The sequence below is a fragment of the Henckelia pumila genome, chromosome 1, assembly GCF_033568475.1.
Source record: "Henckelia pumila isolate YLH828 chromosome 1, ASM3356847v2, whole genome shotgun sequence".
Classification (NCBI taxonomy): Eukaryota; Viridiplantae; Streptophyta; class Magnoliopsida; order Lamiales; family Gesneriaceae; genus Henckelia; species Henckelia pumila.
The window spans coordinates 836,865-900,430 of NC_133120.1; the positions used below are offsets into that span (position 1 = coordinate 836,865).

The window sequence follows — 63,566 nt, forward strand, 5'->3', positions numbered from 1 at the left end:
GACAGCGATCGGATGATTGCAGGTATCTGTAGTTTATGTGGTTTTCCTGCATATGTTTTAATTGATACCGGTGCATCGCATTCTTTTGTCTCAGCACATTTCGCTAAGAAGTATAGATTGCCATTTATTCCTTTAGACGTGTTGCTAGTGGTTTCTAATCCTATGGGGAGCGAGGTTTTAGCCAAGCGTCTAGTTGGGGGTTGTGTTTTGGATTTTGAGGGACATCAGCTTAGTGCTAACCTAATGATTCTAGCGATGGAGGATTTCGATTGCATCATTGGGATAGATCTATTGACTACCTACCGAGCGATAGTGGATTGCTATCAGAGGTTCGTCTAGTTTCGTCCAGAGGATGATGTGTCATGGTATTTCTATGGTGAGGGAGCACGACCCCCGATGCCAGTGGTTTCAGCTCTGAAGGCCCGACGCGCCATGACGCATCCTCAGGAGAGCCAGATATCCAAGAGATACCAGTGGTTCGTGACTTTCCAGATGTATTTCCAGAGGAGATTCCAGGCTTGCCACCAGTAAGGGAGATTGAGTTTGGCATTGAGTTAGTGCCAGGGACTCACCGATTTCCAGAACTCCTTACCGATTGGCACCGTCAGAAATGAAAGAGCTGCAGAAGCAATTGCAAGATCTTCTTGATAAGGGTTATATTAGACCTAGTGTTTCGTCATGGGGAGCCCCAGTACTGTTTGTCAAGAAGAAGGATGGTTCGATGCGATTGTGTATTGACTACCGTCAGTTGAATCAAGTGACAGTGAAGAATAAGTATCCTCTTCCGCGGATAGATGATCTCTTTGATCAGTTGCAGGGTACTTCTGTCTATTCGAAGATTGATCTTCGGTCTGGGTATCATCAATTGCGAGTTCGACAGGAGGATGTTCCTAAGATAGCATTTCGTACGCGGTATGGACACTATGAGTTTCTAGTGATGCCGTTTGGATTGACGAATGCTCCAGCTGTTTTTATGGATCTGATGAAAAGAGTTTTCCGCGACTTTCTGGATAAGTTCGTGGTGGTGTTCATCGATGACATTTTGGTGTATTCTCGCAGCATGGATGAGCATGCCTACCATCTCTATATTGTACTTCAGGTCTTGAGGGAGAGACAGTTGTACGCAAAGCTGAGTAAGTGTGACTTCTGGATTGACCGAGTTGTGTTCCTTGGTCATGTCATTTCTCAAGATGGCATATCTGTTGATCCTAGCAAGACAGAAGCTATTTTGAATTGGTCGCGTCCGACTACAGCTTCTGAGATTCGTAGTTTCCTTGGTTTAGCAGGATACTATCGTCGTTTTGTAGAGAATGTATCTCAGATAGCTAAGCCTTTGACTCAGTTGACAAAGAAAGACGTTTCTTTCGTTTGGTCTGATGCTTGTGAGGACAGTTTTCGTGAGTTGAGACGTCGTTTGACGACAGCTCCAGTTCTTGCTTTACCGTCTGGATCAGGTGGTTTTGTAGTCTTCACTGATGCTTCTCTCCAGGGTTTGGGGTGTGTGTTGACTCAGAATGGCCACGTGATTGCCTATGCTTCCAGACAGCTGAAGACTCACGAGGAGAACTATCCCGTACATGATTTAGAGCTTGCAGCCATTGTCTTTGCTCTTAAGATATGGCGTCACTATTTGTACGGAGAAAGATTTGAGATCTTCACCGATCATAAGAGTTTGAAGTATCTGTTCACTCAGGCTGAGTTGAACATGCGGCAGCGTCGTTGGATGGATTTGTTGAAAGATTACGACTGTGAAATCAAGTACCATCCAGGTTCTTCAAATCCTGTTGCTGATGCGCTTAGTCGCAAAGTTTATATGAGTTCCATTCGTACCAGTTCGGTTTCGAAGGCAGTAGAGGAGTGTTGTTCTTTGGGATTCACGTTCCGTCATAAGAAAGAACAACAAGGGATTCGTGTCTCTTCTGTGCTTGCAGAGCCAGCGCTATACAGACGAATCCGGGAAGCTCAGAATTCTGATCTGAAGACTCAGAAGTTGGCCCGGCTGGCTGAAGGTGATAAAACTTCTGGTTTTCATCTGCAAGGAGACAGTCTGTTGTGTCTTTCTGGTCGAGTTGTGGTACCCGAGGATTCTACTTTGAGGGATGAGATCTTATCGCAAGCTCACCGCAGTCGATTCTCTGTACATCCCGGCAGCATGAAGATGTACAAGGATCTTCGCACTCGATTTTGGTGGAAAGGGATGAAGCGCAGCGTTTATAAGTTCGTATCCCGATGCCTTGTGTGTCAAAAAGTCAAGGCAGAGTTAAGACGACCCGAAGGTTTACTTCACAGCTTAGAGATTCCTGAATGGAAGTGGGAGCATGTGACGATGGACTTTGTCACCCACTTGCCTATGTCTTCCAGGAATTGTGATGCTATTTGGGTTGTCGTGGATCGGTTGTCGAAGTCAGCGCATTTTCTTCCCTATAACCGCGATTACACCTTTGATAGGATGGCACAATTGTATGTGCGGGAGATTGTTCGATTGCATGGGATTCCGTTGAGCATTGTCAGCGATAGAGATCCGAGATTCACCTCGAGATTTTGGGGTAGTTTCCAGCGAGCCCTTGGTACTACTTTGAGCTTTAGTACGGCTTATCATCCAGAGATGGACGGACAGTCGGAGCGTACTATTCGCACTCTAGAGGATATGCTTCGCGCGGTGATGATGGATTTTGGTCCAGCGTGGCATGATCATTTACCATTGGTGAAGTTCGCCTATAACAATAGTTTCCATCGCAGCATTGGCATGGCACCATTTGAGGCTCTTTATGGACGCTGTTGTCGTACACCTTTGTTTTGGGACGAGGTTGGCGAGCGTCAGGTTGAGGGTCCTCAGATGATTCAGCAGATGATTGATGCAGTAGAGTTGATCCGACGCAGGGTTAAGGCAGCCCAGGATCGACAGGCTAGCTACGCGAACACTCACCGCAGGCCACTTCATTTTGAGGTAGGAGAGTATGTTTTCTTGCGTGTGTCACCTTTTCGGAAGGTGATGAGGTTTGGTCGCAAGGGTAAGCTGACACCTAGATTCATTGGTCCTTTTGAGATTCTCGAGAAGGTTGGGGATGTTGCTTATCGTCTGGCCTTGCCACCCGATCTTTCGGATATCCACGATGTGTTCCACGTGTCCTTGTTGAGGCAGTATGTGGCAGACGAGTCGCATATTTTTCACCCGACCGAGGTAAAGGTAGATCGGGATCTATCTTATGTGGAGAAACCCCTACGGATTCTTGATAGGAAGGACAAAGTACTTCGTAACAAGCGAATACCATTGGTTATGGTGCAATGGCAGCGCAAAGGTACAGAGGAAGCTACTTGGGAGTTGGAGAATCGGATGTTAGCCGAGCACCCCGAGTTATTTTGAGATTTTGTACTTCTTTATATCGAGTTATACTTGTTCAGTTGTAATAAAGAACGTTTGGTTGGCTATTTATGTTTTCCTCTAAGACTTAAATTTCGAGGACAAAATTTCTTAAGTGGGGGAGAATGTAGTAACCCGCATTTCTAATTAGTGATTAATGAGTAATTAATCACGTGATCATGGTTAGATTAAGTAAAACATGATTATGTAAGTTCCTGATGGGATAACGGACTTCAGAAACAGATCCAGGATACTCGAACATGGTGGGCATGGCTCGGGAGGTTCGGACACTCCGAACTGGAGTTCGGAGGATCCGAAGAGGATCGGAGGCTCCATCGGTGGGATCGGAGGATCCAAATAGGGTTAGGGCTTACGTCATCAACTACGTCAGCAAGGTGACATCATGGATGACATCACTGATGTGACTTCGGAAGACCCGAAGTAAGGATCGGACGGTCCGATCGTGTTCGGACGATCCGAAGTCATGATCGGAGGATCCGAACCAGTTCGGAGGGCCCGAAGCCGAGTTCGGACGGCCCGAACGTTGTCTATAAATTAAGGAGCCGAGGTTCATTTGTGACTCGCTCATCTCCTCTCTTCTCTCTCAATTCCTAAGCCTTCTAACTCAGATCTAGGGAGATCTAGGCGTCCTACGGGGAATCCGGAAGTGGCTTAGTGATCTAGACGTCGTCACGGAGCTACGGCCTAGTTTTGAGGCTATCGTCAGCAAAGGGCTAACGACGGACGCAGGTATAGCTTTGGCATCCTAAAAATATTTAGAAGTATGCAATAGCTTAGTTAAGACTTTTAGAGCTTAATTGTTGATGCATGGATATTTGCATTGTAGTAGCTAGTAGACTGGACTAGTAGGCTTGGAGTCTAGACCAGCAGAGCTAGGTTTGACCAGCAGTGTTAGAGGTACGTAAGTACTGACCGAGATAGCCGGCATGATATATTTGCTTATATGTTGCATGAGTATGTGCTATATGTTTTATCATGTTTTAGCATGTTTTACCGCCTTAGCACATACATGATTTTACGTATGACTGCATCCGGAGAGATGTGAGTCATTGACAGTCTCCATAGGGAACGATGATCTCCTTTTGGACTCGAGTCAGGTATGACAGTTTCCATATGGGACTCGTATCCTGTTTTGGATTCGGGTCAGGATGGGGTTGGCTCAGCCCTGATATGGAATATACGAGTACCCCGCGGAGTAGCTCTCTAGTCGGTACTGTATATTTCCGGCGCCATGAGCAAGTGTTTTCACTTGAGTTTTAAATCATCTGTGTGCGCATATTTGTATTTATATCATTGCTTCGTATTGAGCGTTCTAGCTCACGCCCCTTTGTTTGGGTATTGTGTACCTTGTGACGGGGCAGGTTTGAGGCTGGACGGTCCAGGCGGCTCTCAGCAGGATTGAGCTTGGGGAGTGCGAGGTTGTAGAGGGTAGGGATTTATTTACCCTGAACCTTCGATTTGGTTGTATAACAGTATTTATACAATTGTGATAACTTCGGTTGTATTCTGTCGATTGGATTTGTTGTATTTTAATTATCCGCTCTTTACGCTTTAGGATTTTATTGCGTGCGCTTTTTCTATAACTCTGATTAGTTAGTGGATCCGGGTTGGGTCACTACAATATAGATTCAATATGCTTATATGGTGTATATGCATGTCTTTCATACTGGGATTTATTCTCACCGGAGTTATCCGGCTGTTGCTTTGTTTGTATGTGTGCATTGCATCAGGTTTGAGGCATGAGCGAGTCAGAAGTGGCTTGGATAGCTAGAGATTGAGAAAGAGTAGTATGTGGTGACTTCGGGCTAAGAATAGATTGCCGTCAAATGCATGTTAAAAGGTGTTGGTTTAGTTCGAGCTTTGAAAACTTAGAATTGAGTTTATTGTATTGTACCTTAGAAACATTTATGCGATCATTGTTATGTCTAGATATGCATGTGTTTATGCTTGGGACATGCTGAGATTATGTATGCAATTTTTCAGGTTTGAGATAGCCCTAGCAACTTTGATCTTTGTTGTAGCCTTTGGTAATTTTTGTAAATTTCTGCACCGACCCTTCTTGGTAGAATGATCATAACGTTTTAATGAAAACTCCGATTAGGGTGCGATTGGCGGAATTGGAAAGATAAGAGAAAGGTCTACAACTGTTATGTTTAGCATTTTTCCAGATTCTTCCCGAAATCAATGCGCGGGCGCACCTGAAGAGGGGCGTGGGCGCGCACGGGGTTCTGAAAAAAAAATATTTGTTTCTTTTTGCGACGTGATTTTGCGTCGCCAAATATATAGTTTTGCGTCGCCAAATGTTCTAGTTAATTTTATTCAGATTGAATTATTATTGTCTAATTAATGATGCTTATTCATTAATTTTCCCTTAGGTTTAGATTAGCACCCGAGGTCCCCACAGAGATGCTACCGGGATCGTAGCAAATTTGTGCCTAGCTTTTGAGGCCATCGCCATCAAAGGGATAAAAACGGATGCAGGTATATCGCTAGCTTTTGATTAGCTTCTGTGTGTAGCTATTAGTCTAGTTAAGGCTTTTAATAAACGATAAGTAATATAGTGATTATCTGCTTGTAGGACCGGACTTGCGTACCAGAGTGGCTAGGTTTCTTGAGTCGCTTGAGTCGCTTGAAAGATACGGATGTACTATCTGATTTTGATGCACAAGATTTTCATCACTTGAGAATGCAATTGGATCACTATAAACTTGATGTTGTTGGTCATGAAAGATTTCAGAATTTATTAACTATTTCTGAATTATATCAAAGATTAGTTGAGACAAATAATTCAGGAACCTACAATTTGATTGACAGATTATTTTTTCATTTGTTATACTTTATACATTTATATCTACATCTTTATTTATTTATTTATTGAATCTAATATATTTATTTAATTAAAAGATTGATTCGTTTTGTTTTAACTCTCCTCATTTCTACAGCAAAAACGAATCGAGCATTTTCAGCAGTAGTGTTTGATAGTTCCCTAAACTAATATATTACAGGTTGTAACTTGATAAGCTTTGGCACAGTGTGATCATAATATTGATCAAATATAACTTTGCGTGTATGCTTGATCAGTTTGCTTCAAATGGAGCTTATGATTGTATATATTGATGCATGGATTTGTTGCGTGCAAGTTTATCTGTCTCTATGTATATGCGCGATTCTCTCTTGTTACTTATCTTCATCTTCTTTATATAGACACGGATTGTAACGACTACTTCAATTCAAGTTGTGTCCGTACTGCAACATCATATTATTCTGTTTTGAAGGTACGTCATGGCTCTGCAACTTTCCGGCGTCAGCTATGTACGAGAAACTCTATCCGCAAGAGGTAGACTGATGTTGTGGGTTTAGTCTTGGTCGTGGTATATTGTTTCAGTTTCGTTCCCTAAACTGAATGCAGTTTAGTTAATAAACTCAATTTGGTTGTTTCGACCAATTGATGACTTCGGTTTGGCTCTGGTCAAAGTCAACTCAGTTTAGGTAGCATTTCAGTTTTGGTGTGAGCGTGTCCAGTTTACGTCTTCAGTCTAGCTCGTGAACAAAAATAGTTTACCTCGAGATTTTAATTTGCTTATTTGTTTTGTCAACACCAAAACCTTGAAATATTCCAACAATCATATTGTGCATCGGATAATTATCAATAAAATATTTTGGATACAAATTACTATAAATTTTGTTAAATAGTGCACACATTTCCTATTTTATTCTACATATGTGTCTAATTAAATAATATAAATATGAATTTAATTTAATTTAATTTAATTATTAATTAATTTTAAAAAAATACACAAAAATAAAATGTCATTTCGTGATTCATCACCACCTTGGCTTTCCTCATTAGATGTAATAAAAGTTCAGTACCAAAAGATTGTGGTAGTCTTCCTCTCGAAATCCTCTGACTATAACTGGGTTATTATTTTTGGCTTTGGATTCTTGTTTGAATAATTTTCAAAGTTTAAAGAATTTCTTCTTTGTTTTTAAGGATATATTTAATTTGTTGTGATACATAGCTAGTTGCCATAATTCTATACTTTATTTTGCATTTCTATATGATCTTTCGAGATCTTTTAGATAAATTGGGAAAAATTTCTAAAGATTTATGATTTAGAATTATATTTTATCTTATAGTATCTTGCTTTGCTTCAGTTTCTTACGATATCTAATCTTGAAAATAAAAAATATCGAATATATGTTCGGATCTATATTTATGTCAAAGTATAGGGACATTTTAGGATTTTTCCCAAACCTAGATTGGAATGATAATATGGATGGATAATAACGGTAAATTAGATATTCTATATGTACATGCACTGCCCGAAGAAATATCAAAAGGTGGAGATTTATCAACACATGTGGGTTCAACCATTTTTTCAGTGGACCCCACATATATTGATAAATTTTCATACTTAGATACACTATTAAGGCAGTGCCTGTATATTTAGGATGAAATTTTCCGTTACAGTGTGTTTGGAAGCAAGAAATTAGACAGGATTTGGAATTGAAAATACATTTTTTGTTTTGAAAAAAAAGTGCAATTTACAAACTTATATTTCTAAAGAAAAAGAAATTTTCAAATTAATATATATAATATTAAAATATTTCGAATAATAATTCAATGTTTTGTCAAGAGAACAACGTACAACATACTGTGCAACGGATAATTATTAATAAAATATCGAGATACAAATTACTATAAATTTTGTTAAATAGTGCACAAATTGCCTATCTTATTCTACATGTGTGTCTAATTAAATAATTATAAACATGTTATTTAATTAAATTATTAATTAATTTTTATAAAAAATACACAAGAACAAAATGTCACTTTGTGATTTTGCACCACCTTGGCTTTCTTCATTTGATGTAATAAAGGTTCACTACCAAAAGACGGTGGTAGCCTTCCTCCCGAAATCCTCTGACTATATATAACTGGGTTATTGTTATGGGCTTGGGATTTTTGTTGGAAGAATTTCAAAGTTTCAAGAATTTCTTCTTGGTTTTTAAAAATATATTTAATTTATTGTGATACGTAATATAACTGGTCGTCATAATTTTATACTTTATTTGCATTTCCCTAAGGTTGTGCTTGGATAGATGCATTTGAATTTGAGAGTGTATTTCAAATAAATGGATTTGAAAATCCATTGATTTGAATCATTGTTTTATTAAATCTCTTGCTTGGAATAACATAGACTTTCAAAGTGAAATTTTAAATCCATTGATTAGTTGCTTGGCTAAAAATTTTAATAATTTCAAATAATAAAAAAGTTTAATATATTATTATTTATATATTTTGAAATTAAATTTAGTATTATGATTACAAAATAATTATGCTCAATTTAAAATAATATAAATTTTAATTTTAATTATTTTAATTGGATTAAATACTAAATTTACATAAATAAACTTTAAACAAAATATTTATGCTTTTCTAAAAAAAACAAATATATAACTTATTATAATTTTTAAACTTCATTTCTTTTTCAAGTAACATAAAAAAATATTTTCGTGCAATAAATCTACAATAAAATCAAAATTTAGTAACATATATTAATCAAAAAAATAATGATAAAATATGTTGGAACAATTAAAAAATAATAATACAAAAGACCTTCATAAGACAAATTTCAAACAATGGCTTTTAGAAAAGAAAACACGAGAAAATTTCAACTACTAAATCTTTCGACGAGCTCGATATTTTTCATACATGTAGTTTCTATGACATTTTTTACAAACCGCATTTCTATACATGTTTCCCAGTACCTTTCATGACATTCTTTACTAGGGACGGATCCAGAAATTGAAGTTGAGGGGGACTTGAAATTAATTAATAAATATTATTCATATGAGATGTTCTAACTTTTAACAAATCAATTTTTTAAGAGGGTCAAAGACTCGACCCAATATGACTCGTGAAAAAGTATTATATTTTATGTTAAAAGTGTTATTTTTCTCCGTAGATATAGATCGAGTTGACTCGTCTCTTGGATATAGATCTGTGAGATCATTTTATAAAATACCTACTCTTATACGATATTTTTTCTAGTAAATAGTGCTTATGGGATTTTGAAACATATAATTATATATAATGCAATCTAATTTTCATACTGTTTAGTAATGATATTAATGAATAATACTTAAAAAGACTGAATTTCATAACACACTTCAACTTTGATGCAACTTTCATATACAATTGGTTTATGAGTCTCGTGATGTTTGAAATAACAAATAAAAAAATCTCAACTTTCATATATATATATATATATATATATATAATTATTTTAAACAAAATTAATTGATTTTTTTTTTTGAAATAACACATTAATTAGGTCATCATATATATATAAATTTTGGGTGAAATTGAATTGATTTATGCTTATGATAGAATTCATGATATTGTATATGTTTCCACATCACACGAAAGCGTAAAATAGAAAAGGGCAATAGGAAAAGGGTATGTGATGAGGTAGATAGTGGGCTGGAAAGAGGGCTTTGGATGTTCTATTTAAACATTAAATAGGTAGTAAAAAAAAAAAACTTTGGGATGGGTTAGAGCCCAGTATAGGCCTAATGTACATCCGTATCTGTTCTTTACAAAGCCGACGCAGTGTATTTAGCACTCTTGATACTCTATTTTTGGTATGATTTGAACATGGATTGCTACAGAAATTCTTCTCATTGCCAGCTGGGGATATTAATGCACTTCTGAGTTTTATGACCCAAAATCGCAACTATTGGAATCTCATTTTTTCCTACTCCAAGATTAATGGAGAAATCACATATGCAAGACATATGACATAATAAATTTGGAAGCAACAAAGATTCTGAAAAAGTTTCGAGACATTCCATGAAAAAGACCTTGTTAGCAAACCACCAACTTGCTAATTTTTGTTGCTAAACATTATCAGTTATTGAAACAAAAAAACATCTGATGATTAGGTGGAATCTCCCACGTTCCAAATTAGCAAGCCTCATCATGCTCAAACTACATACTAAGCTTAATTTTTTGTCCATTTATTTTGAATATTTAAAATCAAAACATCGCTAATAAATTAAATAAGACCCTTCACGAAAGTTTCTGATCTCCAAATTGCTTATTTATCACTTTATTTTTAATTTAAGTTTAAGCTTCTTTGCGTCATGATCATCATGGACAAAGAACTAAGCTTAGGTCCCTTCAAAACAACATTTTTTTTTACTAAAGAATATTATGTTTTTAGCATTATTCCAATTAACAACACGTAGTAGATAATCAGCAGATGAATCATGAGTTGAATTTTTCAGCAATATTGAGCTCCGAGAATTCAGCCAAACATTTACAATGTAAAGGAAGAGCACTTACAGTTTGTCGAAGAGATAAGCCTTTCCATGTTTGCAAAGGAAAGCCTGAAAATATGGGTAATAAAAACAACGGGTAAGTGTTCATGCCAAACTGGCACATTCTCATATCAAAGTCCTAACAGCTTAAAGCAATACTTTTTAATTTATTTCACAGCTATTTAGCCATACTCAGATTAGTGTTCCCATCTACAACATTATAATATTGTTTAATTCTAAGCATATGAATTGAATTAAATAAGAAACAACTATATATGTTTTCAAAGTATCTTTGAATTGAACTACAAAACAAAACTCATACCAAATCAAAAGGCAAAAGCTGTCCTGGAAAAAGAGTATGCAGAATAGATGAGCCATCCAAATCTTCTAGACTTCAACTAAGATCAACACGCATTATAAATAGATAATATAGATAGATGTGATAAATATTTGGCATATATACAAGTGATTAATTATTTTAATAAGGTGCATGATCACATAACGTTAGCTGAAGCAACTAAAAGTATGCATCCTATCCATCAAACCCAAGAATTGCGAGGAAACAAACAAAATCTTACTAAATTAACACAAAAACACACCAGATGTCTTCTACAATATATAAAACGCAATCATCAGCTTTCTACCACATCATTTATTTTTGGATACAAAGGACAAAAGCCTTTCAAAGATGATGATTTGTAAACCCAATCTTGCCTCTTTGGTCATGAAATAAAACTCATTCATTAGTTCTACCAACATACATAATAACCAGAGCTTTCGCCTTCACAATTTTTTTTATCATATGGCCTCAATCCATAGGCCTTCGAAGCAAACTAAAACAAGAAATAACAAAATCAAACTAAAACCAGAAATATCAAAGTGAAGGAAATGGTTATCCGTCAATAAAACATTCACTCATCAACAATAACAAGAATAAAGAATCTGTCAGAAATAATCGAAGGTAAAATTTTTAAAGCAAGCTGCAACAATATGCAAATAATGCTTACCTTCTGCTGTACTGATATTCGGTCATCAAATATTTGCGCAGCCTCTTCGGCAAGTATATCATTACGTCTCTGCTTCTCAGCTTTGGGAAGATGCTTCTCAGTTTTCGATCTTTCCAACCCCGAAGGAGCCTCAATCTTCTCAGAATTCAGAATTTTCGGAGGCACCGTATTCACTCGAACAAAACTCGCCCCTCTACTCCTTGTCGGCATTAATAAAAAAAACCAGCTCCCATCACACAACCTCACCGAAATTTTTACTCCATCCATCTATCTCACCATTCATTCACTCGATTCTTAAAAAAGTAAAGACAAAAAATTATAAAACCCTAATTCACCTGAAGAGTTGCTGTTGCCATTAGAAAGCAGAGGATCTGAGGCGGCTGTATCAACTGAAGCAGAAATACTCTCCAGAGCATCTTCCTGGGAGTGGATGGCAACATCAAGTGCACTGGAAGCAGTTTTAGCTCCCTACGCATTCTACATCAGCCTCGCCACCGCTGAACTTGGATCTACAGAGAGCTACGTATAGTTCACAGAAAAACACGGATGGAGAAACGAAAGAAGAGAGCAAGGAGAAGATTTCAAATGATCCGATCTAAGAATGAATTCAAATCCCTAATTTTTTAAGGCATGAATCAATCGGCCAAACAAACAGATTTGAGATATCAAATTCATGGGCTAGGCAAGTGGATGTAATGGATTTGGGCTTTGGATTTGAAATCCAAATCAGCCCAAATCCACTAATCCAAGCAGGGCCTAAGATCTCAAGGATGAATCGGGAAAAATTTCTCAAATCTTTTTTTATATCTAATCTAATCTTGAAAATAAAAACATCGAAGATATCTTGGGATCTATGTCAAACTATACGTACGTTTAAGGAATTTTCCCAAATCTAGATTGGACTGATCTATACGGTTTAACACAAAGAAGGTCGGGCCCATTAAAGTGATATAATAATATCATGTCATGTATCCAAAAAATGATGATACTAATAAAATTTCAAAATCCAAATCGAAATTTCATTTTCTTGAGACACAGACAAAGGATGAGATCTGTATTATTTGGTGGAAGCCTCTTCACAAATTTCCTGATCTGAAACCCTAAAGCATATGCCGTGGTGGTGAGACGCTGCTGCTCAAACCAGATGGAGACGGAGAAGGAAGATAGCATCCGTAGCGTCTCTTCTGAAATCAAGTCCGCCTTTGACCGTATATGCTCTGACCTTCTCCCCGTTCATGAATCTGGCCCCACACCTGGTGCGATTGATTGATTTATTGATTCTATATATATTTGATTCTTTGATTGAAATTTTTTTGCTGATTTTAATTTTGGATACTAGATATCCTACACAAGGCTGGAAGCCATGTTAATGTTCTAAGACAACTCTAAGGAAAACTTGCTCAACTTGTCGGGTCAGACTGGATGGCATATAACAAGTAAGAGATCAATTATTGATATTATAGAGCTAGCTAATTTTCAAATACATATTTATTCATAGTAATTGCTTCTTCAATTCAATTCTTAGGGGGCCCATACCCATTCTTTGGAGTAAGGAGGCACAGATGGTGGTGTCACAACTTGCTTTCATCCATTGGTTGGAAACCGATAAACTTATGACCCATATGGATTTTGACCAAAAACTAATTGCGTGTATGTTCAACTATATATATATTTCTTTTACTTTTGCAACTTTAATATTATTCATTCCATTTGTTGATCATATGTAGGTAGCAGCAGTACGTCCAAGTTTGTATTGAACGATGACGATTATTTTGGTGGTATGTTCAAGTATCATGGTTTTGATTAATTTTTTGATAATTTCAAATCTGGTTTTCATCTGGTAGATAATCTCGTTATGCAGGTCTCTTTATGATGCACGATGAATTGGTAAGCATTACAACTCTTGATTACACTAGGACTCTTTAGTATTTTAATGCCGAATTTGGATGAAATGGAAATCTTTAAAACAAGGATTGTTAATACTAGCTAATCACAAAAATATTGAATGGTTGATTGAGTTTATAACTATAACTGTACCAAACAAATGATAAACCTAGCTAAAATGCAACCCACATTAATTATCATGCATAACAAACACATACTAATAAAAAAAAAATTTTAAAAAAATACTAGTTGTAATGCAATTAGGAGTTGTCATCTTAGCTGTGTTTGGTAGCCATGATAGGGTGGGATCGTGGGTTTTTATACATGATAATCCTTTGTTTGGTACAATTATTATTAAACCATGCTAATGTATTCTAAAACTGACAAACCTATACTAAACTAGGTTAACTAAACCTACACCTCTTCCCACTATTAACAATATCTTTCTCTATCCTACTCATTATTCCATTAATGCCCTATGCCCTAAATCCTTCTCCTCGAACATTTGCTTCTCCAAAATCATGTCCATCATCGAGTTCTTGAAATCCTGGTATGGGTCCTCCGATTTCTTCACCACTGCGAAGCTCTTCTTCACTTTCCCATCCACCGTGCATGGTATCAGCTTCTTCAGCATCGACAATCTCGCTGGGATCTCTCCGTCCACCTCAAGAGGTGGTTTGGAGACTCCGCTGCGCCGCCGCCTGGAGAAGTCTGATCTTCTTTTGTTAATGACTGAAGAGGAGACCAAGGTTTGTGTTTCCTCCTCATGTCTTCCTATCCCAGCGCTGTCACCTGAAGAGGTGCCGGGGACGTTCTTCTTCTTCTTGGTCTTCTTCACGTGTCGTTTGTTTTTTATATCCACCTCGGAGGGCGGCGGAGGAGTCTTTAGTTCCGTCCTGCGAGGGGTGCTGATCTTTTGGCAGATGTTGTCCTCCTTGTTCGTTCGGCGCTCAAGGGCGAGGCATAGGTTATCTGCAGGCATAGAATTAAGATTTATTTCTTGCTACTTCCCTGAAGGCATGGAATCAAGATCTTGCAAATAATAATTTTCGCAGCAAGCATTGTAAACAGAAAAATTACATACTAACCAGTTCCTTTCTTCTCCGGCCGTGTCGCTAGTTTCAGATGTGTTTGAAGGCGTAATTGTTTAGGTCATGAATACAGATCTCACGCCCTCTCTGTGGCCTTTTGCCGAGAAAAAAATAGGGGTCTCTGTGTTGCATGTGTTAATCGGTGGTGAAAAAAAAAAAATTTAAGCAAGGGTATTTTTGTCCATAATTTATTAACAACAAATTTATCCGAATTATAAAAATTACACCAAACTTGATATTCTTTATCACACACTTTAAAAAACCTTCTCTATTCAACAACTAATCATTCCAGTTATTAATAATTTAATTATCTCATCACATCACACGTACCAAACACAATAAATATATAGAACTCATAATAATACATTTAGTTTTGTCGTGCATCAGTATCCGAAATTACATCCTTGAAGTTGTTGAAACAAAATTTTTGGTATTTCATAGAAACTGTTTTGGGAAATTATATATAAAATGGCTTTGTTTTGCAAGATAGATCGACCTGTTGACATTATAAAAATTTATTTTCAAGTTTCAAAATAATATAATATAATAATGGACCTACGATGAAGTTTTAAATTATAAGTAATTATTAGCATACCTAAAAATGTTTATTGTGATGAGATTTTGCAGTTTGCATACGCTGAGAAGCGAGTGTCTTGTGGGGATTATGATTCTCCGAGAAAAGCAGCCGAGCTCCTGGTAGCTATCCATGGAAAACTGCCCATGTTCTTTAAGGTCACCCGGGAACATGACTTTTGGGATGGTAAGAAAATTATATATTGTATGAAATATTGAAATATGAATATCAAATTTGTGTCTTGTGAGTTGTCAGGATTATATATGATTCTCCGAAGAAAAAAAAAAAACAGACGAGCTCCTGATGCATATCGATGGAGTACTGCGCACATTCACCCGGGAAGAAGACATTTGGGATGCCAAAGTTGACGGTACGTAAGAAAATTATATATATGTTGTATGAAATATGAATTATATGTCTATATCAATTTTGTGTGCATGCATGTTTTTGAATTTGCTAGTTGGTATGAATTTAAATTCAATACTATATATATTAATATATTATCATTGTGAAACAGAAGTGATTGATACGATAAAAAAAATTGAAAATATCCTCCCTCCGACGCGAGGAACGAAAGCTTGGTCGACGATTTATAGTCATGTGTTCTTGAGGGAAATGTGGAGAGCGGAGAAGGCCATGTACAAGGAAGAACTTAGGAAAAAACTTAGGCGACAAATTGAACTCTGTATCCTTGATAATTGTTGATGTGGGACAAATTTTAATATTTTGGTACTATTTAAGTTGTTTAATTTATGACATTAGGATTGTTACTATTTCTAGGATGTGTTAGCGTTTTTCACCGTCGGAGTTCCACCGAACGGTCGAGCCACAAAAATATTATACTATAAATCATAATATTACATGTACGACCTTATTATAAGAGGAGTTTTTTGGCCTTGTGACCGGTTTTTGCACACTCAAAAAGACCTCCATATGATTGAAATAACACACGTATCATAGAAAAACAATACGCACTATAGAGAGAATAAAATAAAGAAAAGTTATGCATTCATATTAATTAATAGCAAGTCAATAAATATCTGAAATGATTACATAAATAACACTTGTCAAGTTTTATAGTTTAGTTGTCGGACTATTTCTTTATCAATCTACAATATAGCTAGCTCATAATTAATTTATCATGTGGCATTTTTAATCGAAGATAAATTTTTTATTAACTTCACTTTCGAGAGGTTTATTTCTCTTGACGAGTTGTTAGTGGTATAGCTAATAAAATCTTACATACAATATAATTAAGTATTTGTGAACAAGTCATTTCGTGTCGTCAAATATTGTAGCATATGAGTTGTTCTTTCATCATGCATTAATAGCATATCACAATCATCAACCCCGAACAACGAACACTACCATCGTGACTCAAAAATCTTTGAAACTCCCTAAAATACTTCAATCAAACTTTAACAAGTTTCACTTTCTAATTTTTCAAATTCAACAAAAACCCAAAAGTTTCTATATATTTTTTAAATTGTCCAACCTCAAATCTAAGAGAAAAACGAGCTCGATCAATTATTAACGGAAATTATTCAAATTGGTCCTTTTTTAATTTAATTAAAATTAAGCTATATTTTTATTGGGCCCTAAATTTTTGGGCCCCTCCATGACCGAGTCCTGAGGCGGTTGGACTTACATAAGGGTACGACTCTCCATGCAGCTAACTTAGAAAAGGTTTCAGTCATTAGATGCGTCGGTCATATTTGGGCCCAATCCTAGTCCACTTATGTTCATAAACAAAAATGTTTGGCCCTGTTTGATTAGACTGTCCACGAATGCAATACTCAAATTCATTAACAAACACAATTTTTAATTTCTCGATCAAAATATTATTTACATTCAAAAAATATATATTATTTCATGAATTTTAATTAAACCTTCGTTCAAAAATCAACTTCACGAGTCACGACCCTCAGATAGTCTTCCTCAACATCGATATGGTGCGTGCAAAATTCTTAGAGGTATATCCAATTGGGTATATAAGAGCATGTACAAGGATGTGAGGAAGTTGGTGTAATGAAGTTGATAACTTGATCGCATGATGATGTCAGCCTTGATAACTTCATTATATGTTCCTACAGTGGTGTGATGATGTTGAAATAATATTTTTAAATCCATTAAATAATGTTTTTAAAACATAATAATAATACAAATAAATATAATAAATTAAAAATAAACATAATTAAATTTAAAAACTAAATTAAAAATGCACATAAATATAATAAATTAAAAATAATATTTTAACATAAAAAACATAATTTTAAAAGCCTTACATAATATTCCAAAATAAAAAACACAATAAAAAAAGATACATGAATTAAACTTCACACAAGCAAATAAAAGTGGACAAGTTCCACTATTTATAGAAAATTTCATTGATTTTGAAAATTATATCCGTTGGCTATTTTTAATTTTTTATTAATTATTCTGAATTTTTTTGATTTTTTTACACTTTTATTTAATTTATTTTTAATTAAAATCATTGGTTAAAATTTTAAAAAAAATTATTAAAAAAAAACAAGATTGGTGGGCTTCACCGAGCAGAGAGTCTCCGCGCGGGGCCTATCATCTTCACTGCACGCAGAATTTACTCGTTCCTTGGAAGGGACGAGAATGAAGGAGCGACCATTGGACGTGCTCTAATATAAGATGTCATGATAATAAAGCTCATGCGTTTCATTATTTCATGAATTTTAATTAAAACGCATACGAATTTACTCTGATAATCATGTAAGGGAACATCGAAAAATTTAGGTTCCATTATTTATTTTAAAAACATTTTTAGTGTTTTATAAGAGAAAAAAAACTTAAAATATGTGTTTGGATAAGATTTTTGTAAAATGTTTTTGAACATATTTTTTAAAAAATGTTCTCTAACTAGGGGTTTTTAAAAAAATTGATATGCGTGTTTTAGATGTTTTTATAATGGAATTATGGAAGACAAACATAGACAACAATACTTTTGAAATGTTAAAATATTTTTTTAGAATAATTATTCAAACACATATTTATTCTTAAAACAATTTTTAAAATTTTTTTATAAAAATGTTTTATATGTACGTGTCCAAATGGAACCTTTAATGACTAAGAGACAAATAATCACAATTATTGATTCGGTAATCCCATGTTCAAAGTAAAGAATATTAGCCGTTTTCTTGGAAAGAAATCTTCTGTTACAAATTGATGTAACATTATATGTTACACCAATCACTTCTTGTCATGTGTTTGGTAGAGAGAGAAATTGAACTTTGATGTAGTGGAATAACACACACTTGTCAAAAAATAATTGGTGTAACAGACAATGTTACACCAATTTGTAACAGAAGATTTTCTCTGCGTTTTCTTACCTATAAATTCTTTTCTAGTGCATTAATTATCATTTTGATTGTTGAGGGTGATCTCTTCCTCCTTTCCTTTTGTCTTCTTACTTTATACCCAAGTGTCTATATATTTTTTTAAATTTCACTTTTAGCCCTTTTCCCCCTCATTTAGCCATTATTATTTATTACCATTTTGAATTCAAAACCTAGTCTCATCCTCTCTTATTCTTTCCATTGTCAGCAAGAAAAGTATATTAATGTTCTTTGTAGTAATGGATGTAGCTCGATTCCTAGCTAGCACTTGTAGGCACTTTGGTAGCGGGTCCATATCGAATTAAATGTTACAAAATTAGTACTAAAACAACTAAATATAAAAACCCGAAAAATATTGTAGTAACCCGGAACCCATTTTAAGATAATAATATGTTAAACATGATTAAGGGTTGGTAATTGATCTATTTCGGAGTGTTATTGGACTTCGGAAGAGGAATTTGGGCTTTTGACTTTGGGCCAGATCGGAAGCTCCGATCCCAGTTCGGAAGCTCCGATCCTGACCACTTCGAAAGCAGATCGGATGCACGGGGATCGGACGTTCCGATCTCAGCCAGCCAGCAATGCTCGATGACTCAGCCGTGAGTTTTGACAAGTGTTGGTCGGGGGTTCGATCGGAAGTTCCGATCCCGGAACGGTGGTTCCGATCCCGACGTGTCGGACATGCACAGAATGAGCTGGAATCGGAAGCTCCGATCCCGAGATCGGTGGTTCCGATCGTTGCCGAGATTTTGGCTATAAATAGGGCTCATTTGCTTCAGTTTTGAAATACGAATTCCCGCGTTTCCTTCTTCAGTTATATAGTGTGAGATATACACTTGAGGGCCCTATCGGTTATAATAGAGGTTCTGGAATAACCAAGGTGTGGTTATAGTTATCCGGGACTAGCGACTCCAAAGGGCTAACTACGGACGAAGGTATGGTCCGGGAATCTATTTAAGTTTTGGGAGTACTTATTAGCTTAGTTAAGGCTTATAGAATTTATGTAGTGATACGGTGAACTTTTGAATATAGGCTTGGAACCTAGGATCTATTATACTTGAACTAGCCTAGAGGTACGTACACATTGACTGAGATTTCCAGCGAGTATACATGTTTATATGTTGCATTTATTTGGCATTATTATATGGCATGATGTATGATTTACCGTTTTCTATACTCATATGTCATGTGCATATACACGTTGAGCCCATACCTTGTTATACCTGACTATAGAGCCGCTCAGCTCTATACTCGATAGTCTGTCACTGAGAGTACCGCGACGGCGGGGGCATTTATGTCTGTCTACTCTGGTGTACTAGACGAGTGTGGTTGCACCCAGAGGTTGATCCGTGCGGTGGCAGCACTCATATGGCGCCGGTTCTGAGCATGACTTTTCAGATGACCCTGTACCAGTCATCATGTTGCATGCATTATATACATATGTTTACTCATGTCTATGTATTGGGCGTAGCGCTCACGTCCTAGTTGTTATCTTGGACACCCTATTCCATGGGGCAGGTCGCAGGATGGACGGAGCTGGTAGTTCAAGGTAGGACTAGGGAGCAGGAGCTTTGAAAGTTTTTATACAGCACGATTTATTAGCTGTATAATGTTTACTTTTAAGAATTTCGATATGGTTGTATCACTACAGATTTAAGCCTGGATTATATTACTAAGCTGATATGTACATTATGGATTATGTTTCCGCACGTTTTTACTCTGTTAAGTATTTTGCTTTATTAAGTTTAATGCATGCTATTAGTTGCCAGTTAGTAGGTGATTCCATGCAGGGTCACTACAAATATAAATCAAATTTATTTGCATTTGTGGTAGATGATGTAGTGCTACAACGTACCTAATTAAGGAGAGAAAAATAAAAAAATAATGTGTAATACTATTCTTTGTTTTTACATTTTTTTTTTCAGAAGCAGAATCATTATACCATCTGTGGAAAACTAATATTGACTTGGCATTAAGTTGCTATCAATGGTTGAGATCAGTCAAATAGAGTCAACCATGATCCAAAGGCCAGGATTGCTCAGTTAGTTAGGACGGTTAATTGAGCTTGATTAAAAGAAGCTGGATCTGGGATAAGCTAAAGGACTTCCCGAAGAACTCTGAGCCATCGAGATCTCTCTTCTAATCCTGTTCATATTCTCAAAAGAACACTGAAAGGAATTCTTCCTAATTGAAGATTTAAGATCGGAGGGCATCTTAATAGAGCTGAAAACTTCGAAGATCTTATTGTCTGTGTGTTCTTGTTAATCTTTAACACAAGTTTCTGATTAGCTTGTGATTATTGTTTTCTTGAGGATTGTATTGAACGTGAATTTGGTTGGTGATTAGTGAATTCATATGGGTGAATCCCAGAACCTTGGATGTAGGATTTGGTAATCCGAACCAAGTAAAATCCCTGTCTTTATTGTTTGTGCTTTCTATTTTCTTAATTGGTGATTTCTTGTTCATTGGTGCTTCGTGGATTCTGGTCGAGTGTTCATTGAGATTGGATTCTGGGTGTACCTCTTAACAAGTGGTATCAGAGCCTCAAGGTTAAGATCTTGGGGCAAAAGAATCTGATTTGTGAATTATACTTCTTCTCGGCTTTAAAGTCTTTCAGCCATCTCTCTGATTTCTTGTGTGTACTATCCTTGAAGAATTTCTTCAAGCAAGGGTCATTCATTAGCAATGTCTACATCAAGGTCTGAAGTGGAGAAATTCGATGGCAAGAATGACTTTAATCTATGGAGGGAAAAGATGATTGCTCTCCTGGGAAATCTTGGATTAGATGATGCACTACTAGGAGAATCCAAGATTCCGGATACAAAAGAGAACAAGTCTGAAATCTTGAAAAAGGCTAGAAACACGATTGTTCTTAGCCTAAGTGATCAGATTCTTCGGAAGGTGGTGAGGGAGAAATCAGCTACTGATATGTGGCTCAAATTGGAGCAATTATACATGACAAAAGCACTGCCTAACAGGATATATTTGAAGCATAAATTTTACAACTATAAAATGGATGAAAACAAGTCCATTGATGATAATATTGATGAGTTCACTAAGCTGTTATCTGACCTTGAAAATATGGAGGTGAAAATAGATGAGGAAGATCAGGCCATATTTCTCCTGAATTCCCTGCCAAAAGCTTTTGATCAGCTAAGTGATACTTTGAAGTATGGCAGGGAAACTCTTACACTTGATGAAGTCACAGGGGCTGCATATTCCAAAGAGTTGGATTTAAAAGCTAATGGGAAGTCTCAGAAGCCTGCTGGAGAACGCTTAAATGTGAGAGGAAGACCATTGGAAAGGAAGGGATCGGCTAACAGATGGAGATCAAAGTCTAGATCTAAGTCAAGACCAAGAAGGACATGTTGGTCCTGCAAGAAGGAAGGTCATATAAGGAGATTTTGCCCTTTGAGGAAGATAGGCCAAGGACTGGAAAATACAACTAATTCTGATACAGCTAATGTGCATGAGGGATATGAAGAAGCTGAAGTCTTGACCATCTCCTCTGATAATCCCAAGGAAGAATGGATTCTAGATTCTGGATGCACATACCACATGTCACCTAGAAAAGATTGGTTCAATAAATTTCAAGAGTTAGATTCAGGTTATGTACTACTTGGGAAAAACCAAACGTGCAAAATTAATGGGATTGGATCAGTAAAACTTAGAATGTGGGATGGCTCTATCAAAATCTTGACTGATGTAAGATACATCCCTGATTTGAAAAGGAACCTAATATCTTTAGGCACCTTAGATCAGAAGGGCCTCAGCTACAAAGCTCAAAGTGGCACATTGAAAGTGATAAAAGGTTTCCTGGTCATTATGAAAGCTTGTTTGAAACAAGGTCTGTATGTACTTCATGGTGCTACCTTATCATCTGAGATCAATGTAACCACCACTGATAAGGATCATACACTGCTGTGGCATCAGAGACTCGGCCATATGTGTAACACCCGGTATTTTAATACGTAAATTTGCATGCATAATTAGGAAATTTATTTATTTAAAATTTTAGATTTATGGGTTAAATTATGATGTGAATTATTTGTGCATGTTTTAAGATTTATTTTCAAGCATTTAACCCATAATTTGAGATTTTTATGATTTTTAGTATTTAAATTATTTTATCGCGTAGACGGGACCGTGGACGGACGAGATGACAACTTTTAATCCAATTTATTTCATGAGCCTTTTTAGAGCCCAAAAATAGTATTTTGAGTTTATTTCCTCAAAATTATAAGTATTTAATTTTATATAATTTTAGGAGTCCATTTTTATCCAAAATTAGCCAAAATATTGACTTTTTATTATCTTTAAAATTCCCTTAATTTTATATTTCGGGATTTATGTTTTATATTAGATTATTTTGTATTTTTAAGAGTTTAAAATTTTATATATTATGTATATTACCTATCTAATTAAATTATATTATCTATCTAACTAATTTTAATTATTTATTTTAAAAAACCTAGATTAATCTAACCTACCCAACCCCACACCCCACTACCATCACTCAGCCGCCACCCCACCATCTTCATCATCTTCTTCATCGGCCATCACCCCCTAGGACTCCATAGCCACGTTTTTGAAGCTCCAAGTCGTCCCGGAATTGTTCTACGCGCCTACTTCTCTTCAACCTACGGTGCAAGGCATGTTTTATTTCTCTTATTTTCGTGCCATATCAGTAAAATATGTGTGTGTTGTGTATGCATCAAGATCTTCAAGAATTTTTCAGAAAAAGGATCGGGTGGTTGAACATCTCACGTTTTTCTCACCTTGATTGACATACACTCATGTTTTTCTTAGCCATGGATCGTACAACTGCTGGTCAAGGTGCTTTAGGGTCCCTAGGCCAGGTAGGGCTCGGGGGTTAAGGCTGGGGAGGGCTAGGAAAGGGAGGAGACGAGCTGCACCAGGGCTGGTGCAGCAGATCGCGCAGGTTTAGGGTTGATGGAAGGGGGTTCTGTGCTCTGTGCGTGGGCTGCATGGGGTCGGGGCTTTGGTCAAGTTAGGACCGCCCAGACGTGGGCTACGTCTGGGCGGTGGAGCTCCGGCCAGGGGCGGCAGCAGCCCTAGAAGGGCTGCTGCTCGCGGCCGAGCAGAACAGGGAAAGGGGGAGATGGGTTGTAGGGTTTTGGGGTGGTCCGGGTCGGGTTGTTGTGTCCGGGTCGGGTCTGGAAAGTCATGGGTTATGTCAGTTGGGTCCGGGTCCGGGTTAAGTTAGTCGGGCTCGGGTATTTTATTTTTAAGTTAATAATTAAGTTAAAGTGTTTTAATTGTGTTAATTAGATTAATTAAATTAATGGGCTACATTTAAGTTTATTAATGGGCTTGAATAATTATTTTAAGTTAGCCTAATAATTTTTATGGGCTTGGGAGCCCATGAGAATTATTGGGCCAGTCTTTGGGCTTTTGGGCCCATTGGGCCAGAATAGGTTGTTATTGGGCCAGGAATGTTTTAATGGGTTTGAATTTATTAATTGGGCCTAGAAATGTATTTTTGGGTTTAAGTGTGTTAATGGGCCAGTCTTAATGGGCCAGATTTAAGAAAATGGGCTTGAGTGTTAGGGCCAGCAGTTCAGCACAAACCATGAGAAATTGCATGTGTCCTGAATATATATTTAATTATTTTTATGCATGGAAGTTATTTTTAATATTTATATGTTAGTATGAAATTAAATTAAATATATATGAAGGACACACATTTTATTTAAGTACATGCATTCATGAAATAATTTTTATGCATGATTTAATGTTTAAGGTTGAGCAAAAGAAAATAATTTTATGTTGGAAGTTGAAGTAGTGTGACAATTTAAGGGGAATTCGTCCCCATATGTGAACTATTGAAGGGCAGTTTACTGCCAATTTAAGAGGTGATTCGTCACCGCCACGTACGTTGGTTTACCACGCTGATCAGTATTTAATGTATGTATGGTTACACTATGGAGACGACCTTTCGATGTTAGAAAATACTTTGCTCAAAAATGTTTATGTATTATTATGATATTCAAGTTTAATTTAAGTTTATGTTATGTTCATGATATTTTTAAGCATGCTCATTCATGTATATGTTATGTATTAGTATTAAAGTGATTTAAATTATTTTAAACCCTTGTTATGTCAGCATGTTGGGCCTCTAGGCTCACTACACTGATATGGTGCAGGTGAGTACGTAGAGGAGGACGTAGTACCCACTGGCGGCGAGGACCTATGAGCGGACATGCAGTAACCCCGTGACCGTTGTCTGAGTCTACGTCATGTTTTGAATATTTTTATCATGTCATACATTTTATTTATTTTCAGTGGTGGATATTATTACTCATTTTATTTAAATATTTTCAGTGCATGCAAATTTTATTTATTTTGCTTATGTCAGTATTTTATAAAATGTTTGACTCAGATATTTAATTTATTAAAAGTTGCATTTTTATTTAAGTTATTTATTTTTAAATCTATTTATTCTGGGCATATATGTATGGGCATGTATGCACATATTTTTACTTAGTAAGTGTAAAAAAAAAAAAAATTCTGCATATTTATTTACATTTAGAGAGTTAGGGTCGTTTCAGTTGGTATCAAGGCACGGTCCTTGGAGGGGTCATTACTGCTATGCGAGCTCAGAAATCCACGCTACCGGTCTGTAAGTTTTAAGTGTTTATAGCATGATTTAATTTTAAGAATTTAAGTTAGCATTAATGTTAAAACACTTAGTTATGCATGACGATTTACGTAAAGAAATATGTGGTGGTGCAGAATGCCTCCGAGACCTATGAACAGACGTGGGGAATCTCCACCTCCACCTCCGCAGAACCCTCTTGCAGCATTGGAGCAGGCCAATGCTAATATGATGGCAGAGATTACTGCTCTATTGGAGCAGCAGGCTGCACGTCCTAGACTGTCCCACGAGGAGGAAGTAGCTAAGCGGTTCCAGAAGAAGGGACCGAAGGAGTTCACTGGTACCACCGATCCATTGGTGGCTGAGGGGTGGATTCGCTCTTTGGAGTCCATCTTTGAATACATGGGGATTACTGATGCCGATAGGGTAAACTGTGCGACTTATATGATGAAGGGAGATGCAGCTCTTTGGTGGGAGGGTGCTACCAGGGGAGTACATCTTCCTACATTGACTTGGGCAGAGTTTAGGCGTATCTTCTACGCCAAGTATTTCACGGAGGATGTGCGCAGTTGCATGATCCGGGAGTTTATGAGTCTCCGACAGGGGGACAGGTCAGTGGTTGAGTATGTGAGACAGTTCGAGAGGGGCTGTCATTTTGTGCCTCTGATTTCAGACAGTCCACCGGAGAAGATGAGGCAGTTTGTGGAGGGACTGAAGGCGGATATCAAGCATAACGTACGTATGATGGACGTCACTACTTATGAGGCGGCAGTTAGTAGAGCACTGAGGTCAGAGGAGGGTAGGAGAGAGATACAGCGAGAACAGCAGGGGAAGAGACAGATTCAGTCTGGATTTCAGCGACCATCTTCGCAGCCTCCTGCGAAGAAGCAGTATACTGGGCCGTCTAAGGGCCCGAACCAGCAGCAGAGGCCACAGTAGCCGAGGGGTGGGGCCCCTAATACTGGAGGTTTTCCTACTTGCCCGAAGTGTCAGAAGATGCATTCGGGACCTTGTCTTCTGGGAGCAGGAGTTTGTTTCCACTGTAGAGAGTCAGGGCACCAGATAGCTAATTGCCCGAGGAAGAAGAACACAACTGGTAGAGTGTTCGTTATGCAGGCAGAGGAGGCAGACCCAGACACCTCCTTGATCACCGGTATATCTTACCCCTAGTATTTTATAATTTCTTCCTTTGGTTAAGAATTTCGATTTTTCTTTGTGAAATAATTTTTATTTGGGATTTTTCTATCTGCATGTTAGAATAGGAAGCATGTTTTACTTGTGATTAGAATTAAGGGTTATTAGTGACTTATCTTTGGGGGAAAGTTTAGTAGTGGTATGAAATTGTTGGGATTCTTCTGCGTGCAGGGAGAATTCTAGTTGGAGGCAACTCCACGTTTGCGTTGCTAGATTCAGGGGCTACGCATTCGTTTATCTCCCTAGAGTTTATCAGACGGATAGGCATCACACCTGAGATTGTTGATAGTGGTTATGATGTCACTATGCCGTCAGGACAGATTATTTCTACTTCTAGTGTCATTCGAGAATTGGAGTTGGAGCTTCAAGGGCACTCCATTCGCGTAGATGTGGTGGTTTTGCCGTTGAGTAGATTTGATTTGATATTGGGTATGGACTGGTTGACAGTCAATGGAGCTTCAATTGAATTTCGTCGGAGATCAGTGTCAGTGAAACCATCAGAAGGCGACCCGTTTACCTTCCATGCATCTCAGAGCAGTGATATTCCTCAGGTGATATCTCTTATTCAGGCGAGGAAGCTGTTGAAACGGGGTTGCCAAGGTTTTCTAGCAAGTATTGTCACGGCCTCAGGACCATCTAGCAGATCATTATCAGAGATAGAGGTGGTTCGTGACTTTCCGGACGTCTTTCCGGAGGATGTTGCAGGAATTCCACCAGTGAGAGATGTGGAGTTCAGCATCGACTTAGTGCCAGACACCATGCCTATCTCTAAGGCACCATACAGACTTGCTCCTACCAAGATGAAAGAGTTGAAGGAGCAGATACAGGAGTTATTAGAGAAATGCTTTGTTCGTCCTAGCTTTTCTCCATGGGGAGCTCCAGTATTATTTGTGAAGAAGAAGGATGGCAGCATGAGATTGTGCATCGATTATCGAGAGCTCAACAGGGTCACAGTGAAGAATAAGTACCCACTACCGAGAATAGAGGACCTATTTGATCAGTTATAGGGAGCTTTGGTGTTCTCCAAGATCGACCTGCGATCTGGTTATCATCAGCTGCGAGTTAGAGATGCAGATGTGTCCAAAACTGCTTTCCGGACACGCTATGGGCATTACGAGTTCTTAGTGATGCCATTTGGGATGACCAATGCTCCAGCGGTTTTCATGGATCTCATGAACCGGGTTTTTCAGCCGTATCTTGATCAGTTCATCATAGTCTTCATTGATGATATCTTGATCTACTCTAGGAGCGTTGAGGAGCATAGGCAGCATCTACAGACAGCCTTGCAGACTTTGAGGGAGCATCGTTTGTATGCCAAGTTCAGCAAGTGCGAGTTTTGGCTCGAGCAGGTGGCATTTCTTGGCCACATTATTTTGAGAGATGGGATTGCAGTGGATCATTCGAAGGTTGAGGCAGTGCAAAAATGGGGTATTCCGAGGAATGCTTCGGAGATTCGCAGTTTCTTGGGTTTGGCAGGATATTATAGGAAGTTCATCAAGGGTTTTTCCTCTATTGCAGTACCCTTGACTTCCTTAACCAAGAAGAACGCGAAGTTTATTTGGAGTTCAGACTGTCAGAGGAGCTTCGATCAGCTGAAGGAAGCACTCACTACTGCACCGGTTTTAGCGATGACAGTACCACACGAGGAGTTAGTGGTGTACACCGACGCGTCTAAGCTAGGTTTAGGCGCAGTACTTATGCAGTGTGGTAAGTTTATTGCTTATGCGTCGAGGCAGTTGAAGATTCATGAGCAGAACTACCCGACACATGACTTGGAGTTAGCAGCAGTGGTCTTCGCTTTGAAAATCTGGAGGCAATATCTGTATGGCGAAAAGTGCAAGATTTTCACTGATCACAAGAGCCTCAAGTACTTCTTCACTCAGAAGGAGTTGAACATGAGGTAACAGAGATGGTTGGAGTTGGTGAAGGATTACGACTGTGACATTAGCTACCATCCAGGTAAAGCTAATGTAGTGGTCGATGCTTTGAGTCGGAAGTCGTCAGTGGTATCGTGTTTGTCAGTGCAGTTACCACTGCAGAATGAGATTCAGAGGTTTGATTTGGAGTTTTATTTGAGTGGTCATGCACCAAGCTTGTCAGTGTTGACGGTGCAGCCGATTTTACGGGATCGGATCAGAGAGGGACAGTCTACTGATGAGGAGTTGCAGCGTTAGAGACAGAGAGATGAGGCCAAGGGTGGTCTTTTGTATACAGTTGTGGATGGCATTGTTCAGTACCGTGGTAGGATGTGGGTACCGAACGTCGATCAGTTGAGAGCTGAGATTCTAGCAGAGGCTCACACATCTCCGTACTCCATTCACCCCGAAAGTACGAAGATTTACCGAGATTTGCAGCTATTGTATTGGTGGCCCGGGATGAAGAGAGACATCGGGAGAGTTGTGTCAGAGTGCTTGACTTGTCAGCAGGTCAAGGCTGAGCATCAGCGTCCAGCAGGACTTCTTAGGCCTCTTCCTATTCCGAAATGGAAATGGGAGAATATTATGATGGACTTTGTAGTTGGGTTACCGAGGAGTGCCAGAGGTTGCACAGATATTTGGGTAATTGTGGATAGACTCACCAAGTCAGCTCATTTCTTACCGGTGAGGACTACTTACTCGTTGACACAGTATGCAGAGCTTTACATCAAGGAGATTGTTAGACTGCATGGCATACCAGTGTCTATAGTATCAGACAGAGATCCGAGATTTACGTCTGCGTTTTGGAAGAGTTTGCACACTGCATTGGGGACTAGACTTTTGTTCAGTACAGCGTTCCATCCCCAGACAGATGGTCAGTCTGAGAGAGTGATCCAGGTTCTCGAGGATCTACTGAGAGCTTGTGTCATCGACTTTCAGGGCTCGTGGGAGACTAGACTGCCATTAGTGGAGTTTACCTATAACAACAGTTTTCAGTCGTCTATAGGTATGGCTCCTTATGCAGCATTGTACGGAAGGAGATGCAGATCTCCTGTGCATTGGGATGAGGTTGGTGAGAGGATTTTACTTGGTCCTGAGATCGTGCAGCAGACAGCTGACATTGTGACTCAAATTCGGAATCGAATGAGGACTGCTCAGAGTCGTCAGAAGAGTTACGCAGATACTCGACGACGAGATTTGGAGTTCGCAGTAGGTGATCACGTGTTTTTGAGACTGTCACCTATGAAGGGAGTGGTACGATTTGGCCGGAGAGGGAAGCTTAATCCAAGGTATATAGAGTCATTCGAAATCTTGAAGAGAGTTGGCACGTTGGCCTACCGTTTAGCTCTACCACCAGGACTAGCGACAGTGCACAACATTTTTCATGTATCCATGCTTCGGAGATATGTCTCTAACCCATCGCATGTGTTGGATTTTGAGCCCTTGCAGTTGCCACCTGATCTAGTTTATGAGGAGAGGCCAGTACGGATCTTGGCTAGGGAGGAGCGGAGACTTAGGACGCGAGTCATACCGATGGTCAGAGTCCAGTGGCTGAATCACTCGGAGGAGGAAGCTACTTGGGAGACCGATGCAGACATGAGGACTCGCTACCCGGAGTTGTTCGGGTAAGTACTTTAATTTCGGGGACGAAATCCAATTTAAGGGGGGGAAAATTGTAACACCCGGTATTTTAATACGTAAATTCGCATGCATAATTAGGAAATTTATTTATTTAAAATTTTAGATTTATGGGTTAAATTATGATGTGAATTATTTGTGCATGTTTTAAGATTTATTTTCAAGCATTTAACCCATAATTTGATATTTTTATGATTTTTAGTATTTAAATTATTTTATCGCGTAGACGGGACCGTGGACGGACGAGATGACAACTTTTTATCCAATTTATTTCATGAGCCTTTTTAGAGCCCAAAAATAGTATTTTGAGTTTATTTCCTCAAAATTATAAGTATTTAATTTTATATAATTTTAGGAGTCCATTTTTATCCAAAATTAGCCAAAATATTGACTTTTTATTATCTTTAAAATTCCCTTAATTTTATATTTCGGGATTTATGTTTTATATTAGATTATTTTGTATTTTTAAGAGTTTAAAATTTTATATTTTATGCATATTACCTATCTAATTAAATTATATTATCTATCTAACTAATTTTAATTATTTATTTTAAAAAACCTAGATTAATCTAACCTACCCAACCCCACACCCCACTACCATCACTCAGCCGCCACCCCACCATCTTCATCATCTTCTTCATCGGCCATCACCCCCTAGGACTCCATAGCCACGTTTTTGAAGCTCCAAGTCAAGTTGTCGTCGCCCCGTCGTCTCGAAATTGTTCTACGCGCCTACTTCTCTTCAACCTACGGTGCAAGGCATGTTTTCTTTCTCTTATTTTCGTGCCATATCAGTAAAATATGTTTGTGTTGTGTATGCATCAAGATCTTCAAGAATTTTTTAGAAAAAGGCTCGGGTGGTTGAGCATCTCACGTTTTTCTCACCTTGATTGACATACACTCATGTTTTTCTTAGCCATGGATCGTACAACTGCTGGTCAAGGTGCTTTAGGGTCCCTAGGCCAGGTAGGGCTCGGGGGTTAAGGCTGGGGAGGGCTAGGAAAGGGAGGAGACGAGCTGCACCAGGGCTGGTGCAGCAGATCGCGCAGGTTTAGGGTTGATGGAAGGGGGTTCTGTGCTCTGTGCGTGGGCTGCATGGGGTCGGGGCTTTGGTCAGGTTAGGACTGCCCAGACGTGGGCTACGTCTGGGCGGCCGGAGCAGGGCGGCAGCAGCCCTAGAAGGGCTGCTGCTCGCGGCCGAGCAGAACAGGGAAAGGGGGCGACGGGTTGTAGGGTTTTGGGGTAGTACGGGTCGGGTCTGGAAAGTCATGGGTTATGTTAGTTGGGTCCAGGTCCGGGTTAACTTAGTCGGGCTCGGGTATTTTATTTTTAAGTTAATTATTAAGTTAAAGTGTTTTAATTGGGCTAATTAGATTAATTAAATTAATGGGCTACATTTAAGTTTATTAATGGGCTTGAATAATTATTTTAAGTTAGCCTAATAATTTTTATGGGCTTGGGAGCCCATGAGAATTATTGGGTCAGTCTTTGGGCTTTTGGGCCCATTGGGCCAGAATAGGTTGTTATTGGGCCAAGAATGTTTTAATGAGTTTGAATTTATTAATTGGGCCTAGAAATGTATTTTTGGGTTTAAGTGTGTTAATGAGCCAGTCTCAGTGTTAATGGGCCAGATTTAAGAAAATGGGCTTGAGTGTTAGGGCCAGCAGTTCAGCACAAACCATGAGAAATTGCATGTGTCCTGAATATATATTTAATTATTTTTATGCATGGAAGTTATTTTTAATATTTATATGTTAGTATGAAATTAAATTAAATATATATGAAGTACACACATTTTATTTAAGTACATGCATTCATGAAATAATTTTTATGCATGATTTAATGTTTAAGGTTGAACAAAAAAAAATAATTTTATGTTGAAAGTTGAAGTAGTATGACAATTTAAGAGGGATTCGTCCCCATATGTGAACTATTGAAGGGCAGTTTACTGCCAATTTAAGAGGTGATTCGTCACCGCCACGTACGTTGGTTTACCACGCTGATCAGTATTTAATGTATGTATGGTTACACTATAGAGACGACCTTTCGATGTTAGAAAATACTTTGCTCAACAATGTTTATGTATTATTATGATATTCAAGTTTAATTTAAGTTTATGTTATGTTCATGATATTTTTAAGCATGCTCATTCATGTATATGTTATGTATTAGTATTCAAGTGATTTAAATTATTTTAAACCCTTGTTATGTTAGCATGTTGGGCCTCTAGGCTCACTACACTGATATGGTGCAGGTGAGTACGTAGAGGAGAACGTAGTACCCACCGGCGGCGAGGACCTATGAGCGGACATGCAGTAACCCCGTGACCGTTGTCTGAGTCTACGTCATGTTTTGAATATTTTTATCATGTCATACATTTTATTTAATTTTAGTGGTGGATATTATTACTCATTTTATTTAAATATTTTCAGTGCATGCAAATTTTATTTATTTTGCTTATGTCAGTATTTTATAAAATGTTTGACTCAGATATTTAATTTATTAAAGGTTGTATTTTTATTTAAGTTATTTATTTTTAAATCTATTTATTCTGGGCATATATGTATGGGCATGTATGTACATATTTTTAATTAGTAAGTGTAAAAAAAAAATAAAAATTTCCGCATATTTATTTACATTTAGAGAGTTAGGGTCGTTTCAATATGAGTCTAAACGGACTTCAAGAGCTTAGTAAACAGGGGCTTCTGGATCAAAATCAGATCAATAATCTGGGATTCTATGAGAATTGTGTTCTTGGGAAAACTCATAGAGTTAAATTTAACATAGCTGCTCACAATACAAAATCTTCCCTGGACTACATACATTCTGATCTTTGGGGCTCTCCACAGGTACCCTTATCACTATCAAAATGTCAATATTTCATTTCTTTTATTGATGATTATTCCAGGAAGGTTTGGATATATTTTCTAAAGTCTTAAGATCAAGCTTTTAGTAAGTTTGTAGACTGGAAAATATTAGTAAAAAATCAATTAGCAAGGAAAATTAAGACATTAAGGACTGATAATGGTTTAGAGTTTTGCAACCGTGAGTTTGATGATTATTGTGTTAAAAATGGTATTGCTATACATATGACTTGTACTTATACACCACAGCAAAACGGAGTTGCAGAGCGCATAAATAGAACAATTATGAACAAAGTAAGGTGCATGCTTAGTGAAAGTGGTATGCCACCAAAATTCTGGGCAGAGGCAGCCGCAACTTCATGTTATTTAATAAATCTGTCACCTTCTCTGCCATTGAGTTTATGGTGCCTGAACATAAATGGTCTAACTCTAAACCGAATTATAAGCACCTAAGAACCTTTGGCTGTGTAGTGTACATTCATGTTAATCAAGGAAAGCTAAGTCCTAGAGCCAAGAAAGGTATCTTCTTAGGTTATCCCACAGGGGTAAAAGGTTATAGAGTTTGGCTCTTGGATGATCTAAAATGCATTATCAGTCGAGATGTAATTTTTAATGAATCTGAATTTTATAAAACTAACATACATGCTCCTAAGCCAGCCAGCCCTAAACAAGCTGAGCAGGATTCTAAGATTGCAGATCAAGAACAATCTCATGACAATATCTCTGACAAGAAAGGAGGTGGAGCTGATCCTTTTACACCTGAATATTTCTATGATATTAGCCATGATGAAAATCAAATCTCTCATCAAGCTACTGATCCATTAGATGAGAACAAAGATGAGCACAGTGATGATCTTAGACAGGAACTGAAAATGGGTGATTATATGTTAGCAAGAGATAGGGTCAGAAGAGAAAGTAAGATGCCATCAAGGTTTGCATCTAATGAATTCACAGCTTTTGCACTAAATGTGGCTGAAATAATGGATTTGGAGGAGCCAACAACCTATGAAGAGGCTATGCATAGCAGAGACTATGCACTATGGCTAAAAGCTATGCAAGATGAGTTCAAATCACTGATAAAAAACAATACATGGGAATTGGTTGATAAACCGAAAGACAAAAGAATGATTGGTTGTAAATGGATTTTTAAAAGGAAACCAGGAATTCCAGGAGTTGAAGGGCCAAGGTACAAGGCCAGATTAGTTGCTAAGGGATTTTCTCAAGTAGAAGGGATTGATTATCATGAAGTGTTTTCTCCTGTGGTTAAGCATTCGTCCATCAATATCTTACTTGCTATTACTGCAATACAAGACTTAGAGCTTGAGCAATTAGATGTCAAAATAGCTTTTCTACATGGTAATCTTGAAGAAAAGATTTTAATGACTCAACCTAAAGGTTTTGAAGTTGGACATAAATCTGGAAAAGTATGCTTGCTCCAAAAATCCCTATATGGTCTAAAACAGTCACCTAGACAGTGGTATAAACGTTTTGATGACTTCATGCTACAACAAGGTTATGTTAGATCGAAGTATGACAGTTGTGTGTACTTCAAGAGGCTTCTAAATCAGTCTTACATCTACCTATTAATATATGTTGATGATATGCTTATAGCCTGCAAAGATCCTAAGGAAATCCAAAAGTTAAAGCTTCAGCTCAATAATGAATTTGAGATGAAAGATCTTGGCGCAGCAAAACAAATATTGGGAGTTGAAATTATGAGGGATAGACAGCAGAAAACTTTGTTATTATCACAAGAGAGGTACATAAAAAAAGTTATAAACCTCTTTAAAATGGCTGATGCAAGGGCAATAAGTACTCCTATTGGTGCACATTTCAAGTTAATGACAGTAAAGGAAGATCAAGAGGAACTCGAAGCTGTTCATATGAAAAATATTCCTTACTCTAATGCCGTAGGGAGTATTATGTATATGATGGTCTCAACAAGACCAGATATCTCATATGCATTAGAACTTGTTAGTAGATTCATGAGTAAACCCAGTCAAGAGCATTGACAAGCAGTTCGATGGCTATTGAGATACTTGAAAGGAACTACTAAGATAAAGTTAAAATACTCGAATTCCAATACAAACATGAGTGAAGTTATTGGTTATTGTGATTCTGACTACGTAGGTGATCTTGACAAGAGAAGATTCATTTCAGGTTATGTGTTCACAGTTGGTGGAAATGTATTAAGTTGGAAATCACATTTACAAAGTGTTGTTGCTTTATCCACAACTGAAGCTGAATACATTAGCTGGACAAAGGCAGTAAAAGAAGGACTTTGGGTTGCTGGTTTTGTCACTGAAATGGGCGTAGAACAGAAGTATGTCACCATCTTTTCTGATTCACAAAGTGCAATACACTTGTCCAAGAATTCTGTGTTTCACGAGAGGACAAAACATATTGATGTCAGGTTGCATTTTGTGAGAGACATCATATCTAAAGGTTTTGCTAGAATTCAGAAGATTGATACCTTGAAAAATCCGGCAGATATGTTGACAAAGAAAATATCTGTGAGCAAACTCAATCAGCATTGAGCATGCTCAAGATGGTGGAGTAATCTATTACAGATTATGATGGGAACTCATTTGAATTCACAGATAGCAACATAATCATTCAAATGTGGAGATTTGTGGAAGACTAATATTGACTTGGCATTAAGTTGCTATCAATGGTTGAGATCAGTCAAATAGAGTCAACCATGATCCAAAGGCCAGGATTGCTCAGTTAGTTAGGACGGTTAATTGAGCTTGATTAAAAGAAGCTGGATCTGGGATAAGCTAAAGGACTTCCCGAAGAACTCTGAGCCATCGAGATCTCTCTTCTACTCTTGTTCATATTCTCAAAAGAACACTGAAATGAATTCTTCCTGATTGAAGATTTAAGATCGGAGGGCATCTTAATAGAGCTGAAAACTTCGAAGATCTTATTGTCTGTATGTTCTTGTTAATCTTTAACACAAGTTTCTGATTAGCTTGTGATTATTGTTTTCTTGAGGATTGTATTGAACGTGAATTTGGTTGGTGATTAGTGAATTCATATGGGTGAATCTCAGAACCTTGGATGTAGGATTTGGTAATCCGAACCAAGTAAAATCTCTGTGTCTTTATTGTTTGTGCTTTCTATTTTCTTAATTGGTGATTTCTTGTTCATTGGTGCTTCGTGGATTCTGGTCGAGTGTTCATTGAGATTGGATTCTGGGTGTAGCTCTTAACACCATCAACTTCTGGATTTCAATTAACTAAGCTTAAAAAATACATAAAATTGATTTCTTTTTTTGAATAAAATAAAATAGAAATTAGCCCCATATTATCGTTGTTCATAATTCGATACTCTCGATATGGAAGAAACGTAAAGTAGGAAATATAGGGAGAAGAAGAAGTAAAATGCAATAACATTAGTGCTAAGGAAAAATGGAAAATGAAGTTAAATTTGGAAAAATATCAATTCTCATTCCCCACTTTAGCTATATATCACTTTCTTATTTCTCTTTGAAGGCATATTTTTTTAATGCTTTACGATGACATATTTCAATTACTTTTAAGTTACAATTTCATGCTAAAATCTTGTAGCAGATAATTCCTTATTTTGATTTGATTTTTTTTTGTTTTTGTTTGGTATGGGGCATTGTACAATTGATGTTTGGTTTAAAATATTACGAAGAAAAACAATTTTTGTTTAGGAAAAAAATCACCCGTTGGTCTAATTAATATTGTTTAATTTGTATATGATTTACCCGAGAGTCGAGACAATAGTATACTACAAGTTATTGAACTTATTATTTTTAATTGTATTTTGTAAATTACACAAATTTAATTGTTAAATACGCTAGTTTTTTTTTATATAATTCAAAATACCATAAATAAAATACTAATTGAATAATATATCTTTTCTACTCATTGTAATTCGAACAATAAAACATGTGCACGCCAATGAGGTCTTGGCCTAGTGGCCAAGACTGAGGCCCTGAGACCTAGGTCTCAGATTCGATTATCGTTGACTGCGGATTAGTTTTTTAATTTATTTAAGTTGATTTAGTTGGTTTTTTTACTTGAGACAAGCACGTGCGGACAATTTCATTCTTTAGTGTTACAATTTGATGTAATTTGATTTGATATACGATGCACTTGTATTCAAAAAATAAAACTTGTGCATAAAAATTATAAAATATTTACACTTTATTATATATTGTATTCACCTAATACAAAGAAAGCAACCCCCCACAATGCAATCAGCTAATCATTAGTTATATTATAGTTACAAATGTATTAATATTTCAAGTGGAAGTCAGCGGACACATACAGAAGAAATCAATTAAAAATTTCGGGTAGAAGATAAAAATAAATCAAACTAAATATGAATTTTACGATTTTAATGAAAATTTACGATCGGTTTTTCTAAAAAAAAAATAATAATAATAATAATTCATCTTCCTGGAAATATCTCGCCCTTGCTGATCAATTCTTGGATTGATGTGTTTGATTAAGTTTCATCCATTCAGTTTCAAAGTTCACGATGTATGCATGTTTTCCTTGAGTACTGTTACAAGGAAAGAATATATATTTTCACTTTAATATGTTTTTTTAATTGTTTTTTAAACTTTTTAAGTAAATTTTTCAAATTTTTTCATTGGTCTAAGTTATAAATATTCTCACCGGTGGATGGCAGTCGCAGAATCAGGTCCTGATCACTAAACTTTTGCCTTTAACCTTTAATAATTCATTATACCCCCAAAAATCATCCATCCTCATAAATCATGTTAATTCTTAAATTTAGTGCTATTAATTAGCATGTTAATTAGTGCCATTAATTAGTACTAAATCATCTTGTTCTTTTTTTTTTTATGAAAATTATGTTTCTTGTACAGTGTATCAAAACCAAATACCAATATTTATAGCATAAGTTATAAATTCCACGAAATCTATTTTTTTTTTCAAGAAACATTTCTATAAGTGAATCCTTAACACATGCACAATATATATATAACTTATACGTTGCTCAAATTTTCATTGCATTTCAACTAAACACATTAGCCATAGTGATTCTTACCTTGTTATAAAATGATGGAGAAATTACTGGGAACGATATGCGGCACGTCGAGGGACGGTTCGGAGATTGAGAGGAAGAAGAAGATCAAAGGCACAGTTGTGTTGCTGAAAAAGAATGTGATGGACTGCACAGATGTTTGTGCTTCAGTTCTTGATAGGTTTTATGAGATCTTTGGGAAAGGTGTGTCATTTCAGCTCATCAGTAGTGCTCATGCTGACTCTGGTAATTATATATACTTTCCTATAAATCTTTTTTTTTTTTTTTTTTTTTTTTGGAAAATTCCTACAAATCTTTTGGCAGTATCTTAAAAAACCCATAAAGTGTAATTTTATTATGAACATAAAAAATTATCCCTCATTTTTTTTTAAAAAATAAAATTTTAATCAAACTTTGGGCTGAATCTTGTAGCAAATGGAGGAAGAGGCAAGGTTGGGAAAGCAGCATACTTGGAGAAATGGGTGTCAAAAATAACTTCACTTTCAGCAGAATTCAACATTACATTCCATTGGGATATTGAGACATTGGGAATTCCAGGTGCTCTTATTGTTAAAAATCATCATCACAGCCAGTTTTACCTCAAGACAATCACATTACAAGATGTTCCTCAACATGGTACACTCCATTTTGTGTGCAATTCTTGGGTTTATCCCACTCGTCGGTACGAATACGATCGCGTGTTCTTCACAAATAAGGTATGGTTTGTTTATCCCACTCCTCACTCTCGTACCGCATAGCTATAAATTCATTTCGTACACTTGAAATTCAATCTGTTTTTCTTGTATTTTCAGACATATTTGCCAGGTGACACACCGGAACCTCTTCGTTTATACAGAGAAGAAGAACTTATCTATCTTCGTGGGACTGGTTCGGGCATGCTGAAGCCTTGGGACCGAGTGTATGACTATGCATACTACAATGACTTAGGAAGTCTCGAAAAAGGGACAGAGTATTCTCGCCCAGTGCTCGGTGGATCGAACGAATACCCTTATCCGCGTAGAGGAAGAACTGGTCGTCCGTCGAACAAAAAAGGTCTAAAGATTCATTCTTTTCCATGTTTTGGGACTATGGCTTTGTTGGTTTTATATAGTTGCTTTGATGGCTTAAAAAAAATTCTTACAAGTTTATCTGATCACATGCAATATTGCAGATCCCAACTCAGAAACCAGATTGCCTCTCCTGAGTTTAAACATTTACGTACCCAAGGACGAAATTTTTAGTCAAGTGAAGTTCTCGGATTTCATTGGCTATGCATTGAAATCCCTCGGTCAAGTACTGATCCCGGAGATCAAGTCCTTGTTCGACAAAACTCTTAACGAGTTCGACACTTTCCAAGACGTGTTAAACTTATACGAAGGCGGGATCAAACTCCCTGATGGAGTTTCACTGCACAAGATCAGGAAATGCGTCCCTTGGGAGCTGCTAAAAGAGCTTCTCCGTTCGGATGGGGAGCGATTCCTTAAATTTCCTATGCCAGATGTAATCAAAGGTGTACTGGTATTAGCAACAACATTTCTTTAATTATCCCATTTTGATCAAGAATCTCAAAATGCCTGATTTTAATGCAGAGGATAGAACGGCTTGGAGAACTGATGAAGAGTTTGGACGAGAAATGCTAGCTGGAGTGAACCCTGTGATCATACGACGTCTTGAGGTTCAAGGGCGATTTTGTATTCGAATTTACATTCAAACTGGTTGTTTATATACATTATGATGAGTCCAGTTACAATCTAAACTTCTTAACCTGATCATCATACAGGAGTTTCCACCTAGAAGCAAACTAGATCCCGACGTGTACGGTGACCAGAGCAGTACCATGGCAAGAGAGCACATAGAAAAACACATGAAAGGGCTTACGGTAGACCATGTAAATTCCCGAGGACTTCAATTCTTGATTTGTGCAACTTTTTTTTCTTTTGAACAATCGATCTGTATTAACTATTAGCCCAACTCCCTGATTCCAGTTTGTTGATTTAAAATAGGCAATAGCAAGTAACAGATTGTTCATATTAGATCATCACGATGCAATGATGACGTATCTCAGACGGATTAACACGACTACCACGAAAACTTACGCCACCAGAACTCTCCTCCTACTCGAAAAAAACAGCAGGTTGAAGCCAATAGCAATTGAATTAAGCTTGCCACATGAAAATGGGGACAAACATAGTGCAGTAAGCCAAGTATTTACCCCTCGTGAGACTGGAGTCGAGGGCTCGGTTTGGCAACTAGCTAAAGCTTATGCAGCAGTAAATGATTCGGGATACCATCAGTTGATAAGCCACTGGTAAGATTGAATATTAGAAAATGGACGAGAAGGCATCCATGTTTTACTCGAATCGGGTCTCAGTACCATTTTGTTCCAAAATGCAGGTTGAATACACATGCAGTGATCGAGCCATTTATAATCGCAACAAATCGGCAGCTGAGTGTGATTCACCCAATATACAAGATTCTGAAACCACATTTCCGCGATACAATGCATATAAACGCGTTGGCACGGCAAATCTTGATCAATGCTGGTGGTGTGGTTGAGACAACTGTTTTTCCATCAAGATATGCCATGGAAATGTCCTCTGCTGTTTACAAGAATTGGAACTTCACCGAACAGGCGCTCCCTGAAGATCTTCTCAAAAGGTGAGTCATATATAGCAACGGGTACCAGTCATAGCTCACTCGCAAGTAAGAGTATAAACGAACAAAATAGAGTTTAGTGAGTGTCTCATTTTTCATATTCAAGCTCGAGCTCAATTTCTCATCCTATTAGCAAAATGAACCATTTTGGGCTCGAGTTGGATCGAGTTATGTTTATGAACCGTTAGTAATTATATTACAGCAAGTAGTTGATTTCAAATACAAAATAATTCCAGTTTAAATTCGACTCAAATAGCTGAGGATCTTGTACTCATGCAAGCGATCATGACGTCTCTTTATCACTCAAAAATGTGTATTTTCATTGATTTAGATCTTACTACTATACCACTATTGGTCTTGATTTCACTGCAGAGGAATGGCGATAAAAGATCCAACCAAGCCCCACGGCCTTCGCCTCCTAATAGACGACTACCCCTATGCTGTGGATGGCCTAGACATCTGGTCAGCAATAGAAGCCTGGGTTAAGAAATACTGCCGTTTATACTATCCCACAAACCAAACGATTCAAGCAGACTCTGAGCTGCAATCCTGGTGGACCGAGATACGGGAAGTTGGCCACGGAGACTTAAAAAATGAGCCGTGGTGGCCGAAACTACGCACTCAAAAAGAACTCATCAAAACATGCACCACCATAATTTGGATAGCTTCAGCCCTTCACGCAGCAGTAAATTTTGGACAATATTCCTACGCTGGCTACCTCCCGAACCGCCCCACCGTGAGCCGACGTTTCATGCCTAAGCCAGGAACACGCGAGTTCACAGAACTCGAATCAAATCCAGACTCGGCGTTCTTGAAAACTATCACACCCCAGTTCCAAACCCTTCTTGGTGTTTCTTTGATAGAAATCTTGTCGAGGCATTCGGCGGATGAGATCTATCTCGGGCAGAGGGACGATCCAGAGTGGACGGATGATGGTCGAGCCAGAGAAGCTTTTCGAGAGTTCAGTTGTGCATTAATGGAGATTGAGAAGAGAATCTCGGAGAGGAATGATGCGAGGAGATTTAGGAATCGACGGGGTCCAGTTGAGTTGCCTTATACATTGTTGTATCCGAATACATCGGATGAAAGTAAAGAGGGAGGACTTGGGGTTAAGGGGATTCCAAATAGTATCTCTGTTTGAAGTTGTGTTGACAGACTATATTAGATTTAGAAAATAGTGGAAAAATTGTGAAAACTTTTGGGTTTTGAATGTTAGGAGTGATGGATTATGTGTAAATTTGAATTCTAATATGTTTAATTATGAGCAAATCAAGATTTTGTTCTTAAAAAATTTTCAAGATTTTGACAAGCTTTCTAAACTTTCTGTGCGTGTGTGTGTACAATTATTTCAACTTTTGGCACAATGACATAAATATTTGGACATTTGGGGCACAATGAAGCACTTTTTTCCCCCAATGGAGTGTACAAGAATTCAACTCATGTAAGAACTTGTCCCACTCTTACTATACAATCTTTATGTCAAAAGGAAAATGACCATGAAGCAAGCATGATAACTACTGTGAAATATATCATGTTCCTTTAGTGGACAACAATATTTGACTGCATCTTACCATCAAATTCCCGAGGCACGAGCGCGAGTCAAGTTCGGTTCCGACCCATAATAGTTCATCCGGACAGCCTACATCATGCAACTAGTTGAACTGCACTATAGCACGCTTGTTGTCGGAGATACAAGGCAAACATATAGTAATCGGAAACCTTTTTTTTTTTCAACAAATAATCTCTTAACATTTATTGTGTTAGCCACTTGTCGGAATTCTTCCCAGCCAGTATAATTATATACAAAGCATTTAATTCAACTAGCATTCAAAGCCAGACAGAAGCAGATAACAAGTCATTTTAACTATTTAAGGGAGTTGGCACTTGAAAATGGACAAGAAATACATGATACCATGCTGCTAACATCAGATTTCGAAGCAAGAAAATTGTTCAGAATTTGTAAAATGGAGGACACATACTTCTTGAATGATATTAATGGGCAAAGATAAATGGACTTTGTGAGCAAGCTTCTATAGTCTATGCACTGAGGCGCATACATATCCGGATATAATCGATAAATCTTCCCTGTTTCTATCGTCGTAAAGAAAAGTACTTTCTCGAGTAACACGACACACCTAAGAAATGATAAGGAGTACTGGAGAACCAACCAAGATTAAATCTTGACCAAAACCAAAGGATAGATTTCAATCCAAAAGTTGGTCTCATGGTCTGTTGCTTTGTGAATTTTATGCAAGGAAATGGAGCGTATTCTAATGGTGAATAGTGTTTTAAGAAAGCAATATCTGAAGGCAGTTCTATATGAAAAGGACATCATCTCCATTAACAAAACTCAACCAAAGCCTGGTAATGTCTAGCTAGACACATCGTTAGTCATCAGGGAATCAAAAATCAATCTCTATTCATTCTTCCAAGCATACAAAAACAAAGAAAAACCAAGACCTGATGGTTTAGACTCCCTGAAACTCTCTGAGCAGCTCCAAGAGAACATAGATGAATCCGAAATCGAGGGGCTAGTCCACAACTTCTCCGCAGATGAACTAGTTTGAAACATGAACACAGCATTCCCTAAACTCTGCCCAAAAAACCAATTATGGACATCCCAAAACACTTCGACCGGTAGCCCATCGACCAAGATCGTGTAATTCCCTCTGAATTTCCACTTAAGATGCCTGATCTGCATCACGGTTTTTGCATCGACGCGAACCAGAAGGCATGGATCGTCGCTCAAATTCGTGTCACATTCAATTCTCAGGTCATGAATCTGCCCATTATCACAAAACTGTGCCTTGGTACCAAAAACCCTCTTCCCATAAATGTGTTCTCTCTTAGAAATGAAAATTGCACCGGAGAGGGAAAATTTTGCCCCAGTTTTCTGAAAAACCTCCTTCTTCAGATCCCCAATAACCAGAACCATCTCTCCTTTACACACAACTGCAACATAATATCCCTCTAATGGCTCAAGCCCAGATCCAAATTTTGCCAAAGAAAGGTCCCAAAACACTTCAATCTTGCCAGAGTTCACTTCGAAAAACTTGGACCCTTTCTTCTTGGAGAAGAGAGAAGATCTCACATCTACTTTACATATGAAATTATTCGACACATCACCTATTTCAACACTAAGACATTGACCCATCAAGTTTTTTCCCCACACAATGCTGATTAAACAAGTTTTAGCAAACAATTTACATTTATAAATAGAAGTAACAGAATTCTGAGAGACTTTACTCGAGCCCACACTTGAGCAAGAAGCATCAGCAACTTGAACTCCATTTTCCCCAAAGCAAGACGGGAAATCCCTCATCTTCAGTGCATTCAAGATAATACAAGATTTGTTTGCAAAAATCTGATCTTTAACCACCCTTTTCAACTTTAAGACAGATTCAGCCGGATAGATCCGAAAGTACAATGAAAAACTTACCAAAAATGAATCAATGGAAGTTGAAATGAAGAACCCATGTCCAAACCAAGTACCCCCCTTTTTTTTAAAAGTGAAATGGAAGTGTGTCAAGAAGAATAAGAGAAAGGTCTTGGATTTGAATCAAGACTGGCCATTGAATTTACAATGCCAAGAAATCAGCAGTCTTCCAAGGGTAAGGACAAGTGAAGATCAAGATTGGAGGCAATTTTTGCGGGTGAAAAATGAAAATAGCAAACCAAGAAAAAAAAAAAGAAAGAAAAAGAAAAGCAGAGGACTAGAATCACTGTGATATATCAGTAACAATTTGTATTTATTCCAACAGAAGACCATATCCAAAGCGATGAGTTTTCATTTTCAACTTTACCTGTAAAAATTGTAAAGAAAATGATGGTCACATGATAAAGCAACTGTGATTCTATGCCAGGCTGCGATAGTTATTGGAGTGTCAAAAAATTTAAAAAAAAAATGAGAAGAAGATGGAATCCAATAAAAGCAAAAAATTTGAAATTGGCTGCCTAACTTCATGTAATAGATGAATGAAAACCCGAAAAAGGGGAAACAAAAACAGTAAAGATTCCTTCATATTCACGAATCACGGTTTCAGTATTTATGTCGATCTATGATTATTACTATATTATACATTGTTCTATAACAAAAAATATTTTCAGAAAAAAATATAGAAATTTTTAATATTCACAAAATCTATTTCATCTCATTTCATCTTTAGACAATTTCCATGTTCGAAAGATGAAACTATTAAAATGATTAATAAATATATGATTATGGGTTTTTAAAATTTTTCTTTTTTTTTAAATACAGTGCTAATAATATCGTTGGAGTTAAAATATTTTCCATATATAATTAACAGCAATTAAATCGCCTTTGGTTGGAAATACCTCTCAAATATCGACACGTTTCGGATTCGAGACTTCCGTCTCAGTTATAGTAAATATATATATATTTCCGAAAAAAATTATTTACATTAATGTTTAATTTTTATATTAAGTTTAAACAGTTATATATACACAAACAAAGGTAAAATTTGAAAAATCTGTGAAACATTCCTGCCGGTGGGAATTCATATAAGCTGACGCAAGGCACAGTGAGGATGCATGATTAAAAAATAATTAGAAGAAATAAAATATTAATATTCCCAAAATAATAAGATTTTTGAAATTCTGACATTTCAGTAAAATATATCCAACTTTTAATCTAAAATATTTAATGATATCCGAGCAGTAAACTTCCACGAATTTATTATTATTACTGGTTTCATGGTATGTGCTATTAAATACATATAGCAGAATGCTGAGCTATAAATAGCAAAATTTGGCCAGAATATTTTCTAAGGTCAAAAAGTAGAACTTTTGTATAAGACAACACAACACATGCCCAAAAAAAGGGAAATCTATCAACAAATTTCTCAAAAGATTTGTTTGTGTGTTATTATTTTAATTTTTTTTTTATTATATAGCATTACAAATTTCGGATAAGTTTAAATCAGTGTTCTAAAAAGTTCGCTTAAACAACGCTTAATCTCTTAAGCTTTAATATGCTTAAGCGATTAAGCAACCACTTTTTAGAACGGAAGATTTCAATTATTTTTTAAAAGGAAAACATTTTTATAAATATATATATTTATAGTTTAGAGCTTGAATTATCTATTAAATCATATATTTATGGTTAATCTAACATTTTATTTAATGTTTGTCTTAAAATAATTAAAACTATAGTAAAAATTAAAAACTCTTTTTTCACGCTTAAACTCGTTCTAAGCTCGATTAAGCTTGAAGCTTGACTTACACGCTTCAACACACTTTACACTTATTAGAACATTGGTTTAAATACAGAAAAACTATAATGGCCGATGAGACATTAGTCCACTGGCTTAGGTTGAGGCTCTGCGACCTTTTAGTTTCAGGTTCGATTCTCGTTGAGCGATAGTTTTTTAAATTTATTATTTAGGTAGGTATATTTAGAAGTTTTCTTTGTAATTCTTCTGCTCGAGATAAGCACGTCTCGAGATTTATTATTTAGGTATATATATTTAGAAGTTTTCTTTGTAATTCTTTTGCTCGAGATAAGCACGTCTCGAGTTCAGCTCAAGTTTCGTCTATAGTGCGGGTTGCTACTTTATATTGTTGTAATTTGACTCAAGATTATACTGTACTCTAAAAAAAAATTCAAACTATAATTTTTGAAAAAAATAATTAAATAAGTCCATTTTTCTAAAGTCTAAAGTTTATTAAAAAGAAGAAATAGAAGCACTTTAGATGTTTGGATAAATATTTAAAAATATTCTTATTTTTATTTTTAAATAGAAATAAAAACAAAAACCAAAAACCAAAAACAAAAACAAAAAATCAGAAATTCTAATTTTTTGAAAAAAAAACATTTTTTAATTGTTTTTTTAAAAAAAACATTTAAAAAATGATTTTAATCTGTTGGCTTTTCCAGCCAAACACACACAAAATGTAAAATAAATCGTGTAGATAAGTTCTTATTTACAATATTTTTTGGAGTTGAGTAATTTTCATATATATATATATATATATATATATATATATATATATGATCAGAAGAATAATTGTTTTAATCGAGTAATTTTTGTGATTTTAAAAGTTTACAGTATCTAACAATATCATTTTTTAAGGGAAAGAATAAAGCAGAGAGGATATAATATAATTAATAATTTTATGTTAATTTTTGTGGGCAAACCAATCTATAAAAAGGACTTGAAAAAAAAAGGCTGTGTTTGCAATGAAAGCAACTGGCTGCACTTTACAGCCCTTTTGCTCTGTGCAATGCTCATCTTTAATAAATATATTCATTGTGTGCTATTTAATTATGTCACCACCAATTGTAAATCTAAATAAGGACATTAATAATTAATGTTTTTCTTTTTTTCATATTTTTGCTTTGTAAAAGACAACAAAAGAAAAGCTATCCTAGGTTGATATATAGTGCTTCCCATTTTGAAACTTTGATCATTATTATGCTTAGCATTAATGTCTAAATCGTAAAATAAAGTGTTACAAAAGTTAAATATGCATGAAATTTGTGTACATATATAATAGCCCGGGAATGAATGAAGTAAGAGTTTTTATTTTTATTTGACTTTTTGTGTAACACTGGAAAATTTTTAATACGTAAATTTGCATGTATAATTAGGAAAAATAATTATTTAAAATTTATATTTGGGTTAAATGACATTTATGTGTTATTATGTGGATTATATGCATGATTTAAATTTATGAAATCATTTAACCCGCAGTTATTGTATTTTTAGATTTTTGAGAATATTTTTGAGTCGATCGCGTAGACGGGACCGTGGACGGATGAGATGCCAAAATATTTAGCCAAAAATATTTTATGAGTTTTATGAGCCTTAAAATATTATTTTAAGATATTTTTGTCAAGAAAATTTTAGTATTTAATTATATACTTATTTAAGGGTTGATTTTTAGCCAAAATAAGTCATTTTAATGATTTTTATTAATATTTAAAAATCCCTTAAGTCTTAATTTCGGGATTTGAGTTTTAGTATCAGATTATTATTATTATTAGGAGTTTTAAATAAAGTTTTGTTGATATATTATCTTTATGTTGATTATTATTGTTTATTTAAACCATTATCTATTCTAATTAAACCAAAAACAAATCAATTTCTACCCTACACAAATCTTCATCAGCCGACAACTCCCTTAGCCGCCTCCACCCATCTCCTTCAACCTTTTCACGCCATTTTCCAGAAATATCAGAGCCTCCATAGCCGATCTTTCAGAGATTTTGAGAGTTAGTCATCCGTTCGTCGTCCCGGAGCCGTACACGCGATAAAAGCTTCGAAAAAAAAATCAAAGGCATGTTTAATTCCTTCCTTGAACACCATATAAGCTATTATTCTTTTCATGTCAGATTTTTATTGGATATTTATGGTTATGTTCGAAATAATTCAGAATTTTGGTGAGAACTCATTTGGCACATGGTTGTTGCACGGTTTCATGCTCATCCTCACGTTTCTTCTTGTTTGGGCGTGCATGGCTGCTGGTCCATGGTTTAGAGAGGGGTCTTAGGGTCCCTAGGCTTGATTCGGCTCGGTGTTTAAGGCTGGGAAAAAGGGCTGGGACCGAGCTGCTTCAATTCTGGTCCAAGGTGTGCGCAGGTTAGGGTTTAAGGGAAGGGTTGAACGTGCGGCCATGTAGGGCTGTTATGGGTTAAGTGGATGCCTAGGTTAGGACCGGTAGGACCCTATGAAGGTCTTGCCGGCGGCACTCCGGCCGGTCGTAGCCGGAGCCGTGCGGCAGCAGCCTTTGAAGGGCTGCTGCTCGCGCAGCCGAAGGAGGGGAGGTGGGCTTGGTTCGGGTTTAGGGTTAGGGGATGGTTCCCAGGTTGGGTTGGGGCCTGGGTCGGGTCTGGTAGGTCTAGGTTCGGGTCAATAGGGCCAGGTCCGGGTTAGGTGGGCCGGGCTCGGGTATTTTAATTGTTAAGTATTTAATAGTTTTAATTGTATTTTGGGCTTTAATAATTAGTTAGAAAATTATTTGGGCCTCCAAATAATTTTATTTGGGCCTTAAATAATTTATTTAAGTTAGCCTAATAATTTTTATGGGCTTGGGAGCCCATGAATATTTTTGGGTCAGTCAGTGGATTTTGGGCCAGTCTAGAATTTTATTGTGTTTAATTAAGTTAATGTGCTTAAATATTTTATTTGGGCCCAGTTAAGTTTAATTAAGTTATTTGGGCTAAAAATATAATTATTGGGTTTTATTTAAATTTAATGGACCTAGATGAGTGACCAGCAGTCTGGACCAACCCATGAAAAATAAATAAGTTCGGAATATATATTTAATTATTTTTATGCATGAAGTTTATATTTTAAGTATAAGTATATTTATTATGAAAAATAAATTAAATATATATTACGGACATATTTTCAGTGCATGCATTCATGAAATTTCTTATGTATATAATTATGTAAATGATGAGCAATAAAATATTTTGGTGGAAATTGAAGTATGTGTGACATATGGGTGGTTTTCCACCATATGATTCGGTAGTTTTACTACCATAGGGGTGGTTATCCACCATATGATTCGGTAGGTTACTACCATAGGAGGTGATTTATCACCGCCATCGTACGTTGGTTCATGAGACTGATCAGTCGACACATGAGCATCACACTTATGGATAGGACCATCTTCAGGTTTCAAAAGCATTGCTCAATTATGTTATATATGATGAAGAAATAATATGTTTATGATTATGGTTATGATACAGTTTATGATTCAGCAGTTTTATTATGTGATGAAAATATTTTCATGCATGCTCATGTACATGTATATGTATTAGTAATTATGTGATGCATTATTTTTAACCTTGTTATAAAGGATTAGACATGTTGAGCCCCTAGGCTCACTACGCTTATATGGTGCAGGTGAGCATGATGACGTTTATGTAGCTCCTACCGGTGGTGAGGACTTATGAGCTCACGGAGCAGTGGACCCCATGACCGTCGCAGCTATTTAGTTTATTATGTTAAATTTTGAAACATGTTTTATTTTATTATTGTTTCCGCATATGAGATTTTTCAGCAGTATTGTTTATTATTTTAAATTGATGCATGAAACATTTTTAAGGATTTATTTATTTAATATTTTTCAGGTTATTTAAGAAAAAGTATGTTATTTTTATATACATATATGTATGGGCATGTATGTATAGTAGTATTATTTTTTTAAAAAAAAAAAATTCCGCATTTATTAGTAGTAGGCATTTCATTTGGTATCAAAGCACGGTCCTTGGAGGGTGTCTACTGTCACGTGAAGCTCAGAAATCTCACTATCGGTCTGTAAGTTTTAAATGCTTTAATAAGATTTAGAAGGAGCTTATGTATTAAGTTTAAGTATTTCATGTTCAGTAAGACTTTTGAAACCCTTAGTTATGCATTGTGATTTACGTAAAGAAAATATGTGGTGGTGCAGAATGCCTCCGAGACAGATGAATAGGCGAGGGGGACCTCCACCTCAAGCTCCGCAGAACCCTCTCTCAGCATTGGAGCAGGCCAATGCTAACATGATGGCTGGGATTACTGCTCTGTTGGAGCAGAAAGCGGCACGTCCTAGGCTCACACATGATGAGGATGTTGCCGAGCGGTTCCAGAAGAAGGGACCTAAGGAGTTTGTCGGCACCACTGATCCACTCATTGCTGAGGGGTGGATTCGATCACTGGAGTCAATATTTGACTACATGGGGATCACTGATGCTGACAGGGTGAAGTGTGCAGTGTATATGATGAGAGGTGATGCAGCCTCTTGGTGGGAAGGTGCGGTTCGAGGTGTGAATCTACCTACATTGACTTGGATAGAGTTCAGACGCATGTTCTATGCCAAGTATTTCACTGAGGATGTGCGCAGTCGCATGATCCGAGAGTTTATGAGTCTCCGCCAGGGAGACAAGTCTGTGGTGGATTACATCACCCAATTCGAAAGAGGGTGTCGTTTCGTGCCTCTTATTGCTGACAGTGCGCCGGATAAGTTGAGGCAATTTGTGGATGGTTTGCAGGCTGACATCAAGCATGACGTTCGCATGTTGGATGCCACTACTTATGAGGCGGCAGTTAGCAGAGCATTACGTTCTGAGGAAGGGAGGCGAGAGATGCAGCGAGAGCAGCAGAGTAAGAGGCAGTTTCAGCCAGGGTATTAGAGGGCAACTTCGCAGCCTCCTGCGAATAAGCCGTATACTAGGCCGTCTAAGGGCCCGAATCAGCAAGGACAGCAGCAGAGGCCTCAGGGGCATCAGCCACAGCAGCAGCAGAGGGGCGGGGCCCCTAATACTGGAGGAGTTCAGATCTGCCCGCAGTGTCAGAAGCCGCACACCGGGAAGTGTTTAGTGGGGTCCAATGTATGCTATGTATGCAAGGAGCCAGGGCATGTTTCATATAACTGCCCGAAGAGGAAGAACACCACTGGGCGGGTGTTTGTCATGCAGGCTGAGGAGGCAGACCCAGATACCTCCTTAATCACCGGTATTTCCTAACTTATTCTTTTAAGAAATTTTTGGGAATTTACTTCATGATTTTAATTTGCATGGGTTGCCTGATTGCATGATTAGAGTAAGATGTATTTATTACTTGTGTTTAATTAAGAGAAATATTTTGTAACTTGTATTGGGAGAAAAGTAAGTTTAGTATGCGATTGTTGGGATTTTCTGCGTGTAGGGAGAATTCTAGTGGGAGGAAATTCCACGTTTGCGTTGCTAGATTCAGGAGCCACGCATTCGTTCATCTCCCTAGAGTTTATCAAGCGGGTAGGAATCAAGCCTGAGGTTGCTGTTACAGGTTATGTAGTAGCCCGTAACCAAAATCAGTAATTAAGGAATTAATCATAATTACTTGGGTAGAGTTCGGAAGCTCCGAAGGTGAGTTCGGAAGCTCCGATCAGGATCGGAAGCTCCGATCGATATTACGTCAGGCATGACGTGTGGCAAGATCGGAAGCTCCGATCAGGACCGGAAGCTCCGATCACCCCTATCCGGAGTCAACAAGTGATATTTTGACACGTGGCAGATCAGGATCTTCGGAAGCTCCGATGGCAGGATCGGACGTTCCGATCGAGGTTCGGACGTTCCGATCAAGGATCGAAAGTTCCGATCGTTGTCTATAAATAGAAAGCCGAGGCTTCACTTTCATTTGCCAATTCCAAGTTCTCCTTTCCATTCTAGTCCTTTTGGAGCTGTTCTAGTCTTCTTAGGCTTGGTCCGGAGGTCGGCGAGGCGTTCGGTAGTCGTAGCGGAGTGTGCCCAAGTTCTGGAGGCATCGACATCAAAGGGCTAACGACGGATGAAGGTATAGCTTTTGCTTCCTATAAATATTTAGGAGTATGCAATAGCTTAGTTAAGGCTTTTAGAGCACTTTAATGATAGTAGTATCATTTGGCAGTGTAGAGCAGACTATAGGCGTGGACCTAGAGTTGGTAGAGCTTGCACTGTTTTGAGGTACGAAAGTACTGTTCGAGATATCCTGACTGAGTATGCATGTATTATGTGACTGCATGATTTATATGCCATGATATTATGCTGCATTCATTTGCATCTTGCTGTATCTCTTTCGAGATGTCTGTTAGTAGGGTTGTACCCTATCCTGTTAGTGGATGGACTTCCATCGATTTGGGTCCAGTGTATCCACGGTTATCTCGGTATGGGAGCCACCTCCTGAAGCGACGGCACAGCGTGCTACATACCAGGGCCCGGTCTGTCTCTGTTATCCGATCCTTGACCTCGAGTCTATAGGGAGTTTACTTTGCATGCATGTATACTCATACTTTCGTACTGAGCATTTTATGCTCACGTCTCGTACTCTGTATTTTTCTGGACACCCTATTCCATGGGGCAGGTTTGCGATTGGATGAGGAGGGTGGACCCAGGAGGGGCTAGTCAGTGGATGGTCAGCTGGAGCTTCGTCTAGGTTTTATTACTGTTGTTTGGGTTTATACAGCTATTCGATTTGGTTGTATATTAGTGGATAAATTACAAATTCCTTTATTTGGGATTGTATAATGTTTATGGTTTCCGCAGTTTTATTCTGATATATGTTTAAATAAGTTAATTGCATGCATAAGTTCTGTTTAGTAGGTGATCCGGGTAAGGGTCACTACATTTATGGTATCAGAGCATGCAAAAGAATTCTTGGGATTTAGTCTCATCTTGAGGTATTTTTGTAGATGGCAAATCATGACGACCGGAGTTCTCATGGCAGTGTCGGTGGGCGTTGGGGTGATGCCGACCGGGAGCCTCGTCGAGAACGGCGTCATCGTCACCATGACGACGAGCGTTTCACTGTGCGTCGATTCTTAGCTATGGGTCCTAAGCCCTTAGTTTGAGGTGAGTCCCCGGAGGATGCGGAGAACTGGTTAGACCGCATGGAGACGACTTTTCAGACTTTCCAATGCACCGAGGAGCAGAAGGTGGAGACCCTTGGCTATCTTCTAGATGGGCGTGCGCGCAGGTGGTGGAGGTTTACTTCTGCACCTTTTGTTGCGGCGAGAGGAGTGGCCACCTGGGCCAAGTTCCGCACAGCTTTCCAAAAGCGGTATTTTCCTCCTGCACTCCGTCAGTTGAAGGCAGGCGAGCTACTGAGTCTGCGACAAGGAGCCATGTCTATCGATGAGTATCAGCAGAGGTTCTTTGATCTGCTATCCTATTGCCCCGAGATTGCTGATAGCTCAGAGATGAAGTATAATCTGTTCCTTCAGGGCCTTAACCCTGAGATCCATGACCGTGTGGCGGTTGGCGACGACATGTCCTACGAGGGTTTGGTGAGCCGTTGCCACCAGGCGGAGGACAGCATTCGGCAGAACAGGTCTTTTCCTCAGTCGAGGCCTGCTAGTTCTTTGGGTCCCCGTGCCCAAACTTTCAAGAAGTCTGGATCTTCTTTTTCCTCTGGTTTTGGAGGTGTTTTCCGTTACGGTAAGAAGGACAAGTGTGATCATTGTGGGAAGAACCATCCATCCGACAAGTGTCGCAGAGCTTCTGGAGCTTGTTTCCGTTGTGGAGAGACTGGTCATATCCGGAGGGATTGTCCACTGTCTGGGGGAGGCGGTTCTGGTTCTGGTTCAGGATCGGGTTCTCAGGCCACCGTTCAGCAGAGGTCGCAGGGACAGTCTGCTGGGAGTTCTCATTTGAGGCCACGAGCTTCTGGCCAGGTGTTTGCCCTGAGACATGATCAGGTTGTAGAGGAGAATGAGAAAGTCATCGCAGGTACATTTCTTCTTTATGGTATACCTGCTCTTGTACTTATTGACACTGGTGCATCTCATTCCTTCATTTCTGCACGTTTTGTTAAGAGGCATAAGTTACCATGCATTGCACTAGACGTAGTGATGTCTGTTTCTACTCCGACGGGCCAATCTGCTTTGGCTAAGCGTCTAGTAATGGGTTGCCCTTTAGAGTTCGAAGGGAACATTTTGTTAGCAAATCTTATGGTCCTGGTGATGGACGACTTTGATTGCATTCTGGGAATAGATATGTTGACTACCTATCGAGCTTCAGTGGACTGCTATCAGAGATTAGTACGCTTTCATCCAGAGGGGAGTGAGAGTTGGTTTTTCTATGGTGAGGGAGCACGACCCCCGATGCATTTGGTATCAGCTTTGAGAGCCTGTCAAGATCTAGAGTCTGGCGGGGAAGGCTACCTTATCTATGCAATTGATTTGTCCGCTGAGAGTATTGGGATAGAGAGCATTCCTGTTGTGGATGAATTTCCAGATATATTTCCTGATGAGATTCCGGGTTTTCCTCCTGCTAGGGAAGTCGAGTTTGGCATAGAGTTGATGTCGGGTACTTCGCCTATTTCTAGAGCACCGTATCGTCTGGCTCCGTCAGAGATGTGTGAGTTGAAGAATCAGCTACAGGATCTTTTGGACAAGGGGTACATTCGTCCTAGTGTATCTCCTTGGGGAGCTCCTGTTCTCTTCGTGAAGAAGAAGGATGGGTCGATGCGGCTGTGCATTGACTATCGGCAGCTAAATTGAGTCACTGTGAAGAAAAAGTATCCGTTGCCTCGTATTGATGACTTGTTTGACCAGCTGCAGGGCACATCAGTTTACTCCAAGATTGACTTGAGATCTGGGTATCATCAATTGAGAGTCCGTGATCAGGACGTAGCCAAGACTGCATTCTGTACTCGCTATGGGCATTACGAGTTCCTAGTGATGCCATTTGGTTTGACTAATGCGCCGGCTATATTCATGGATTTGATGAACCGTGTCTTCAGGGAGTATTTGGAAAAGTTTGTCGTGGTCTTCATTGACGACATCTTGGTGTATTCGCGTAATACGTAAGAACATGTTTCTCACTTGCGGTTGGTACTACAGACTCTTCCAGATGAGCAGTTGTACGCCAAGCTGAGCAAGTGTGATTTCTGGATGGATAGAGTGGTCTTTCTTGGCCATATCATATCCAGGGAGGGGATTTCTGTTGATCCAAGCAAGATTGAAGCGGTACTTAATTGGTCGCGTCCGACGACAGTTGCTGAGATCCGTAGTTTTCTGGGTCTAGCAGGGTATTATCGTCGCTTCATTCTGAATTTCTCTCAGTTATCTCGGCCGTTGACGCAGCTTACCCGCAAGGGTGTGGATTTCGAGTGGTCCTCCGAGTGCGAGGAGAATTTCTGTGAGCTTCAACGGCGGTTGACTTCTGCGCCGGTGTTGGCATTACCGTCCGGATCTGGAGGGTATGTCGTATACACGGATGCTTCTCTTCAGGGGTTAGGTTGTGTCCTGACTCAGAATGGGCATGTGATCGCATACGCTTCTAGACAGCTGAAGCTTCACGAGGACAACTACCCAGTCCATGATTTGGAGTTAGAAGCCATTGTGTTCGCTTTGAAGATCTGGCGTCATTATCTGTATGGCGAGAAATTTGAGATCTTCACCGACCATAAGAGTCTCAAGTATTTGTTCACTCAGGCAGAGTTGAACATGAGGCAGAGACGTTGGATGGACTTGCTTAAGGACTATGATTGCGAGATTAAGTACCATCCGGGAGCTGCTAATCTCACCGCTGATGCTTTGAGTCGCAAGGTGCGACTATCCGCACTTCAGACTTGTTCGATGTCTAGTGCGATCAGTGACTGTTGTACTTCAGGTTATACCTTCAAGCATAAGAAAGGTATGCAGAGTATCCAGATTTTTGCGATATTATCTGAGCCAGCCTTGTATTCGCGGATCCGAGATGCTCAGATGTCTGATTCAAAGACCCAGCGTTTAGCTCGTCTAGCTAACGAGGGTAGCTCGTCTGGATTTCATTATCAGTCAGATGGCTTTCTGTGTTTGTCTAGTAGGCTTGTGATTCCGCAGGATGAAGAATTGCGATAGGAGATTTTGTCTCAGGCGCATCGCACTAAGTTGAGTATTCATCCTGGGAGCAACAAGATGTACAAGGATCTACGTACTCGTTTCTGGTGGAAGGGAATGAAACGCAGTGTTTATCAGTTTGTTTCGAGATGTTTGGTGTGTCAACAGGTCAAGGCAGAGCACCGACGACCTGGAGGATTGCTTCACAGTCTGCCTATTCCTGAATGGAAATGGGAGTTTATCACAATGGACTTTGTGACCCATTTGCCGGTATCCCCGAGGAACTGTGATGCTATCTGGGTTGTGGTGGACCGACTCACCAAGTCAGCGCATTTCATTGCCTATAGCCGAGAGTACTCTGTGGATCGCATGGCACGGATGTACATTCAGGATATCATTCGACTTCATGGAGTACCTGTGAGCATTGTCAGCGATCGGGACCCCAGGTTTACTTCTAGATTCTGGGGGAGTGTTCAGCGTGCGATGGGTACTACTCTCAGTTTGAGTACAGCCTATCATCCGGAGACTGATGGTCAGTCAGAGCGCACTATCCGTACGTTAGAGGATATGCTTAGAGCGTGCGTCATGAATTTTGGTTCAGCCTAGCAGGATCATTTGCCGTTGATCGAGTTCGCTTACAACAACAACTATCACACTAGTATTGGGATGGCACCTTTTGAGGCGTTGTATGGGCGACGTTGTCGTACTCCACTCTTCTGGGAAGAAGTGGGGGAGAGACAGGCTGAGGAACCGGAGTTTATCCAGCAGGCGATAGATATTGTTGATCAAATCAAGAAACAGATTAAGACTGCACAGGATCGTCAGGCCAGTTATGCTAATATCAAGCGTAGGCCCTTGCAGTCCGAGGTCGGGGAGAAAGTGTTTCTGAGAGTGTCACCTTTCCGCAAGATTCTCAGATTTGGCCTTAAGGGCAAGTTGTCTCCCAGATTTATCGGTCCGTTTGAGATCTTGGAGAGCATTGGCGATTTGGCTTATCGACTAGCTTTGCCACCGCATCTATCCAGTATTCACGACGTGTTCCACGTATCTCTGTTGCGACGGTATGTGGCGGATGAATCTCATATTCTGCAGCGGTCTGAGGTTCAGGTAGACAAGGATTTGACTTATGTTGAGAAACCTCTTCGTACCCTGGATTATAAGGATAAGGTTTTACGGAACAAAGTCATTCCTTTGGTTTTAGTTCAGTGACAACGCCAAGGCACTGAGGAAGCTACTTGGGAGCTTGAGGACACGATGCGTAAAGATCATCCTGAGTTGTTTTGATTTCATTCTTTAAGTTGTATTCAGTTGCAAACTCTGTAAAACGCTTGATTTGAATAAAGAATGTTTTTGATTTCTGTATTTGCATTCGGTACTTAAGATTTGATTTCGAGGACGAAATATCTTAAGTGGGGGAGAATGTAGTAGCCCGTAACCAAAATCAGTAATTAAGGAATTAATCATAATTACTTGGGTAGAGTTCGGAAGCTCCGATCAGGATCGGAAGCTCCGAATAGGATCGGAAGCTCCGATCGATATTACGTCAGGCATGACGTGTGGCAAGATCGGAAGCTCCGATCAGGACCGGAAGCTCTGATCACCCCTATCCGGAGTCAACAAGTGATATTTTGACACGTGGCAGATTAGGATCTTTGGAAGCTCCGATGGCAGGATCGGACGTTCCGATCGAGGTTCGGACGTTCCGATCAAGGATCGAAAGTTCCGATCGTTGTCTATAAATAGAAAGCCGAGGCTTCACTTTCATTTGCCAATTCCGAGTTCTCCTTTCCATTCTAGTCCTTTTGGAGCTGTTCTAGTCTTCTTAGGCTTGGTCCGGAGGTCGGCAAGGCGTTCGGTAGTCGTAGCGGAGTGTGCCCAAGTTCTGGAGGCATCGACATCAAAGGGCTAACGACGGACGAAGGTATAGCTTTTGCTTCCTATAAATATTTAGGAGTATGCAATAGCTTAGTTAAGGTTTTTAGAGCACTTTAATGATAGTAGTATCATTTGGCAGTGTAGAGCAGACTATAGGCGTGGACCTAGAGTTGGTAGAGCTTGCACTGTTTTGAGGTACGAAAGTACTGTTCGAGATATCCTGACTGAGTATGCATGTATTATGTGACTGCATGATTTATATGCCATGATATTATGCTGCATTAATTTGCATCTTGCTGTATCTCTTTCGAGATGTCTGTTAGTAGGGTTGTACCCTATCCTGTTAGTGGATGGACTTCCATCGATTTGGGTTCGATGTATCCACGGTTATCTCGGTATGGGAGCCACCTCCTGAAGCGACGGCACAGCGTGTTACATACCAGGGCCCGGTCTGTCTCTGTTATCCGATCCTTGACCTCGAGTCTATAGGGAGTTCACTTTGCATGCATGTATATTCATACTCTTGTACTGAGCGTTTTATGCTCACGTCTCGTACTCTGTATTTTTCTGGACACCCTATTCCATGGGGCAGGTTTGCGATTGGACGAGGAGGGTGGATCCAGGAGGGGCTAGTCAGTGGATGGCCAGCTGGAGCTTCGTCTAGGTTTTATTACTGTTGTTTGGGTTTATACAGCTATTCGATTTGGTTGTATATTATTGGATAAATTACAGATTCCTTTATTTGGGATTATATAATGTTTATGGTTTCCGCAGTTTTATTCTGATATCTGTTTAAATAAGTTAATTGCATGCATAAGTTCTGTTTAGTAGGTGATCCGGGTAAGGGTCACTATGAAAGAGTAGGTGCCCGGTGAGCCAACTTGTGGCTAAGGGCTTTGATGACTCTTTGTATAAACAATCTTTTGTTTAATATAATTTACACTTTTATTAATGGCAATGACTTTATCTTTCTTCATATTGTTATATTGTGATATACTATTGTTGTTTTGATAAAGACCTTGAATATACTATAGTGTATGTAAGATGTGGTAGAACATGGAGATGTCTATCATGAAACTCATCTTATAGTCACTTTATATTCTAAACTGTTCCTAGTCGATTGAGCCGTCCGATAATAAGGATAAGGATCGCTCGAGTTTGAGACTAGCATTTGCGATGCAGAGTACCACGTTTCATTGGTAAGGAACATAGAGATGTTCGAAGCATGCAAATGGATATTCATACGATGAATGATCGAACTACCCTATCCGGACTTTCCAAGTGGTTATCACTTATCGAGTGGATAAAGTCCGCGGTTTTGGTTGTACACCATTAGTCCTTACTACTTGAAACATCATTGAGACTCTATATGCTAGTACTGTGCGCTAACCAAAATCTATTGGTTCTTGCAGGCACTATCAGTGATACCTAGGGAATCATGGGGCGATGTTGCTAGACGCTCTTACCATGATTCGATGGGCAAGTCGGAAATTGTTGTTCCGAGTCACAAGGAGTTGTGAGCCCACGGCTAGCTGTATCCCTGAACCATTGAGGGTCACACAGAGTAATGGATTTTTAATCCCCGTTGAGATAGTTAAATTTAAAGAGTTAAATTTAATGAACAAAGAAGTTGGAATTCTTAATTATGAGTAGAGGAGTAAGATTTCCTAAAATGACATAGGGATGGGCATTTTTGGAAACCACTGAATTCGGATTCAGAAAAATTTATCTTGACTTTAAAAGGTGCAGAAATAGTTTCTGTGCACATTGGTGAAATCGGTTTGTCAATCGGAGTCATGATGAATTTTATATTAATTTCTGAACATGCGGGCTTTGCTTGTCGGGCTTGAACTTATGACTAATGGGCCTTGAGCTGTTAGCGGCCTACATTATAAATAAGTTATTGCAGTACAAAAATTATACACAACAGGTCACAAATTTTCGAAAAACCTAGTATTTTCCTCTGAAGTGGCCGCCCCCTTTTCCCCTCTGCTCGGTAAAATCCAGTCTGTGAATTTTGAATTACAGTCTGGTTTAACGGATCAAATTCGTTAATCTCTTCGTAGAAACTTCTGATAGATTTTATAGTGCAATCTATCAGAGGGATTAATTATCCGTTCGTGGACCTGATTGAAGAACAGTTCGTCCATCAGTTCCAGGGATATACAACAAGAGCAGAGCAATCTGTTGGTGTCCAAAATCTCGATTCGAGATTGGAGGTAAAAATTTATAATCATTATTTAATTTTTACACACACAATTTAATCGTAAGGTTTTGATACCCATCATGGAATCGTTCCATATAAAATTTTTAAACTTCCGCTGCACCGGGTATCAATCCTGATTGATCTGATCCCCGCGTTTTCCAACAGTGGTATCAGAGCCAGGTTGCTCAGATCAAGCGATTAAATTAATCGATTGTACAAAAATTTTTAAGCCTCGGTTTTTGAAACAAAATAAATATTTTAAAAATAAAAAAAAAATTTCGGGAAAAACCCGGGCACCCCGGGCAGCGATGTGATCGCTGCCCAGGGCAGCGATCGTCGCTGCCCTAGGGGCAGCCGGGCTGCCCGGCCCGACCCCATTAGGGCGCGGGCAGCCCGCGGAAAAATTAATTTTTTAATTTTTAAATTAAATTTTAATATGTTAAAATTCTATTTTTGGTCCGATCGAAAATTGTTTTTGATTGGTCCACGAGGCATCGGATCGAATTGTTCGAGTTCGAAAATTTTAAAATTGATTTTTGGATAAATTTGAATTTTTGGAAAATTTAAATATTTTATCCGTTAAATTGAATTTTGAAATTAATTATTTTTGGTACAATTGATGATAAGATATGATCTTATGGATATATTGAGTAAAATATGATTTTATGTATAAAATTGGATTTTATAGATAAAATATGATTTTGTATGTAAAATAAGATTTTATATATGAAATATGATTTTATCCTTTTAATTTAAATTGCCATTGCATGTTATCCAATAAATTAATTTTGAATTAAATGTTATTGGATAAGGATGATCGATTGCCATGACCAATTTTATAGGTGTATGTTAGGAATTTACATTTGTTTTTATTGTTGTTGGATTTATTAATGGGCCTGGTTTATGGCCCAATATGAATTGTCATATGTAATAAAAGTGGGCTTGGTTTATGGCCCGTTCCCACCCCTTAAAAATGTATCCCCTACTTGTCATTGTTATTTATTGTAAATACATTAGATTTAGTGGGAGATGAAGATTTGAAGATGGAGGTGGGCCCAGCAGACAATAAAGACAGAAGAAATGTAAATTGGAAGCTCAATGTAATAGGATTGCATTGCATACTGCATATTACCTAGGATTGGACTAAGACTCGTGATTGGCAACCACGGGTCGATTAGAAATGAAATCGATCATCCTATATAATATGTGATATTATTGTTGTATGCATGTTTTAGACTAAATTGTGTGAATCCGGCAAGCATACAAAATTTTAAAATGATGAGACAAATTTTCAAAATTAAAATCCCTCATTTTAAATATGATTTAAAATTGATATCAAGATAAATAAAGGAAATTTAAAATTGTTTAAATGTTCCTACCTTCCATCAACGATCAATGTATGAGATGCTACCCGCGGATACGGTCCGGCTCATATTATTGGGGGGGCCCGTTCGTTGGAAAGCTGTACATTGGATCGACACATGTTGTAAGTTGGGTGGAACTCTCATGGGATCGGCTCATATTATTGGGGGATCCACATGGCGACCGTCCATCACAACTTAATATTGATGGGTCATCTTGACATGTCACAATAAACGGAGTCATATTATTGGGCCCTTATTGGACATGAGGTAAAAACGTGGAGGTTTCTTTGGAAGCAATTGGGCTCTACCTTTTGAAAATTATGGTTGGCTGATATTATTCGGGACCATAGTTTGTCAATTGGACTCCATGTTCTCACTAAGGAAAACAGTTTCCCGTTTTCACTAGAGGGTAGTGAAATCGTTAAAATAGTGGGAGTGAGATTCATAAAATAAATTTTGCCTATTTTATGTCTTAGTAAATTAATTAAACAATCATCGATAATTGTCTGTTTCATCTCAGTATATCATTATGATGAATCTTCATAATCCACATGTTTCAATTCTCCAACAAAACAAACTTACTGGCGCAAACAATACAGAATGATTCCATAAGTTAAGATTTTCCTAAGTTCGGAAAAGATTTTCTAAGTGTTAGAAAAGGCTTCTCCGAAAACAGCCCCGACTGATGTAACTGCCGAAAGGTTGGCCGAACTAGAGAAATGGTTGGACCATGATCTCAAGGCCAAATGCTACATGCAAAATTGGACAAGTCTAAACAAGTTTTACATCACTGCAAGAAACCCGGTCATTGGAAACGTAACTGCAAGGAATACCTCGAGCAGTTGCGAACTGCAAAGGGTATGTTCTATATTGAAATAAATGTTTCACTTAACAGGATACCGGATGTGGATCTCATATTTGCAATGAGTTGCAAATGATGACAAGAAGTAATAGGCTATGGATGGGTGAGACCCAGCTGAGGCTCAGAAATGGTTCTAGAGTTGAAACCAAAGCTGTGGGAGACGTTTATTTAATTTTGCAGAACGGTTTTAAGTTACTTTTGAGAGATGTTTTATTTGTTCCAGATTTGATTAAAAACATTATTTCTGTTTCTATGCTTGATAGAGATGGTTATTCTTGCAATTTTGTGAATGAGATTTGCAATATTTACAAGAATGAATGTTTGATTGGAAATGGACAACTTGAAAACGATCTATATAACTTAAAATTAAAAGACGTTCCAATAAATTATGTTGATAAACCGGTAACAACAAACAAAAGGAAAATCGATAGTCAAAACCCGGCAAACCTTTGGCATGCTAGGCTAGGTCATATTTCCTCAAGGAGGATGAACAAGCTAGTGGGAGAGGGCATGCTTGATATGTCTGATATTAACTCTCTACCTACTTGTGAGTCCTGCCTGCAAGGAAAAAATGACTAAATCTCCTTTTAAGGAGAAACCTGAGCGTAGTCAAAATCTGTTGAATTTGATCCATACAGACGTTTGTGGTCCTATTAGAATCGGTACTCAATTTGGCCACACCTACTTCATTACCTTTACTGATGATTATTCAAGGTATGGGTATTTATATTTAATGAAATATAAGTCTGAAGCATTTGAAAAGTTCAAAGAATTCAAGGCTGAAGTAGAAAACAAGCTAGGTAAAAGTATTAAAGCACTTCGATCGGATCGAGGTGGAGAATACTTAAGTACCGAGTTTTTGGACTATCTGAAAGAGAATGGGATTCTCTCTCAGTGGACTCCTCCTATAACACCTCAGCTGAATGGTGTATCGGAGCATCGTAATCAAACTTTGTTGGACATGGTTCGATCCATGATGAGCTTCACTGAGCTTCCACCTTCGTTTTGGGGCTATGCGCTTGAAACGGCGGTATTGTTTTTGAACAACGTCCACACTAAAGCAGTGGACAAAACACCATACGAGTTATGGAATGGCAAAGCTCCTAAGTATTCGTACTTGAGGATTTGGGGATGTCCTGCTTACGTGAAGCAGACAGTGGGAGATAAGTTGGATAGTCGATCCACCTTATGTTATTTTATAGGGTATCCGAAGAATTCAATCGGATATTATTTCTATCATCCTGCTGAAACAAAGGTGTTTGTTTCAAGGAATGCCACCTTCTTGGAGAAGGAGTTCTTATTGGATAAGAAAGGCGAGATGATGGAACTCGAAGAAATTCGAGAAGAACCCGAAATACAAAATAACGATCCTACACCTCAGGAACCATTGATGGACACGCCTGTACCTATAAGATCCGAGAGGACTTCTAG

At 38.1% G+C, this 63,566-nt stretch overlaps 4 protein-coding genes across 8 annotated transcripts; 2 read left to right on the forward strand and 2 right to left on the reverse strand.

Moving 5' to 3' along the window:
• Positions 1-9,016: 9,016 nt before the first annotated feature.
• On the reverse strand, positions 9,017-12,189 carry LOC140881501 (uncharacterized). 5 transcript variants are annotated; one of them, XR_012149973.1, is made up of 3 exons: positions 12,051-12,189; positions 11,716-11,908; positions 9,017-10,777 (listed from the first exon to the last, which is right to left on the reverse strand). XR_012149973.1 is itself a non-coding variant. In XM_073286873.1 (3 exons), exons 1-3 carry the CDS (start codon positions 11,980-11,982, stop codon positions 10,067-10,069), a joined length of 321 nt encoding a protein of 106 aa, XP_073142974.1. In that variant the 3' UTR covers positions 9,017-10,066. The 5 variants fall into 5 exon arrangements, 2 of the variants coding, with proteins under 2 accessions (XP_073142974.1, XP_073142965.1); XR_012149975.1 differs by having other exon boundaries at positions 11,716-11,914; positions 12,051-12,186; XR_012149972.1 differs by lacking the exon at positions 12,051-12,189 and adding an exon at positions 11,031-11,106 and having other exon boundaries at positions 11,716-11,854.
• On the forward strand, positions 11,735-16,119 carry LOC140881492 (uncharacterized). The gene is made up of 8 exons (XM_073286853.1): positions 11,735-12,971; positions 13,055-13,151; positions 13,241-13,365; positions 13,443-13,493; positions 13,577-13,602; positions 15,318-15,450; positions 15,520-15,634; positions 15,782-16,119. Exons 2-7 carry the CDS (start codon positions 13,138-13,140, stop codon positions 15,630-15,632), a joined length of 462 nt encoding a protein of 153 aa, XP_073142954.1. The 5' UTR covers positions 11,735-12,971; positions 13,055-13,137; the 3' UTR covers positions 15,633-15,634; positions 15,782-16,119.
• A 21,801-nt stretch (positions 16,120-37,920) lies between these two features.
• Positions 37,921-41,738, forward strand: LOC140891051 (probable linoleate 9S-lipoxygenase 5). The gene is made up of 9 exons (XM_073299294.1): positions 37,921-38,131; positions 38,318-38,601; positions 38,698-38,938; positions 39,057-39,395; positions 39,475-39,560; positions 39,666-39,773; positions 39,889-40,193; positions 40,280-40,543; positions 40,913-41,738. The coding sequence occupies exons 1-9, from the start codon at positions 37,921-37,923 to the stop codon at positions 41,679-41,681; spliced, it is 2,607 nt and encodes an 868-aa protein (XP_073155395.1). The 3' UTR covers positions 41,682-41,738.
• A 775-nt stretch (positions 41,739-42,513) lies between these two features.
• Positions 42,514-44,583, reverse strand: LOC140875616 (uncharacterized). Its single transcript, XM_073279343.1, has one exon. The coding sequence runs from the start codon at positions 43,860-43,862 to the stop codon at positions 42,957-42,959; it is 906 nt and encodes a 301-aa protein (XP_073135444.1). The 5' UTR covers positions 43,863-44,583; the 3' UTR covers positions 42,514-42,956.
• Between the last annotated feature and the right edge of the window lie 18,983 nt (positions 44,584-63,566).

Excerpts from the sequence above, each read along its gene's own strand:
- LOC140881501 (XM_073286873.1), bottom strand. The coding sequence starts at position 11,982 with ATGGATGGAGTAAAAATTTCGGTGAGGTTGTGTGATGGGAGCTGGTTT. Across the intron at positions 10,778-11,715 it reads GAATATCAGTACAGCAGAAG|GCTTTCCTTTGCAAACATGG; the intron begins GTAAGCATTATT and ends CCATATTTTCAG.
- LOC140875616 (XM_073279343.1), bottom strand. The coding sequence starts at position 43,862 with ATGAGGGATTTCCCGTCTTGCTTTGGGGAAAATGGAGTTCAAGTTGCT.
- LOC140881492 (XM_073286853.1), top strand. Across the intron at positions 13,366-13,442 it reads TGACCAAAAACTAATTGCGT|GTAGCAGCAGTACGTCCAAG; the intron begins GTATGTTCAACT and ends GATCATATGTAG. Across the intron at positions 13,494-13,576 it reads CGATGACGATTATTTTGGTG|GTCTCTTTATGATGCACGAT; the intron begins GTATGTTCAAGT and ends CTCGTTATGCAG.
- LOC140891051 (XM_073299294.1), top strand. The coding sequence starts at position 37,921 with ATGATGGAGAAATTACTGGGAACGATATGCGGCACGTCGAGGGACGGT. Across the intron at positions 38,602-38,697 it reads GCGTGTTCTTCACAAATAAG|ACATATTTGCCAGGTGACAC; the intron begins GTATGGTTTGTT and ends TTGTATTTTCAG. Across the intron at positions 39,396-39,474 it reads TATGCCAGATGTAATCAAAG|AGGATAGAACGGCTTGGAGA; the intron begins GTGTACTGGTAT and ends ATTTTAATGCAG.